This window comes from Podarcis vaucheri (genome assembly GCF_965113315.1).
Source record: "Podarcis vaucheri genome assembly, chromosome: 1".
Taxonomy (NCBI): domain Eukaryota; kingdom Metazoa; phylum Chordata; class Lepidosauria; order Squamata; family Lacertidae; genus Podarcis; species Podarcis vaucheri.
In genome coordinates this window covers 84,805,547-84,856,365 of record NC_138759.1, presented here as the reverse complement: position 1 = coordinate 84,856,365, position 50,819 = coordinate 84,805,547, and the positions used below count along the sequence as shown (strand labels likewise).

At 46.8% G+C, this 50,819-nt stretch overlaps 3 long non-coding RNA genes and 1 gene segment (V, D, J or C); 3 read left to right on the top strand and 1 right to left on the bottom strand.

The window, feature by feature from the left end:
- The first annotated feature begins 4,411 nt into the window (after nt 1–4,411).
- Nucleotides 4,412–10,826, top strand: LOC309526864. Its single transcript, XR_014216986.1, has 3 exons — nt 4,412–4,543; nt 4,722–4,757; nt 10,726–10,826. It is a non-coding gene; the product is annotated as an uncharacterized lncRNA (long non-coding RNA).
- On the bottom strand, nt 6,647–11,942 carry LOC309526803. The gene is made up of 3 exons (XR_014216926.1): nt 11,868–11,942; nt 10,286–10,642; nt 6,647–6,741 (listed from the first exon to the last, which is right to left on the bottom strand). It is a non-coding gene; the product is annotated as an uncharacterized lncRNA (long non-coding RNA).
- Nucleotides 11,943–11,960: 18 nt separating this feature from the next.
- Nucleotides 11,961–17,935, top strand: LOC309526857. Its single transcript, XR_014216983.1, has 3 exons — nt 11,961–12,051; nt 14,471–14,624; nt 17,815–17,935. It is a non-coding gene; the product is annotated as an uncharacterized lncRNA (long non-coding RNA).
- Nucleotides 17,936–28,589: 10,654 nt separating this feature from the next.
- Nucleotides 28,590–42,055, top strand: LOC309526625 (Ig kappa chain V region 3374-like). The segment is given in 8 exons: nt 28,590–28,716; nt 28,872–31,200; nt 31,375–33,080; nt 33,252–33,490; nt 35,002–36,303; nt 38,377–38,709; nt 40,573–40,698; nt 41,782–42,055.
- Nucleotides 42,056–50,819: the final 8,764 nt, after the last annotated feature.

Sequence of the window (50,819 nt, the reverse complement as noted above, 5' to 3'; positions counted from 1 at the left end):
AGGTGAGTGTACATAAATAGCAGCCAGAATAATATTTATTAAGTCCCCTCCTCAGCCCTGTGGCATAAATGCTCATTGTTATTTTGGAATACTATAGGTGATATCCAATTAAACCATACTCAGAGTAGACCAATTGAAATCAGTGTCAATGTACTTAATGACACTGATCAGTGGATGCTGGGCCATTAGGGTGAATGGGGCACTGCCACACCACGCTCAGCCTGTCCTCACCCAGTCCTCATCAGCCTACCTGCCTGCTCAATAGCCAATCCATGGAGAGAACTTGGCTGTCAGCTTCCTCCTTCTTAGCCTCAATGTTGTTCTTGTAGAACTCAGCAGGAAGGAGGATGGGGACAAAACCAGAATTAGTTGGCTCCACCGGTCATTAGCTCCACCTACTGGTGGCCTCCCTGCCTTCCACCCTACCAGTCCCAATGGCATCAGCCATCTCTGAGTACACTGATCTCAGTGGATCTACCCTGAGTATGGCTTAATTGGATATATGTATCTCCCAGAGTGCTGCTTGACTTTCTTTGTTGATATAGTCCCAGGAACCACAAATTATTTTCTTTAAAGGGTGTTTGCATCCATAGTTGTTTAAATACAGAAATATTAATCTGAGAATGAATTTAAAGAAATCATTGTTCCTTCATTCACATCTTCCTTTTTCTATTTCCTTGGAGGGGGGGTAATCCCTGGTCCTTCCAGTACAGAACAGGTGAGTCTAGGTTTCATAACTAGCTTTGATTTGCAAAAAGGAAACATTTGTCAGGTTTCAAAGCCTGTGCAGAGCTGAAGAGGGATTTTCAGAAGCTGTGCTGTACAGGTGTGAAAGTTTCCACGATTATGACAGCCATGGCGCTACAAAGCTGCCAATCAAATTGTGCAGGGATTCCTCTCCAGCCCAACAGGAGGCATCATCACCATCTGGCTTCAGAACAGGGGAGACCAAATACTTATAGGCTTTCCACAAAGAATGTCTCCCTAGACAAGCAGCGGGTGCACTTCCCCGGCTACAGTAGATTTGAAGTGATTCTCCTTGTATTGTTTAGCAGTGGCTCCAGCTCTCCTCCCAAGGGCCCCTTTCACTGTAATTCTAACAGAGCACTGAAGTGTGACATCACAGCATTGCAGTGACCCAATTTCCAGCCAGTCAGCAAGAGCCAAGGCAGCACCGGGTATGTCCCTGGGATCCAAGAGAACTTTTCACACATGCCCTGTACATCTGCTCTCAGTCTCTCTTGCACGCTACACACGCACCTTCGCTTGCACTTAGAAGCCAACACACACACACCAACCATCACATCGCATAGCTACAGAGGCGTGCAGAAGATGCTGTTACACACATTTGTAGTGCTAATAGCACGCGATGCTGTGCTTTTGCCTCTAAAGGCAGTGGCTGCTTCCACACTTGCTGTTTTCACTGGTTGCTAGATTTGCTCACTATATCATAGCAATTGCAGGGAATCCAAACTGGCTGCTGACAAGCTGTTGCATTCCAGTTTTGGGGGAGCTTTTAAAATAAATGTTGTATTCACCTTTGTCTTTAAAAAAACCTGTGCTATTTTTCTGATTTCCATGTGTGGACTGGCAAAGCTCTACAGCTGTACCAGGCATAAAAAGGTGTCTGTGAGACAGGTCCCTTCCATACGAATAAGCATTCATCCTGATTTGTTTGCAGGGAGATTTGACTAGGTTGTGTCAAGCAAGAGTTACCCCAAACTTTCCAGGGCACTTTCCTTATTAAAAAAAAGTCCAGCCCCAAATCAGCTTTAATTGCACAACCTGAATTTGCCAGTACAGTATGCGACTGAGTATCCCCTGAAAATACCGTAGTGATACATTTAGAAATCATTGCTATAATTGAAATAGGAACACATCTCAGCCTGGATAGCTTAATTGGTTAGAGTGTGGTGTTGATAATGCCAAGCTTACAGGTTCAACCCCCGTATGGGACAGATGCATATTTCTGCATTGCAGAATGACCCTCAAGATCCCTTCCAACTCTATGAGTCTAGTGAAGAAGGCTGTGACCAGGTGACCTATGCAGATGCTAACTGCCGATGGAGAATTTCAAGGCCCCCCACTGCATCACTCTCCCTTCTAAAGGTTCTTCATTCTTAAATTGGCCTTAGACTGATAGGCAGTTGCCCTATCAAGATGCATGATTGCCTTACACACTGTGCTCTGGTCTTTGTGATCTGGAAAGATGTCCCTGCCTCCGCATAAAGCGCCGGAATATGTAATTGCTTCCTTTCAACTCAATGGGCATATCTACACCATAATATACATACAAGTAGTACCTCTGGTTACCTATTTAATTCGTTCTGGAGGTCTGTTCTTAACCTGAAACTGTTCATAACCTGAAGCACCACTTTAGCTAATGGGGCCTCCTGCTGCTGCCGGAGCACAATTTCTGTCCTCATCCTGAAGCAAAGTTCTTAACCCGAGGTACTATTTCTGTATGTAACCTGAAGCGTATGTAACCCGAGGTACCACTGTACTGGCTTGGTAGCCACTCTTTCCCCCAGGGAGCCTTGAGAACTGCAGCCCTGTGGGTGGGGTCTGGCAATTCCAAACAGAATTCTCAGCATGCAACTACACTTCCCAGGATTCTCGTGGGGGTGCGGTGGGGAGAGCTGTAGCGCCGAGACACGCCCTCTGTGCTGCAAACACCCCCCGCCCCCCGCTCCTTGCCTATCTCCAAAGCGCAGAGGCGCTGTGTTGCGCAGCACGGTTCCCGCGTCTCTTTTCCTTCCTTCCCAGCCTCCAGCCCGATCAGCTGAAGTTTGATACTGCAACCCTAGCCGGGCATTGAGAGAGCGCTTGTTTTGTGCCGTCTTGGTCTGGCGCTTTGATTGGGCACTGGCTGGGCACTGTCGGCTGGAAGCTCTCCGGTCTCCCTCCCGTGACTGGCAGTGCCCATTCTTTGCCTTGCGACCGATGCAACGCGATAGCGGCTCAGTTATAAGCCGGCAGACAATGAGAGCCGGGGGGGGGGGAATCGGGGGGGGGGCACTCCAGTTACCGCCATGAATGTTTAATGCCTCCTGCCCCGTCAGACCTTCCGAAACCCGAGAGAGAGGTCATCTTCCCATCCTCCTCCTCCTCCTCCTCCTCGCTCTCGTCCCTGGCTGATCCTTGCCCAAGAAAGTTCTCTCCAGGAAAGGGCCTTCCTCCGACCGTCCTCGCCCACCGCGCCCATCTCCCCGCCACGTGACTCTCCAAATTAAGAGGCAGCTCTTTTGTTTGCCACATCTGCGGCTCCCGCTTTCCGGCTCTGCCTCTCTCGCCACCTCCGTTTTCCCCACCACCAGACATTCCCCAGCATTTGGGGCGCTGCTGGGCTCTTCTCTGTCTCCCCCAGAGAACAAACTCCGCTAATCCGTATTTATTGATTGTGACGAGCGGCGACGAGAGACCACTCCGGATTAATCCAGATCGAACCATTCAGATTAGCGCAGGATTGCGCCTCCTGACAGCACTGCCTCATCCGCAGGAGCCGAAAGAGGAACGGCGCCCTTTTTCTCATTCAGATTGGGCGAGGGTGCAAAAGGGGAGGTTAAAAAAAAAAGTTAAGGAGTTAACTCATTCACAAGACCCTGGTCACGTGCGTCAAGAGCTGTGTTTAACCCTTGCGCTCCTTCCCCTCCCTCGCAGTTTGTGACCTCCGGAATCAGCCCTCTCCCTGTCCCCAGAGACGCTCCCTCTTTTATCATCCTGCCCAGATCTGCTCCGCCAGCGGCCTGGCCGATGTCCTCTCAGCGTCCTCGCCCGCGCACCTGCCTCTCAGCTCAGCGTTGCGCCAGGGCGGACAGGGCAAGGGAGAGGGAGAGGCGGGGCGGCTGGCACAGTAGATCGGGAGGGGGGCGGTGAAAACCTTCGACAGGGTCAAGGGGACCCCTCTCTCCGGCTTGCTTCCCAGGGCCCTTTAGGAAGTGGCAGCTACCGTTCCTACTACTTTGGCCTCGCTTCCACACCATGCCCTTCAGCTCTGGACCTGCGGCGGGGAGGAGAAGGGGCGAGAGAGAGCAGGAACAGCACCTGGGGAGCAGGACCACGAGGCAGTTGACTGAGAAATTCGCGGACGGAGGAAGGGAATGCAACAGCACTGGACTTTTTCCTCCCTAGCAAAAGAGAAACTCGTTGGGATTCAGCCTAGATTGGGTGTGGGGCGGGAGGCCATTGTCCTTCCCGTCGAGCTGCAGTGCGGTGTGAATGGGGCGCGCGAGACAGGATGACACCTTCCCCGGTGGCTGGTAGGGCGGAAGGCAGGGAGGCCAACGGTAGGTGGCGCTAGAGACTGCCAGGCCATGCTGCGTCCCAGGTTGTCGCCAGTGTTGCCCTGGTGGACATCAGCAGCATGGAGGTTGGGAACAAAACTGGAATGAATCGGTTCCGCCTGCCACGGCTTCTGGCCTCGCTGCCTTCTGGCCTTGGGGCACCCGTCCCAGCTGTAACCTAGATAGGAGATGCCCTTTGGATTTTATGCTTCAGGAGCCAACATATCTTGGGTTAACGCTTCCCGCACCTGCACCTTTGGGTAGGTATAAATATTCCCCCCAAAGCAGCGGTGCAAAAATCCTTGGGCCTTCCCTGCTCTGCACCCCCCTTCTTCCACCTCACCTTTCCTTTTTTCCTCCTTTTTCTCTCTCCCTTCCCCCCTCATCTGTATTCTGTCTTAATTAACACGTTTCCCCCTTTCTATTTGCGATCCCCAGAACATGAAACACGTTCCCTGGAATTTGCAGTCATGAGTAAGTGGCAACCAGCTCCTTCCCTCCCACTCCCGAATGCTCCAGTGCCAAGGATTAACCCTTTCCCTGACATATAATTATAATAAACATTATCATGACTAGCAGCATAGGATCCAGAAAGTCATGAGGCCCGAGAGAAGTGGATCCATCATAGCCTGGCTGGATTCTGGATTCACTGGCTGAACCTGGGACTGGTCATTTCTCCTTCTCCTCCTTCAAATAGATTTTCTTAAGGGTCCAAACTTGACAAAAGTAACCACAGGGCAGTTAACCTTATGTGGTGTGATGCAATTCAAGTGCCATATGGAAGCTTAAGCATCAACTCGGTTTAAGTCCTGCCACAGCCTTCTTCACATGGACAGAGGCTTTATGGTGGAGGAAGGGTCAGTTCCTCATGCCCAAGGGTTCATATTTGGAGGAAAAAATGCAAGTAGCAACCTTCCTCATTGTGAGAAAAGTCTGTATGAAGTCTAATAAGGCTGCATTCCCGTGCACAATTTTCTGGAAGTAAGCACCATTTAACTTAATAAGGGCTTACTTCTGAGTAGACATGTATGCAGCAAACTACCCTCTCCTTGAAAATGCTCCCTGATGTGGCAATTCGGTTTGAACTTCCACTGGCTCTAATGGGAGGCTGCTTTATGCACTGAGAGGAGCAGGAAGGGAGGTAGACCTGGACAAAAAGGCCCCCATGGATCAGTTCTGGCCCACCAGCTGGAGGTCTGTATAGGATTGCATTGTGTATTACTTTTCAGGAAGAAAGGCAGGATAGAGAGACGGCTTTGCTTTGGTATTGCTTCATTTCTTAAAGGGTCATAACCTGGTAAGCAAGGTGCTATCTATTGGCCAATACTGTATTCACCATTTTGATTTGCCTATTATCCCTAGGGAACTGTGTTAAAAGATGGAATGCCGCCTTTTAAAATGTGTAACAGAGACTAACCTGTAGGGTTTTCTTTTCTTTTTTAAAACTAGCTCCATGCATCCATATGTATTAAACAATTCACAGTAGAGAGGTGAAATGGTTTAGCCCTCATTTCCTTGGATTTGAAGGCCATGGCATCATTACTTTTAATAATTTGGGATTGTACCCATTATCTCAGTTATGCAGATAGGAAAACAGAGGTGCAGGGAGGAGAAAGGTGATCCTTGTTTGGAGTCATTCAAGAGAGCAATGTCAGGGCACCCAGATTTCCAGAACGATCGTTTTTTAAATATTCTGTCTCTAGGCAACATCCCCTGTGATTTTCTTGCTCATAGGACATTTTGGAAAACGCAATTAACATTTTGTCACAGTATTGGAAACCGAAGCATTTGTCTGTTCACAGCCACCTTTTTCTTCTGCTACTTATGGTCTCTTTTCTGTTTTATTTTTTGCAAACCTAATCTATTTTGAAATTTTAATGGCCTGGAGCTCCTTACCCCTCATTTCAGACAGATTGTCTGAAGAACAATTTTCATACTGCACTATTACTTTTGTCTCCAGTAAGTGTGATACACTGAAATGTTTTCCTTTACTTCAAAATGAATGTTCATTGTTTTCTTTGGAACTGGAAATGAGGTTTAGGAGGAGGTCGAGGAGAAGATTATTTTGCTCCTCAAAATCTCAAACTTCCCATGCAGATATTTGTTTGAGAATGAGTTACAAGTGTTTCTAAAGCAATATGAAAGCCCAGTCCCATCATAGCTGTCACACTGCATTGTAACCAAGAGGGGCTGCAGTTTAGCTTACAGCATTTAGCTTACAGTACAATTATTCTAGCCATGCCAACTCAAGTCCTACTGAATTCAAACTACCATCTCTCTCTCCACACACAGCACCTGTCATGTCATCCTGAAGGGCATTTTGCCAGTGTACTAACAACAAAAATAGATTTCCTTTTTAGAACTTCGTTTTGGTGTTTCATTATTATAAAAAAGCTGTTTTCCAGTAAAGGTGTGGGGCTGGTTGACATCTCAAGCGATTCTGTCTCAGAAGCTCCTCCTGTAATGCATAATAGTGGTTAGAGACCGTCAGAACAAAAGTGGGGCAATGAGGGTGAAAATCCTCACTGGGTGACCCTGGACCAGTCGCTGTATCTCAGCCTGGGCCTCCCATGCAGGGTTGGTGTGAGGTTCAAAGGGGAGAAGAAGGGAGGGGAAAACACTGTGTGCCATTCTTGCATTCTTTGGAGAAAGGACGGGGTGGAACAACTCGGATTTTTGAAACAAGGCACGCCCATCATCAGCATGGCCATGTTCCATGGGGGGCGGGGGATCTTAGCAATGGGACTATGCCTGGGCCTCCAACGCTGCAGCCTTTGCTTTCAAGGCTTTCTGGCCTTGAAGACCTGACCACCGGATGCCCTGTGCCAAGAAAGCGAGACACCCAGAGGCAAAGGAGCCAATGTTCCTTTGGGCCCTCTCAAGCTGATGGGCACTGGCATTCAAATAGTGTGCGTGTCATGTGATCGATTCTCCCCCACCCCCATTTTATTCAAGTTGGCACCTCTGCCCAGAGAGACGGGGTGGGGGTGGGGTTTGCTGTGCGTGGCGATCCTGGCCCCACGCGGCGGGCGACGAAGGAGGTCTTCCTGGCGAGGAAGAAGGCGCCGGGCCAGCCAGAATCGGCGTGTGCTGTTCTGCTCAGGGCAGGACTCCTCGCTGCTGCTCTTGCTGTTTTAAAGGAAAGAGGGGAGCGGCCCGCCTTGCCTCGCCTTCCTGGAACCGACGCCCCCGCTCTCGGGAAGTCCGTGTTCCCGGATGGGCAGCGGTTTAGTGCAGCGGATCGAAATGCACTCTGCACGCGCCCCGGAGACGCGCGCCCCTCCCCTGGATGGAAAGAGGGGCTGTTGAGGGCTTCGCGCGCACACACTCTCCAGCCTTTTAGGGACCTGTACTGTAATAAGAAGATAGGGAAAGCCGAAGCTCCCAGCTCAAGCTGAGCTCCAGGGGATTCTCCGGCTTCCTCCTGGCCCGCTCCCTCCATGAATGAAAGAGGCGGGGCGGGGGCGGGGCCTGAAAGAGAAGCCGCCCTTCCTGCTTGCTCCCCATCGGGAGATGAGGGGTTTAATCCTTCCTGGTGCTTGTCTCTGCTGGGCCCCCACTTCCATCCATCCATCGCCCCCCCCCTCTAATCCCGGCCCCCGCAGGAGGAGATGCAGCCCTTTCGCGCCATCTGTTCCCTGTTAAGCAGCAAAAAACACGTTGTTTTCCCGTTCTCAGCCCCTCGGTTTGCTCATCGCTGCTGCCTTCCCCCGCGCCCCGGGATTATTATTATTATCTCGAGGCATATTTGTGGCGGGGGGTGGGGGGGGAGAGGAGAGTGATGAATGGTCATCAGATACTCCCCTCACCTGCGTTTCTCACGGCTCCTGTGCCTTTAAGAGCTTAATCGGCAGGCAGAAGTTCAAGAAGTAAAGCTGGGAGGGGTTGGCCAGAAAGCTGCACCTGTTGAGCGGCTGCCTGTTGGGAAGCACTGAAAAGGCTTCGGGTGCGGGAGGGATATACTGTATATATAATCTCGACTGGCCTCAGTTTGCATGAAGTTTCTTTGGACCTTGAATTAAACGCAGGAAGAAAGTCCAAAATGCTTCCTCTCTACGTTCCCTTCCTATACTGTACAAGGGAATGGCTCGGAGGTGGGCAGAGAGAGGAGCCGGCAGGGCTGACCTGCCACCCCCGGAAACGCCTGCGGAGTTGTTTGTACACTGCGCTGCTAGCCTTGCCTAAGGGCTGTTCTCTTGAAGGGCACACTCAGCGCCACCCCACTGTATCCATTGCATTGTACCCCCGATCAAGAGATCCTTATGGAGTGGATCTCCGCCCCACACAATACGCCCAGGCATTCTTCTAATAATCCATTGTGAACAGAAAACGAGCAGATGGTAGTTATTCGGACTAATGAATCCCAAGTCCCCAAGATGAAGTATTTTGTATGTGGTGGAAAGATGGTTACACTCTTTTATTCCAGATTAATTAACCGCTAGCAACTCCCTCCCCCATCCCCTGTTAAATGTCTTTAAAACCACTAATACCTACCTACCTCTATCTATCTCTATCTATCTATCTATCTATCATCTATCTATCTATCATCTATTCACTACTTGTGTGCGCGCGTGCATTTGAATGCATTAGCATCGCCATATAGATAATGAATGAATGAATGAATGAATGAATGAATCGATTTATTTCGGTCACTGACCAGAGTGACCATATAGATAATACCGCATTATAAGAGGAGGGGGAATCCACTCTTTTGTCAGCCCTCGATCATTTGGATTTCTTTCTTTCTTTCTTTCTCCCTGATCCTATCCTTTTAGCAGCAGCCTGGCGTGAAGAAATGTAGCAAGCTAAGCCTGGCATTCACCGGCTTCCTTTCTGCTTGCAGGGTTCTGCCCAATGCGCAGGAGCCCTGCTAGAAGTTGACACCCATAGCCTTGTTCCACAGTAGGAATCGTGGCTATTGGGGGCCCAGTTTCTGGTCGATGTGGTTCCTTACAACCCACAAGGGTCGCAGCACAGGTGAGAAGAGTCGTAGCTCCATGGGTAGAGCATCGGCTTTGCACGCAGAAGGTCTCAGGTTCAGTCCCCGGCATTTCCAGGCAGGGTCCGAAGAGACTCCTGCCTAGGGGTTGCTAGACCAGGGATGGGGAAGCTTTGGCTCTGCGGATGCGGCAGGACTCCAGCTCCCGTCATCCCTGTCCGTTGGCCAGGGCTGGTGGGAGTTGGAGTCCAGCATCATCAGGCGGGCTTCAGGGAGGTGGCCGAGCCAATGGTCCCTTGGCTTCAGCTTCGGACTATGTTCCAGCAGTGGTTGGGGGCTAGCAGGCCAGTCTCTACTAGGTAAACCAGACGTGTGGGGCAGGCGACAGACCTGGAACAGCAGATCAGGCTGTGGGGCTGGTCCCCTAAACAGCTCAACGGGCCAAAGCGGGCTAATAATAACACCACTGAACTCATCACTTAACTCATGTCTCACAGGAGGGAGAGCAGATAGGCAAATGGGGAAAGAGTCCAAAGTCTTTGGGAAAGACTACTGATTGATTGATTGATTGATCGATCGATCATCTTAGTGTTTTTGGTAGCCACGAAGTTGTAGAAGCACATGGAAAACTCCTGGTCACTGACGAAGTCAAGACTTCCTTGCTTGGTCCTTGTAACTGAGGGGCACTTCTTGCGAAAATACTGTAATGCGGACTTTCAACAACTTGATAAGCATCTTTTCACCCCAGGTGTCGCGGTGAGTGCCTCTCCACACAGAGAGCACCTACGAAGGGCTAAATACTAAGTGGGGGGGCGGTACCTGCGGCATTCCATGTTTCTGCATCCCATCTAACACTGAAATGTTAAATTACTAATACTTCATTTCTGCACACGTTGCCGTCGCTAAATTATGCATTCCATCTCTTGAAGGAGAAAATGCTTTAATAAATGAATGAGAGCTGGATGTGAGCTATGTTGGCTGCGACAGTCCCCCCCTCCCGTTTTACGTGGGGCGGGGTCTCTGTATCCCCCCACCCCACCCTCTCACCCATCCCCTATCTCACCTCTTGACTGGGCGCTGCGTCCCTTACTTGCTGCCTCCGGAGGAGAGTGACATAGTTCCGCAATGCCACCTGCTGGACGTAACTTTCCACTGCACCGTCAAACGCACCAAACTCTGCTTAAGCGCCGTTAAGCAATTTGGTGCTCTGCGCACATGAAGAACTGAAATGATGCTTCGTTCCTGCTTCAGCCACAATATCCTGGAGCATCTGGGCCTGACGGTCCCTCCTCTGCCATCTGGCCAAGGCCTGCCATTTCTTAATGCCCCAACAGGGCCTCTTTTGCTAGCGACAACACCCTCTCTCTCTCATATCAGTCCCTGGCTCAGCCTCCTCACTGCCCTTCCTTAAGTCTTATTCCTTATCTGCTGGTGGTTCTCACGAGCTGGTGTGGAGAAAACAGATAGACACAAGTTTTTCTTCTCTCTGCCTTATCATACTAGTGTTCAGGACCAATCAACGAAACTGAAGGTTTGAAGATTCGGGACAGATGAAAGAAAATGCTTCTTCACTTGGCATATAGTTAAAGTATGGAATTTGGTCCCACAAGTATGTATGTATGTATGTATGTATGTATGTATAGCAGGCATGGCCAAACTTGGCCCTCCAGCTGTTTTGGGACTACAATTCCCATCATCCCTGACCACTGGTCCTGTTAGCTAGGGATGATGGGAGTTGTTGTCCCAAAACAGCTGGAGGGCCAAGTTTGGCCATGCCTGATTTATAGCCTTTCCCTCCAAGGAGCTCAAGGCGGTGTACATGGTTCTCCCCCGCCTCCCCCACAACACCCCTGTGAGGTGGGTTAGGGCTGAGAGGCCAAAACCGGCTCAAGGTCACCCGGTGAGCTTTGTGGTCCAGTGTGGATTTGAACCCTGGTCTAGCCGCTACACCACACTGGCTCTCAAGCAGTGACTGCCACTGCCTTGGGTGGCTTTAAAAGAGGATTAGATAAATCCATGGAGGACGAGGCTGTCTATGGCTACTAGTCATGAGATTCAAAGGTCGGGAGAGCGCTGTTGCTCTCGTGTTCTGGGCTTCCCGTGGGCATCAGGTTCACCACTGTGAGCGTAGAGGCCGCAGCTGATGGACCTTTGGCCTGATCCAGCAGGACTTCACTTAGGGAGCATTATAAGAACCTGAAGCCATGACTGCGAAAGTTCGGCTTCTAACAGAAGATGGCTCCAGGAAATGGTCTTGGGTTGCATGCTATTTTAGGGCTGCTAATACCATGGCATTTGGAGCCTCCCACAGGCAAGAGCACCCATACTTGCCCCTCCCTTAGGGCAAAGGGCACGGGCAATGATGGCAGGCAGGTGTTTTTTTGCAGTGGGCACTTTTGCCTGAACCCAGCATCAAGCAGACCTAATGAATCAGGGGGAGTGAGGGCAGGGTGCGTGGGTTGGTGGGAGAATGGGCAGCCTGCATGAGATGACTGCACTTGTTGAAATTCCTACAGGAGGCTCTTGAGAAATAAATGATGGCTTCTGGGATACCCTAGCACTAATAATAAACAGAAGGGATGAAGGATGCAATCTCCTTTATAGCACTAATGCGTTGGCCCTCTGCCTCCTCATCTAGCCAAGACACTCATAGAGAGGAGTCAGGAGGAAGTGTGGGCCTCTTTGGCAACCGCCCCTGCTTCCCAAGGGAGGCCCATCTCTCGTTGCTGTGGGATCCGCTGACCTTGGGCTGATTCACACATGCTCACTCATCGCGATCACTTGCCAACTGCAGCATCAGCAGCTGCATGTGCGAACGAACCATTCCAGGTATGTAACCTTCATGGGCAGAACTTCCACATAGCAAAGCAAAGTCACACAGTCTGCATCAAGTGCAGAGAAACAGCTGTTTCCCTTTCTGAAGGGAAAAGTCAGCTCCATGCTAAGAAAAGGGCAGATCTTCCCGGAAGAAGTGTGACCTACTTAAGACAGTGTGGTCAGGGATCGCTCCCTTCCACCCTTTCTCCTCTCTGCTCCTTCCTGATCCTGTGCCAGGTTGATTCATAGCATGAGGCCACACCTGACACCTCTAAAATTCGTGATTAATATTTTCCTGGTGCTTTTAAAAAATTCTTTTTATGGCGGCCCTCCCCCAATACAAACACATTTTCTCCCTTTATTTCAGAGAGATGGTTTATAAAGCAATGTTTGGTTTTAATTTAGCTCCCCCTTCTCCCTCCCACCCCCGATTCAATCCATAGTTGCTCTTTGTTGCATTGAGATCCTGCCTTGTAACTTTGGCCTGATCTGCGTCTCCAGGCTGGAGGCTGTTGTTCTCTGGTTATGTATTCAATAAAGCCCTCCATTGGTTCTACATAATTCACCCTGGTAAAATATATTCTCATTCAACCGTACTGCAGAGGGATTTGAAGCAGCCCATCTTAGCACCGGTTTCAATATGCACTTCATAGTGACTCATATGTCTTAATGGCTGGCCCATCTCCTTGAACGTCTTTAAATCTTGATTGCTCGCTCTGGTAGTCAGGGCATTGATTAGCCAAAGGAGCAATAATATATACTCACCACTAAAATGTTTTGAGAGCATCTCCCTCCACCTTGTTAATGCTGGGGGCTGGGGAGGGGACAGCTTGCAGGGAGACAGGAGGAGAATAGAACTAGCAGCTTAGCACATCAAAGGGTGGAGTGGGGAAGGGGCTTAATCAGTTTATATTTATTACATATTTATCCCAGGCTGGATTGCAGTTGCTCAAGGCAAGTGCACACATAGGTCTTTTTACCTTCACAATAATAACCTTTTTTATGGAAGGTTAGAGTGCAAGATCACCATGCAAGCTTTGAGCTGAGCATCGATTTGAAGCTAGGGTTGTGTATGCACCACACATTTAAAGCACACACACACACCCATAGGAACTGCTGTTTAACCCTCAAATAGCTACAGTTCCCAGCACCCTTAACCAACTACAGTTCCCAGGATTCTTTGGGGTGGGGAATGTGCTTTTTATATGCTTAAATTGTATGATTCGCCCCACCTAGTCCCCCAGGTCATAGCCCTCTAACTACTGGACCACATCAGCTTCCAAAAATATCACACTCTCCTCTTGCATGGGATTGAAATGGTCTCCCATCCAAGGATCCACACCTACTTAACTTTAGAATTACTGCAGCATCAGGTATTCCCTGACTGTGTGCTGTACTTGAAGGCCTCATTCAGCCCCGTATTTTTAAAAAACGAGGGCAGCCATCATGGGAGAAAAGTATGATGAAGAAGAGTGTGAACCATACTGTAAGGAAGGAGCCGGGAATGGATTCATTTTCTGCCCACAATGAATTTCATTTTATTTGTCCAGAAGAAGAGCTATTTGTTTCCCAGTGGGAAGGATCCAGGAAACTGATGATGGCAGAGATTCCAAACATGGCAGAATGAATCCACACACCATTCACCTATGCAAAATGTTAACAACTAGATCCTTTTTAATCCTTGAAGAAACTAACAGGAAAACAAAAAGGGAAATGTCAGAGTGGGGCAGAGGCATATCTCGGGTCCCTTGTGCCCTTGGCAAGGAGCTGAGAGCCAGTGTGGTGTAGTGGTTAAGAGCGGTAGACTCGTAATCTGGGGAACTGGGTTCGCGTCTCCACTCCTCCACATGCAGCTGCTGGGTGACCTTGGGCCAGTCACACTTCTTTGAAGTCTCTCAGCCCCACTCACCTCACAGAGTGTTTGTTGTGGGGGAGAAAGGAGAATGTTAGCCGCTTTCAGACTCCTTTGGGTAGTGATAAAGCAGGATATCAGATCCAAACTCTTCTTCTTCTGTATCAGAAGGTTAGAGTGCAAGATCATAGTGCAAACTTTGAGCTGAGCATGGAATTTGAACCTTCTCCCCTCTCTCCCTCTCTCTCTCAAAAAAGCACTTTATCACAATAGCCACCTTAGAAATTACTACATTTTACACAACCCAGGTACTCAAAGTGACTGCAGTGAGGAGAGGAAGCGAGGAGGAAGGGCAAAAAAAATTGACATGAGAAGGATGGGAAGCTTCTCCCACGTTTGATTCCACCACAACAGTGGCAACATGTCACCACACACATATGTGTCCTGCACACCATAGTCTGATACGTGAAATGTGTGCCTCTGGCAGGAGCCAATCTCGCCAACCCCTAGTGGTTGAGAGGCCTGTTCAGGCCAACATCTTCAAAGCCTTGGTTACAGCTCACCCTTCTCTTCACCCAGGAGCCATAGAGATTTGGGGACTTTGCAAACAATTGGGGCTTTCACCTGAGTCAACATGCCTAGAACCGGACTTCTTTTCCACCGACTTGCATGAACAAGTCAAACCGCAGAGCAGCGAGAGGAAGTGAGGGCTGAGATGTCAGCGAAGAGAACAGTAAGTGCTGGAGGGTATCATGAATTAGCCTCAAAACCACAAGCAGCAGCAGAGAAGCAGGTGCCGCAGAGGAAGGCAGTATGTGTCAGTGAAAAGGGCAAAGCCCTTGCAAAGGAGGCACTCAGAATATCCAGGGCTGGCCCTACCATTAGACACAGTGAGGCAACCTCAGCCGATCTGCCTGACCCCCACCCTGCAGCCCAGGATTAAAGGGAACATAAGCAAAGTGTGGTGATGGCCTATGTGAGAAGCTCACTCATTCTGTCATGCCATTTTGATTAGGCTTCCTAAGGTATCCCATGATATTCTTGTAAAGAAGCTGGTAAAATGTGGTCTTGACTATGCTACCACTCAGTGGATTTGTAACTGGCTGACTGCCCGAACCCAAAGGGTGCTCATCAATGGTTCCTCTTCATCCTGGAGAAGAGTGACTAGTGGGGTGCCACAGGGTTCTGTCTTGGGCCCGGTCTTATTCAACATCTTTATCAATGACTTGGATGATGGACTCAAGGGCATCCTGATCAAATTTGCAGATGACACCAAACTGGGAGGGGTGGCTAACACCCCAGAGGACAGGATCACACTTCAAAATGACCTTGACAGATTAGAGAACTGGGCAAAAACAAACAAGATGAATTTTAACAGGGAGAAATGTAAAGTATTGCACTTGGGCAAAAAAAATGAGAGGCACAAATACAAGATGGGTGACACCTTGCTTGAGAGCAGTACATGTGAAAAGGATCTAGGAGTCTTGGCTGACCACAAACTTGACATGAGCCAACAGTGTGACGCGGCAGCTAAAAAAGCCAATGCAATTCTGGGCTGCATCAATAGGAGTATAGCATCTAGATCAAGGGAAGTAATAGTGCCACTGTATTCTGCTCTGGTCAGACCTCACCTGGAGTACTGTGTCCAGTTCTGGGCACCACAATTCAAGAAGGACACTGAAAAACTGGAACGTGTCCAGAGGAGGGCAACCAAAATGGTCAAAGGCCTGGAAACGATGCCTTATGAACGATGCCGATGCTAAGGGAGCTGGGCATGTTTAGCCTGGAGAAGAGTAAGTAGGTTAAGGGGTGATATGATAGCCATGTTCAAATATATAAAAGGATGTCACATAGAGGAGGAAGAAAGGTTGTTTTCTGCTGCTCCAGAGAAGCAGACATGGAGCAATGGATCCAAACTACAAGAAAGAAGATTCCACCTAAACATTAGGAAGAACTTCCTGACAGTAAGAGCTGTTCGACAGTGGAATTTGCTGCCAAGGAGTGTGGTGGAGTCTCCTTCTTTGGAGGTCTTTAAGCAGAGGCTTGACAACCATATGTCAGGAGTGCTCTGATGGTGTTTCCTGCTTGGCAGGGGGTTGGACTCGATGGCCCTTGTGGTCTCTTCCAACTCTATGATTCTATGATTCTATGATTCTATGATTCTATGGTATTGCCTGATGGTGGCACTTGTGTCTCAGTGTAGCACCCTGCTTGTGGTTAACGCTTAGCTGGAATGAAATATTCAACGCAGCAATAGAGAAATTAAAATAATTATTTATTTGTCAGACAAATAAATGAGAGGCACAGTGGTATATGGTTACCAAGCTCTGGCCTGGCCTCCTGCCATTATGGCCAGCACTTATATTCCCTTAATCCAGCCCCCTTTGCTCCTCCTGTGGCTACCTCTGTCCAATCAGCCTGGTTGAATTTCCTATTGGCTGATTGCTAGAACCAATCCTAGAAGATACACCCATATCCTCCTGTCCTTATATGGAACACAAAGAGCTATATATTGTTACATCTATAAATGACAAATAAGTAGTAATATATCTTACATGTGTCTCAACAAGGCATCTTAATTACCAGCTCACCTCTTGCCCTCCTTGCCCTATTGCCTTCTAAAACAAATGGTTAATCTTAAATTTTTATCTTAAACATATGTCAAGGATCTTGAGTTTCACATCAACATTGAAAGATCTCCTTCATTTGAAGGTTTCTAAACAAATGTCTGACAACTAATATATCAGGACTGCTCAGATGGCGTCTTTCCGTCTGGCAGGGCTAGGCTGGTGGCTGACTTAATTTAACTCTTACAACTATATGAAATCTAGCATTTCTTAAATCCTTTGCATAATTACATTTAAGACAATATATTTAATACATAACATAGGTAGCCTTTTAAAAGGAATAAGGCCTTTGTAAAGTAGAAAAGGAACTCAGTAAAAAGGAACACAGTAAAAAACCGCTTTAAAAGAAGCCTCTCCAGTTTACATTTCCCCCCCCCTTTTCCAGCCAGCTGCTTTTCCCAACATTTATTGCCCTTTAACTCTCTTCAGTTTAAGAAAGAAACAGCTTTAAAAAAAGACTTGCCAGCTAGATGCTTCTCCATTTGGTCTTTAACCTTGGAAAGAAGATCTGGCTCATTTTACTGGGAGGCACATTGGCATTATTTTACTATTTACTCATTCCTAATTATTTATTTCTGCCTTTTTTATCTTCTGTAACATATAGGGTCAGTGTCCTCACTCAGTCTGTAATTCCAGCTTTTACGACTTTGAGAATTGTTTTCTGCTATCAATCAAAGGGGCCCTTGTCTAGGAGAATAAACATTACCAAGGTTGTAAACTGCTGGCTTGAAACTTTTGAAAATCTAAGCTCTCTCTTTAATAAACAAGTCCTGATCAAACATTAATAAAATGCAGGCTTATGCCTGATGCCTCATCAGCTCAGGCTCTGCACTAGTCTTTTTGCTTAACTCTTCACCCAACAGGAAAGAGCCCCACCCTGTCGCTGTGGGGGCAACACATCCTGCCTAACCCTGCCCCCCTCCACCCAACATCAACCCTTGCAACCATTGCAGGAAATTGAGCAGCTTCCAGTTTCTTTCCAGTTGCTGTTGCAGACCTAGACTGACATGGCTGCAGCACCAGCTCAGTTCTCCCAAGGCTTCTTTAAACTCTGCTCCCTCTTCTTCCTTGTAATCATTTGGTGTGGTGAGTGTTTTCATATGAGCATGGGCCTGACTCTCAAACTCAGGTTGGTGGCCTGGGCCATTGCCATCCTTGGGGACCCCTATATCCTCCAGTGTGTCTGGAACTGGTGCCTTTTCTTACTTAACCTCCCTTGGCTCAGTGAATCCCCAGTCTCTCTCCAGGGATTTTCTTCCACAGCCCCACCTGATTTTGCCCTTTCTCTCCATTTAGCTTTGTTGGTCATTGGAGCTACAGTAAAGGTCACCCAGGAGCCTCTCTTCGCCAGCATGTTGCAAAAGGGGCGCCAGACACTCAACTGCTCACATTCAGAAAGCTCACCCTACAATTTCTTCTGGTATCGCCAGCTGCCTGGGAAGAAAGAGCTACAGCATATCGGGAGCCTCTTTGAGTACAACGAGAAGCTGACTGAGTCAGAGGAGTGGCTGAGTGGGAATTGGCTGGAGAATGGAAAGAGAATGAGTCTTGAGCTTCAAGGTCCTCAGCCTAGTGACACAGGGCTGTATCTGTGTGCTGCAAGGGACACTGTGAAACAGGCAGGAACTGGGGCTGGTGCAAAACCGAGTGCCAGCATCAAACAGCCCCAGCTCCTTCCTCGTGCTGCTGGCACACTTCCAATATCTCATAAGTGCAGTATCACTTCCCACAACCAGTGGGCATACTGGTGCCATCATCTGCATCAGGGACACACAGCACAAGGAGCTGTGCAGAGGAACAGTCCTGATGTCAGATGTGCACATTACTTCCCACAACCTGTGTACACTGATGCCATAATCTGCACCAGGGTTCCCCAGCCGGGCACCCTCCAGACACTTTTTTGAACTACAGCCCACATTATCCCTGATTGTGGATAGGAGCCCGAGTCCAACATGATCCAGAGGGCAGCAGGTTGCAAAAGGCTGATCTATGCCACACACGCAGCAGCCAGCTCAATGCAAAGACTCAGTCGCTTGTCACATGGAGAGGCTTGTTCTCACTGACACTGTTATCTTCCAGGTGTCTGCTGGGCCCCACATTCCAGGCCAATTCACTCATATCACCTCCCTTGATAGCTCCTAGCTCACTTCATTACTCACTAACTCTGAAACAAAAAATGCAGGTAGGAAATTATTTTCCATTGCACTTCAGTCCATCAACAGTACACACGTGCTTTTTGAACTTTTTTCACTATTGATAACCAAGCTAGTTAGCTGTTGCAGGCAAAGGGTATCATGGAGAATACAAACTGTTTTCTGGATTTCAGATGCTTTTTTAAATCTTTATTGCGCTGTTATTTTTTTAAAAAGGGAGATATATGAATAATTACATGCAGGAGCCAGATGGCAGGAGATATTCACACTCCCCCCCACCCCCCATAGCATATACAATTCCCCACTCCCAGAAAAGTGCTAGCAACCAAGCAGTTGGTACTGGAAAATGATCACAGTGGAAATGAAGACTATGTGTTTAAACATTATTCCAGCCTTGATGCCAGGCCCAGTCCTGTTGTTAGACAGGGTAAGGCAGGTGCCTGAAGAGCTCACAAAAGGGCTGTTTGCTATTTAATTTAGTTTTATTGGACATTTACTGCCAGGGAGGGAGAGGGGTGCTTGTCTTAAGTGTCATAGGTTATTGTCCTATAGAGAAGAAGTTCAGAACTTCTCCATATGTTGTTGGACTCCAACTCTCATCAGTCCTGGCCAGCAGAACCAATGGTCAGGGATGGTAAAAGTTGTAGTCTAGCAACAAATGGAGGACCGCCCCCATGTTTGCTGTGTAGAGAAAGTGAGGGGGGAAATGCTCGTTTGAATGCTGCCCCCTTCCCTATTTAAATATTTTTAGATTAGGTCTTTCTTAAACACTTTCCTAAGATCAGATGTACATTTTAAAAATATCACACTGTTCAGGGAAGAAACCATTTTAAACTATGACTGCCATATAAAATTCATACGAAAAGTACATTCTTTTAAATATTTATGAAATATTGCAAAAATATGTGTGAATTTGAGCAAGCAAGAGAAGATAAAACATTTGCAACAGTGGGAAATCTCTCTCACACGTTTTCCTGTGGACCTTAGAGAGAAATGCTACAAAAATGCTATCTAGTTTCTATTGCACCCCTTTAATTATGTTTAAAATAAATAAGAACCACAGCCAACTTGTTGGAAATGTCAGAAAGAGAGACAAACTGTACCTATTAGAGATGGAGAATTGATCTTCTATATAATCACTACTGTTAGAACCACATACATACACTAATTAATGGTGATAAATGAAAAAGACCCAAACTACTGAAGAACGGCTGGATAAAAATGTGGAAACATGATTCAGTGACCCCAAAAAAACCAAAAACCCTAATTATGTTTGTGCTAAACAAACAAGACAGAAATGGGAAGGATTCACCAATAACTGGACAACTAATTAATTTCAGTAATGCTTGCAGAAATTATACAGTGACAAAGTTCATTTCATTCTTGAGCTTGGAGATCATGAAGGCGGCTACCGAACTGCATGGCTGCATGACATTTGATCTGGGCTCCCTCACTTCTAAGCTAACTTATCTACTGCCTCATGTAGCATATGCCCCCAATAAAAGGTATGCCTCATACTATACCGCTAATGCATTAGACCTGGAAGGCCTGGGTTCAAAACCTCACAGCCATAAATAAAACAAATCAAGGTTGGATCAGTTGTTGGTTTTGTGGGTCAAGGCTGGGCCAAGGCAACATTCTACACCAAGGATCGCTAGATTATTCCAAGCCGTGAAATTATGGAAATCAAGCAAAATTATGAACACACAATTATGAACACAAGCAAAATTTGTCCATCTAGTTCAGTACCATCTACACTGACTAGCAGAGGCTCTCCAGAGTTTCAGACAAGGAGTCTTGTGATTTTGCCTTCTTTTTCTGCTTTTGCCCGCCAAGGAGAGATGAGAAGCTGTGCAACACACTAATGCCTTGAGTACTGTAGTTCCTGCTCTGTTCCCCAGGGATATCTGACATTTCACAGGCACTGCCCACACAGTTTCATGCATGCCTTTGCAATCCTAAGGACTAAAAATGCAGCGTGAAGGGAGAAGCAGGGAAGAAAACATGCAGCCCTCACTCTGGGGTCAAAGGTTTCGGAAAAGCACCTGGAATGGAGAACGGCATCCTCTTTGAAACTATTTATAGCCCAGAAGCAGGTGCAGCCAAACCACCACAATCCACCGGCTTCCTTGGGAGGAATCAGAAACACAGGGGAAGAAGAAGATAAAAAGAGCTCTGTGCTGAGACTGTCCACTGAAATCCCATCTCTGCTCAATAAAGAAATGAAGCCATGCTGGGCACAAAATCTACATACAGGGGGTGCCTTTATTCAAGTGCATCTAGAGATACAAAGGCCTGGAGGGAAACTGAAAAGTGGGGGCAGGTGGTTCCCCCCCCCCATTTTGCAGAAATAAATGGGGGAATTCAGAAAAATTGTGGGGCACACTGAACCTTTGCATTTCTAGGTGCATCTAATGAAACTGGGGTTGAGTCCATGATACCTCATGCTAGAATGATTTTGTTTGTTTTTAAGGATCCTGGATTGTTTTTGCAGCAGGAGATTAAGACGGTGACCCCAAAGAAAGTGTTATGACTTATTTATTCATCGAAAGCATTACGAATTCACCCCTTAGCCAAGAATGCTTTCACAGCTGCTTACAAAAACCAGTCGTTGGTCCCTGCTGAAATGTCATGAAACAGTGAGCAAACATTTGAGTCCTCTAGAGCTCTTCATCCAGCTGGATGTGAAACACCAGTGCTTTTATTTCACGGTAAGCCGTACTCTTTTTTGTTGTTAAAAAGTGTGGCACTTACAGCGACATCTCCATAGTGAGTACCAGCACCTATTTTTCTAGAGAAAAAGCACTGTGAAACATGGGGGGGGGGGGATGCTGGCGATGTTGAAGACATGGAGCCTAATCTAATGAAGCCTTCAATCGCCTCCCATGTTCCACTTCAAGCCTGTGGCTTCCATGTAAACTCTGTTAGCTTTGGCATCAAGTCACCCATTTCTTCCCACCCACTTCGAACCCCCAGCTTGATGAAGAATTCTGGAGAATTGCAGAAGCTTGCTCATTCTATCATGACATTTTGAGGTGGTTTTGATGGTGGATTAGGATCTGCTCTAAGCTTCTTGCTCAGCTCAGAACCCAACAGAAAGCAGTATTACCCTGCCTCTGTGTGGGCAGGACATCCTGTCATGAACACCTGCACCCATGACAGGAAGTGAAGTGGCTTCCAGGTTCTTGCCAATTCCTCTCTCGACCCCAGACTGACATGGCTTCAGCCCCAGCTCAGTGCTACCAAGAGTCCACTAAACTCCTCTTCCTCATTGCTCTGTGGTGTGGTAAGTTGGGCTTAGATATCCCTGTTCATTGAAATATGGAATAAACAGCGCTATTCAGTGGCACTTCTCTGGCTGAGCTCCTTTGCCTCTGTTAATCCACAGTCTCTCCCCAGGGACAGCTCTCTCACATTCCCTCCCTGATTTTCTCATTTTCTTCTCCTCAGCTTTACTGAGTGGTGGAGCCACAGTGAAGGTGACCCAGGAACCACCCTTTGCCAGCTCCTCCCAAGGGGGGAGACAGGAATTCAAATGTTCACTTTCTGGCAGCAGCAGCAGCTACCATTTCTTCTGGTATCACCAGCTGCCCGGGAAGAAGGAGCTACAGCCCATTGGGACCTTGTATTATCATGGTGATCAGCTGCAGGAGATCTCTGATCACAACCCAAAGGACTGGCTGAATGGGAAATGGCTGGAGAAGGGGAAGAACATGAGTCTTGTTCTTCAAGGTCTTCAGCCTAGTGACACAGGGCTGTATCTGTGTGCTGTAAGGGACACGGTGAGACAGACAGGAACTGCTGCTGCTGCAAAACTGAGCGCCAGCGTCAAACAGCCCCAGCTCCTCCCTTGTGCTGCTGGCACATGCCCAATATCATGTACATACAGTATCACTTCCCACAACTAGTGGGCATGCTGGTGCCATCATCTGCCTCGGGGACCTAAAAGGCAGCTTAGTGCATGCAGCCTCGCTCACGCAGGTCCAGCGCTGAAAGCAACCCTTCCACCAGTGCAGACTTAGTAGCACACGTTGCATTGCAATGGGTTTAGAGATTAGTTGAGTTCATGTCAGAGGAAAGCCTCCTGAGACTTTCTCCATGCAAGCATGGTGAGTGGCTCATCCACAAAAAAGTATAGGCTACCACTGTAGTGCTTTGTACTAGGAACTGGAATAACGAGGGTTCAAAACCTACTAAAATGCTGTTGGAAAAGTATTGTTGTTGTTTAGTCGTTTAGTCGTGTCCGACTCTTCGTGACCCCATGGACCAGAGCACGCCAGGCACTTCTGTCCTCCACTGCCTCCTGCAGTTTGATCAAACTCATGCTAGTGGCTTCAAGAACACCATCCAACCATCTCATTCTCTGTCGTCCCCTTCTCCTTGTGCCCTCCATCTTTCCCAACATCAGGGTCTTTTCCAGGGAGTCCTCTCTTCTCATGAGGTGGCCAAAGTATTGGAGCCTCAGCTTCACGATCTGTCCTTCCAGTGAGCACTCAGGGCTGATTTCCTTCAGTATGGAGAGGTTTGATCTTCTTGCAGTCCATGGGACTCTCAAGAGTCTCCTCCAGCACCATAATTCAAAAGCATCAATTCTTCGGCGATCAGCCTTCTTTATGGTCCAGCTCTCACTTCCATACATCACTACTGGGAAAACCATGGCTTTTACTATACGGACCTTTGTTGGCAAGGTGATGTCTCTGCTTTTTAAGATGTTGTCTAGGCTTGCCATCGCCTTTCTCCCAAGGAGCAGGCGTCTTTTAATTTCGTGACTGCTGTCACCATCTGCACTGATCATGGAGCCCAAGAAAGTATATGGTATTCTTAACAGTCCATTACAAGGGTGTGGAACGGATGCAAAGGTGTAAGGGGTAATTCTAGACTCTGGACTTTATGAATCTTACAGAGCTGTGGCTGGAAGGGGTGGCGTAGTTTAGCCAGGGTTCCTGCCCCGGGTGAAGCTTCTAGAGGGGCACCATTGAGGCTCCCAGCCTCCCATGTCTGGGCTTCAGCTGGAGAGAAAGATGAAAAAAATGAATGGCAGCCACAAGCTCCTTCCTTCCCCTTTCCCCATGAAGCTGAAGAAGGTTCATTTACAAGGCGACACAGGGAGAGAGCGAGTTGTTGTTGTTGTTATAGTTATATGTTTGTGCTGAGGAGAGCCCAGGGACATGCCATCACCATTGTTGTCATTGTTTTAACCCTCATAGCAGAAGGAGATCAAAGGAAGGGAAACTCAGTGCAACTCTGTGCTCAGGGGCAACAGTCATGTGACTAAATAGGGTTGCCATATTTGGAAGAGCAAAAAAGAGGACATATTTGCCGGCTTCTACTTTTAACTATGATTCTCATTTTACATACCCATGAAAAAGAGGACATATGACAAGCCCAGCCACAACCACCAACAGAAGAGGTGCAAGCCTTATCTTTTGGTTCACCCAATTGCTCTCAAATAAAACAGAAGTCCATATTGCGAACAGGCACTTAAAGCAGGACACACAGAGATGGGTTTATTCATTTATTTCACTTATTTATAAACCACTCAGTCACCCAAGTTTCAAAGCGCTATACATAAAGATTACAACAACAAAAATATACAGTGGATAAGCCCAAATAATCCCCTCACTCCTCCCACACCTATCCACCGACCCCTCCCACCCATACCTAGACACTCAATACCTACCTTCAATACCCACTACCTTTCCCCTCCCTCACCCTTCCTACAGACCTGCCCAATTCACCCTTACAATCTTACCCTAAGTACACCCCCCATCCTCACCCCACCAGCCCTACATTGCCACACAGATCTCAAACCAAAATAGGGACTTATTTCCTATTACCCTTTTAGAACCATGACACTAACCGAAACAGCACCCACTCACCCCCCTTAAGTCATTAACGGGCAAAACAAATATAGAACCAGTCTAAGGGTGGCGCCAGAGCGTGCCATGTAAACATCACACCCCTTTCACCCCAAACCCCACAATGTTGATACTAGGACTGATAATCCATGCGCCACAGAGGCTCTCAATGTTGTCTAGCTGACCATCTCCTATCCTAAGTGACGGGGGTTCAGCCTGTTCTTACACAGGGCTTTCCATGTCAGTCGAGACAGCCCAGTAAAGCTTTTACAGGTCGGTAAAGCCTTGAGAATGGAGGAGGCTTTAGCTCCCTTTGTTGACATCAGGACAGGAGCTACACCTCTTAAAGCAGGGCAACTGACCCTTTGCATCAGTCACTTCCAGATGCCTGTTTATTGAGCATTCATCCAGATTTGTTTGTGAGGGGGTTATGCAACAGGTTGTCAAACAATTGTTACCCCATACTTTCTAGTGGATTCCCCCATCACTTTACTTATCTCAGAAAGTCTGATTGTCTTGGGGTGGGGGGAAGAAGCAAGTTTGTTATTATGCAAGAGTGCCAAATCCACTTGCACGCGATAATTTGCAACTGAATCCCACCTGCAGAACAATGAGTCTGCTTACTAGAGACCCTTCCAGCTGGGAATCTCATACTGTGCTTTGAAGCTCCCACATCTGTCTTCCCTGCCATATTTTTCAAATTAGTCTGGATTTGTTGCCGGGAAGGAAAGCTCTCTCTTAAGGTTGTCAACTAACACAGAAAAATGCTATCTGGAATTTAACTGTGTATCCTATGAAATATGCATACACTTATTGCAATATATATATATATATATATATATATATATATATATATATATCTCAACTAAGGTGCGTTTTCCGAGGATACAGATTGAAAGCGGCAGTTTCTTAAGCGTCAGGAAACTTGCTCAAATTTAATATGCCTTCTGCTCATTGCCAGAAAAGGAAAAGCCATTTAAAAATATATTGTCTTCCTCAATTTTGGGAAAACAGAATTTTCCTATTATAGCAACGTGCAAAAGGGCTTCAAAAATGAACATATTCAACTTCCATCACTATTATGGAAACACTTGTTTTAAAATATGTGTTGACATGTATTTCAACCTACCATGCATATATATATATATATATATATATATATATATATATATATATATAACTAATGCTGTCACTTTCAGCTGCCTGTGCTTCTTATTGACAGGAGTTTGTTAGCATGTTTTTAAAAAAAAAAAAAACCCCACACAGAGTGCAAAGCATCTGCTAGGGTAGGATGCAAACTGTTAGGAAAAGTCATCCTTATGTTTTGCCTTTAACATCTGGCACAGAGGAGACAGCCACACATCTGTACTGCCTCTCCAGCAGCAGGGTTCTCAAGCCAGGCATCTTCCTGCTGGTAGTCTGGAGGAATTTTAATCAGCAAGCAAAGCTTTGATAGATCAAACCTATTAGCCCTGAACCAGCTGAAGTTAGTCACAACAAACCGTTGCTCCTGTTGTTTCGATGGGACGATACAGCTCAATTCTACTTAGCTGGCACTGAATTCCAGTTAATTGAGTTAGACTCACTCTGCATATTAGAAAGGTCTACTTGAAGGAGACTAACTGAGCACATTTGTAAGTTCCCTCAGATGAACAGAAACAACTTTCTAGTGAACGCACCGAGGATCTGACAGTCAGAACTACTTTTTCACTTGAAGAGTAATTTAGCAATCAGATGTGTTGCATTGGATCCAGACTAAATAAGCGGTGCACAGTGGCAGACTTTGGGCTGTAAAATTTCAGGATTGCCCTGTGCGATGCCAGAATTAGGTACCCCACCTCTCACCTTCCATTGTTCATCACTGTCATGGTGCCCCTGTGGCAACCTCTCAGCTCAGCGCCCAGTGCAGGCCAACCAGTTGTGCTCCCCTAAATCTGCCTGTGCTGTGTGTTAGTCCCACTGAAATCAGCAGTTCCTGCATTAGTATAATAATAATAATAATAATAATAATAATAATAATAATAATTATTATTATTATTATTATTATTATTATTATATTTATTTATTTATTTATACCCCGCCCATCTGGCTGGATTTTCCCAACCACTCTAGTCATGGTTAACTAATCCAACTGATTTAAAGGGATTAAAGCACATGAGGGGTTTCCCTTCCATCTTTACTAAGGTTCCAGTCTGGATCAGGCTCCTCCTTTCACTTCTGCCCATCCCCATTACCAAGCAGAGGCTTTCCTCTACCTTCTAGAAGTCCACTGGGTCTGCTGGCATGGCCCCCAGCTTTCCTATTCACAGAGCTGTTCACTTTGATCATCAGCCTGATCTTTTTTTTCTTCTTTTTTTTTAGAAGGCATGGTGGTTAAGTCAACTGCCCTCTCATGCTGGGGCTGAGCAAACCATCAACTGCCCCATATACTGTCACCGGCATATGCAGTGGTGGCTGATGTCCATTAGGACTGGTGGAGGTAAAGGGATGGAGGCCAACAGTAGGTGGCGCTAGAGCCAGTGACAGGAGCCAATGACTGGCAGAGCAAATTAATTTTAGTTATTTCCCCATCCTCCTCCCTGCTGAGTTTTGTAAGGCAACAGAGAGACTGAGCAGAAATAAGTTGACAGACGACGCCACCCTCTGGACTGGTTATAAGTAAGAAGGCAGACAGGTGGAGGCACTCTGAGGGCAGACTGAGGTTGGTGGGGCAGAGCCCCATCTGCCCTAATAGGCCAACTTTCGCTGCATACACCGTTTTGAAATGATCCACCAGTTGCCATGAAAGGGATGGGAAACGTTGCAGGTCCTCACCAAACACATGATTTCCTTTTGTTCCAGCAACACAAAAATGCACCCAGTATTTTCTATTGCCTTTGGGCCCGTGCTGTGTGTTACATACCCAAATATAACATAGTCCTGCAGCAAGAACCAAACATCAAACTTATGCAGAAAGGAGCTCTGAACATGGCACAAAATTCGCAACTCGCCTTGTGTTCTCTGCTCTCAAACCTCTATCATTGTGCACCCAAAAATGTTGCTTCCTTCGCCATCCAGATTATCACAGGGACACCCTCCTTTGCAAACTTACCACCAGAACTGAATTCTAATGCTGTTTTCTTTGTCTCCTTCCACACTTTCCTTTGCCACACACTCACACAACTAGAAAGGCATCGGGTGTCTGTTCAAAACACTTTTGCATATAATTGATAATGTCTATCATTTTATTTTATTAATCAATTGCATTTAGGTCCTCCCACCATTTTCTCCAAGGAGCTCATGGTGGAGTGCTTGGATCTCCCAATTCTCATTTAATCCTCACAACAACCCTGTGAAGGAGGTTAGGCAGAGAGGCGAATAAGAGGCTGGCTTGCATACAACACTCAAAATAAAATGTTTTAGATTCCTTCCTCTTTAATAAACCTGCCTGTTGCGTTGATGATTCTTGTCTCTGGCTTCCTTTTTCTCTCTACATAAGCTGCTAGTACTCTGGGAGGCCCAGTGTCCCAAAATATAAAAGATCCTCTACATCTTCAAGTTGTATTCCTGTGAGAACGCAGACCCTCACATAGGGAGGAACACCTTCACCACATGTGTTAGAGAATAATGTTACTATTTCAGAACAATGCTAATTGAACTGTAGTGAGTTGTAAATTCTTTACAGTGGTACCTTGGGTTACATACATTTCAGGTTACATACGCTTCAGGTTACAGACTCCGCTAACCCAGAAATAGTACCTCGGGTTACGAACTTTGCTTCAGGATGAGAAGAGAAATCACGCGGCGGCAGTGGGAGGCCCCATTAGCTAAAGTGGTGCTTCAGGTTAAGAACAGTTTCAGGTTAAGAACAGATCTCCGGAACGAATTAAGTACGTAACCAGAGGTACCACTGTATTTGTATCAAGAGAGCACTGAAATGAAAATAAGAAACTAAACCTAAAAATGACTTGTCATTGGGCCCCTTATTTTATATACACAGAGAGACAAGGTAGGAGAGAGACAGAGAGAGAGAGAGAGAGAGAGAGAGAGAGAGAGAGAGAGAGAGAGAGAGAGAGAGAAGGAAACCACTGGCATCCGTTTCCCTCCCACTGGCAGTTGCTTCAAGGCTGAGATGGCAGCAGGGCTGCCTCAGTCCCGCTGTGGGCTCTTCCAACACCTGCTCTTCTCCCTCTGGGCCCTGCAAGGTGGTAAGTACCTGGCGTAAGTAAATGGCAAGGGCACATTTGGACCCTCAGCTAATCTTCATATGCCACTTCCAGGACCGTCTCCCCTGTGATTCAAGGTGTCCACAGTCCCTGGTGATCTCTTACTAATTGACAGGACATCGTTTCTCTCCTCCTAGGCCTCCGGACCAGTGTCTCTGGAGTGAAAGTGACCCAGCACCCACCACTGGCCAACAAACCAGAGGGCGAGACTGTGAAGCTGAGCTGCAACGTTGATGTAGACAACTATCAGTACTACTGGTACCACCAACGCCCTGGACACACAAACCTAAAGCAACTTGGGGTTATCAAACCATTTGCGATTAGAGAGGGGGACGCATTGGAGGAGAAACCAGGTGGCGAAATAGATAGTCGTCTGAGTGGCAAACGAGACGGCAGAACAGCAAATTTGAGTCTCAAAGGCCTCCAGCTTAATGACACAGGGCTGTATCTCTGTGCTTCAAAGGACACAGTGACTGTGGCAGCCCCAGGAGCTGTCACAAAACTGACTACCAAACAACAGTGCGTCTCTCAACGTGCTGCTGAGAAACACATCCTCTCTGTGTATGAGGGGATGCCATTAAGGCATGTTGTGTCCTGGGGGCCCACTGTCCAGCTCTGTCCAAATTGTCTCTGTCTGTTTCTCACACCTAGAGAGCCAACAGGAGCAGTTCAAAGGCCTTAATGGGGAGACCCACAACCCAAATTTCTTCATGTGCCTGAGAGTCACGAGGCACAATTGTGCTGCATCTGCCACCCCAATAACCCCACACTTCACACAGATCCTTACTGATATTTCATTTTCTTGCTACAAACAGACTTCTCTAGTCCCTGCTTGTCTCCAGTGGTGGTTGGTGCCCGCTGGGTCTGTCAAGGCATAAGGCAGAGAGGGCAACAGAGACAGAGGCAAATGACAGGTGGAAATTTGTCTAGTTTTGTCCCCCGTCCTCTTCCCTGCTGCTTTCTACAAAGGAAACACTGAGGATGTGTGCACATTACCAACTTAATATGCAGCCAGGTCGTTCTTTCTCTCAGCGCAGATCAAAGCTGGTTTCAGGGGAGTGGGGAATGCACCAAACCCAGTATTTCATCAGAAACAACAGGACGGATACAGGAAAAATATGGATAGTGGCTATCCTTGTGTGTACACTGCTTATAAGACCAGTGTTGGGAGTGTACTGGATGCAGAGGAAACAGGAGGGTGTACACAGGGTAAGACTAAGGAGGGGGAAGCTGATAGCCAGACACCCACCCACCCACTCCTCAGATTGGTTGTAAGTAGGAAGGAAGGCAAGTGAGGGCTGGCTAAGGGCAGACTGACGTTGGTGAGTCACTGTGCCCCATTTACCCAATGGACCACCTTCCACTGCTTCTCTCCCACTGTCTGAAGCCTACAGGAGTCATAATGCTCCTTCCCAGTTTCTGATTTGATCCTGGAACGTCCTGCTTTTCCTTAGGGTGTCCCTATTTTTATCCGAAGGTATGGAGTTATGTGGCCCACCAAGCCAAAAAGATAAGTTAACTATACAACTTTTAGAAGACATCTGAAGGCAGCCCTGTATAGGAGAGTTTTTTAAATAAAAAAGTTAAATGTTTATTATGTTATTATATATGTTTGAAGCTGTCCAGAGTGGCTGGGGCAACCCAGTCAGATGTGCAGGGTATAAATAATAAAATAATATGAGAAGTGAGGTTGCAGGGAACCAGGCAGAAGGCCTTCTCGCTGGTGGCGCTCTCCCTGTGGAACACCCTCCCATCAGATGTCAATGAAATAAACAACTATCTGACTTTTAGAAGATATCTGAAGGCAGCCCTGTTTAGGGAAGTTTTTAATGTCTGATGTTTTATTGTATTTTTTATATTTTGTTGGAAGCTGACAAGAGTGGCTGGGGAAACCCAGCCAGATGGGTGGGGTATAAATAAATTGTTGTTTTGTTGTTGTTGTTGTTGTTGTTGTTAACCACACTTTCACTTGGCTCACATTCCCCCAGTCAAGGCTTAGTTGATTTTAAAATTCACTGAAAACATAACTGAATTCAGATCCAGTTTCATACTTCAGGTGTTTCCCAATGAAGAGCTTTCTGGAGCTCATTAACACTGAACTATATTTATAATCTGGACATTGGGCAGTTTCTTAAATATATCAAAATAGTTCCAAAGTTGATGCAATGGTGTAAATTGCTGATTGAACAGATAACTTTTACTCATGATCTGTGCCAAGCTGCCTTTGAATGGAAAATAGAAACTAAACATAAACACACACAAATCAAATCTGCCATTGGTGTCCTCCTTTAGGAGAGGGAGGGAGAGGGATAGAGAGAGAGAAAGAGAGAGAGAAAGAGAGAACCAGCAGCATCCGTTTTCCTCCCACCAGCAGTTGCTTCAAGGCTGAGATGGCGGCCGGGCTGCCTCAGTCCCGCTGTGGGCTCTTCCAACACCTGCTCTTCTCCCTCTGGGCCCTGCAGGGTGGTAAGTAACGGGGGATGTGAGGCCAAGGGCACATTTGAACACATTGACCTATTATTTAAAAACCACTTACAGGACAGGGCTAGTTCACTGACTGTCTCCCTTTTGTTCAGGGTGTCCACAGTCCCTGGTGATCAACTATTATTCATTGATGGAATATAATTTCTCTCCTCTTAGGCCTAGTTACCAGCAACCCTGGAGTGAAAGTGACCCAGCACCCACCAGTGGTCAGCAAACGGCAGGGTGAGACCCTGGAGCTGAGCTGCGGCGTCAACCAAGTAAACTGGTTTTTTTATTGGTATCGCCAGCAACCTGGAGAGCCAAAGCTACAATACTTTGGGACGTTCAGCACCTATAGTAGCGATTTAAAGGATGACACAAAAAGTAGCCTCGATAGTCGGCTGAGTGGCAAACGGAAAGGCAATGAAACAACTTTGTACCTAAAAGACCTCCAGCTTAATGACACAGGGCTGTATCTCTGTGCTTCAAAGGACACAGTGACTGTAGCAGCCTCAGGAGCTGTCACAAAACTGACTACCAAACAATATTACACTTCTTCGTGTGCTGCTAAGAAACATGTCCTCTCTATAAATTAGTGGCACATTTCCCACTACAGTGGTACCTCAGGTTAAGTACTTAATTCGTTCCACAGGTCCATACTTAACCTGAAACTATTCTTAACCTGAAGCACCACTTTAGCTAATGGGGCCTCCTGCTGCCACCACGCTGCCAGAGCACAATTTCTGTTCTCATCCTGAAGCAAAGTTCTTAACCTGAAGCACTATTTCTGGGTTAGCAGAGTCTGTAACCTGAAGCATATGTAACCTGAGGTACCACTGTACAAACAGGCATCGTGTATATTCAGGGCCCACAAGGAGCTCTGTTCAAATAGTCACTGTCTGTGGGTCTGTCAGTCTCTTTCCTTCTCTCTCTCTGACACAAGAACAGCTAACACAAGCAGTCCAAAACCCCTGATTCAGAGATCCACCCCGCACATGTGTGAATCACAGGGTGCAATCCTGATACTTCTGCCTCCCCAACAATTCAGCTCCTCGCACAGATCCTTGTTGATGTTTCTGCTCATTTTCTTCTTCCTGCAAGAGAGGGGAACTGTGTATTGAGATTCCTGCATTGCAGGGAATTGGACTAGACGGCTCTCGGGTTCCCTTCCGACTCTACAATTCTATGATTCTATCTCTCTGCTCTCAAATGCAACACTGAGGGTGAGGGTGGGTGGATGTGTACAGCCAGTAATGCTACCTGGACTGGCTGTAAGTAAAGAAGCAGGCAAGTGAGGGCAGGCTGAGGGCAGACAGAGGTTGGTAGGGCACTATGCCCCATTCACTCCAATGGGCCACCGTCCATGGCTTCTCCCTCTCTGAAGCCCAGAGGAACCATAACGCTCCTTTAACAGCCGGATGAGCAGCAAAGAAGCTGCCTTTTTCTGGTATGGGAGTTTCAATGAAGGTCAAAGCTTCCTTCGCTTCTTGCCAGTCACATGCAGAAGTTGAAAGAGCTGCCCACACCTTGGGGGGCAGCCATAGATCATAGTTATTTAAATATATAAAAACAGTTTTACCATTAATGAATTAGTGTGAATCAGTGATTTAATAGATGACATCTTGCTCATTAATTTTGCCGAGCTGCCTTTGAATGGAAGATAGAAGCTAAATAAAGAGAAAAGGTCTCCCTTTAAATCCTCTTCACATGAGAGAGAGAGAGAGAGAGAGAGAGAGAGAGAGAGAGAGAGAGAGAGGAAACCAGCAGCCTCCGTTTTCCTCCCACTGGCAGTTGCTTCAAGGCTGAGATGGCGGCCGGGCTGCCTCAGTCCCGCTGTGGGCTCTTCCAACACCTGCTCTTCTCCCTCTGGGCCCTGCAGGGTGGTAAGTACCTGGGGATGTGAGGCCAAGGGCACATTTGGACCCTCAGCTAATCTTCAGATGCCACTTCCAAGACATGGCCAGTTAGTGCCCTAATTGTCTCCCCTTGCTTCAGGTTGCCTCAGTACCTGGTGATCATCTCTCACTGACAGGACATCTTTTCTCTCCTCCTAGGTCTAGTAACCAGCACCTCTGGAGTGGTAGTGACCCAGCACCCACCACTGGCCAACAAACGGCAAGGCGAGACCCTGGAGCTGAGCTGCGATGTCCATCAAAATACCTATCATTACTACTGGTACCGCCAACTCCCTGGAGAGATTAATCTAGAGCACCTTGGGACTGTTTACTCTACTGCAGACAAATTGGAGGAGATTCCAAAAAACGATCTGAACAGTCGTCTGAGTGGCAAACGGGTTGGCACAAAAGTCTATTTGTACCTAGAAAGCCTCCAGCTTACTGACTCAGGGCAATATCTCTGTGCTTCTAGGGACACAGTGATTGCAGCAGCACCAGGAGCTGTCATAAAACCAACCAATAATGCGTCTCTCCATGTGCTGCTGAGAAACACGTCCTCTCTGTACATTAGGGACATTACTTTCCACTACATATTATTAGCGAAGCATCTTGTATACTCAGCCAGCTCTGTACAAATAATCTCTCTCTCTCTCATGTGGAGACCCATGTGTCTTCATATGGCTGAGTGTTACAGGAACAATCCTGTTGGTTCTGCCACCCTAACAAACCCTCTCCTGCCTCTCACACATTGTTCTTTTATAATGCTGCTAATTTTCTTGCTGCAGCTGATCATCTCAGCCCTTATCTATCCTACTGATCTCTGCGCTCAGAAGGTAAAGGCCTCTTGCAGATCCCATGTTAGCGGGCGATCCATTCCACACCACAGAGGGATCAGACTTTCCTTGTGGTGGAAGCTCTCTCCTGTTTGATATCAGGCAGGTGCCACTTCTGTTGTCTTTTTGGCAGCTGCTAATGAACTTCCTTTTTCAGCAAGCCTTTTAAGTAGAGATATTTCCCAGTTTACATCTGTATTGGAATTGCATCCAGATGTTTTATCTCTGGTGTGTTTGCCACCACTTCACATTTCAGAAGAAAACTCTCAGCAGTTCACAAACGGAACTTTAACAGCAAAATGTTAAAGGGGGGGTCAAGGAAATTATTTATTATAAAATTTGAATACCATCCTTCATTTGTAGATCTCAGGGAGGCTCACAGAAATTACAGCTCAGTTAACTAGAGGATCCCATAATTTGGCAGGACTCTCTTTGCAGCTCTTCAGTCTCATTCATGCTGCCCAGCCCAAATATCTACGTTTGGAAATTTATTAAGGCTGACAAGGGCTAATGGGAATTGTAATCCAAAATATCTGGAAGGCACCAGGTTAAGAAAGACTGCACTAAGTTTTGCCAGTTCTCTCTCTTGAGACACACTGCCTTTTAAAGAGGCGGCTGATACTAAATCCCTGTCTGTTGGGAACCTGTTTGAGGTACAGGAGTCCTGCCATGGAGAACTGCAAAAAGGAAGGGGTGCCTCTGTGCTTACTTATAGGAGTGAGGTCCACTGAATCTCAGGGAACTACTTTCAGAGGGAACAGGACCGGATTCTAGAGTTTCTGCAAAGTATTCTACCACTGTGCTATACAGGGGGTCACTGTGATGCAATCTCAGGGAGTGCCTTTACAAAAACCTTCTGCCCTAAGAAAAATGAAACCTTGGGTTCCTTGAAGGGTCTAGCAAAACAAAAACAAGAATAAGGAGGGGGGTGGACACAAGGAAGAAGATAATTAACCCTTTCCTCCCTGCAATAATCTGAGTTTGTGTTGTATTGCTTATTAAAAGAGGGTTATAAACACTTAACTCTTCCTTTGCCAGCTGTTTCAATACGCATATCCTTTGTTTGGTTCCAAAAGGGTGTAACGAGGGAGTTCAGATGTACTTAATTCCACATGGAATCAAGCTGCCGAGCAATTCCTATTGAAATCGGAGCCAGTAGGACGCAAACAGAGGATGGGAATGAGGAAAGCGCCGTCCTCTTAATGCTTTTGAGTGTCAAGTCAGCTGCGGCGGCTAAAGACAGAAGAGTAAGATCAGTAAAAGGAAAGTTGGCCACTCTACTTGGGGCTTCCAAAGTGCTTCCCGAATATATGCATTTCTGCACACATTTACTCAGAAGTAAGTTGTGTTCAGTAGGGCTCACTCCCAGCTATAAAGAGGTCCTAAGACGCAACCTTAAGTGCAGATGTGGACACTCAGTAGAGCGATCTTTCGAATGGGAGGCAGAAATGGGAGCAGGGAGCAGATTCTTGCTGGAGAAGTAAGTTGAGAAGAGACTCCCTCTCCCCTCCCTGCAAGAGAGCGGTGTTCTGCAGCCACGAGCGAAGGAGCAGTTGCTGCACGGCGCCTTCAGGGCTGCGGTAAGAAGGGCGGCTGGCTACTCGGCTGGACGGAGCGGGACTTGACTGACCTCCTAGCAGAAATGGAAGGGAGCTGCCTCCAGATCGGTATCAATCTGGGATCAGGAACGCCTAGGCGAGGGGCGGCTGTTCAATCCGGAGCGTTCCCAACTGACTGGAAGGCAGACGATTGGAGAAACGAGAAGGAGGTGGCGGGGGCGCAAGTGGGGATCATCGGCTGATCTGGTCCAGCAGGACACTAGAGTGAGCCGCCTCAAGTGCCTCTGGTTATCGAAAGACCGGACGGGAGGGAGCAGGCTGCCGGGAGAGCTGGGAGAGAGTTTTTGTGCGATCGCTTCCCGCTGTGTCAACAGCGCCACGATGATACACGCCGCGCCCAATACTCGACGGGAGCCTGGAGGAGGCGATGGAGGGGTCAGGGAATGGGCAGCAAACCCAAGCGGCTGCCCCCAGAGAAAAAAACCCTCTGTGGGGCTATCGGGACAGATCGAGGTGCTCCGGAGAGGTCTAGAGGGTCTCCCTCTCGAGCGAGATGCGTTCCCAGCCCTCCACGGCACTGGACGGCCCCGAGGGGCTTGGGCAGCCCTCGTCCGGCTGCTCCTTGGCCGCCTTTGGCTTGAAGCGCCGCCCCAAAGGTCGCTTCTCCGTCGGAGAGCAAGGAGGGCCGGAGGTCGAGGAAGGAGCCGTCCCGGAGGGCCTGGAGCAGCCGGGAAGATTTTGCAAGGGGGGCCCGTGAGGCGGCAGTGCTGTGTGAGCAAGCTTACTTCGCGGATACTGGAACGCAGCTCATAGTCGAAGGTCAGTCGGAAAGCGCTCGCGTCCACCTTCGGGGTGGGGGGAAAGCGGGCCACTCCACCGGCCACCCCGTTTTCATTATTTCCCATTAGAACAAGGCTGATTCGGTCTCTTCGACGGGTGGGGCGGCGGCAGAAGATCCAGATGGGCAGCAATTGGGGTGGGAAGTTTATTTAGATGGGGGGGGTCATGACAGTCCCTTCGAGCCAGATCGGCTTTTCTCCCACCCAAGGCACAAAATCTAACCCTCCCCCGCCCTAGTCACTCTGCTCCTGCCTCCTTTCTCAATCTTGCTAAAAAAAACCAAACCACAGATCGCCAGCGAGGGAGCCCAGATTCAGCCACTGTCTCAAGGGGGGGGGGGGTTAAAATATTGAAAAGAGTTTCCAATTCGCTCCAAATGGCTGGAGTGGAGGAATGGATGTTTGCATTTTCTGCCTTGCAACGGCTCTAAATAAATATTTGGGGCTGGGGGGGGGGGAGATCCTAACCATCCCCAAACAGCGTCATTTTATACCACAGCCCACCAGGGAGTGTTTAGCCAGGTCAGAGTCCAAATGCTCGGGGCACAAAAAGTGGAGCCAGTAGAGAGAGAAAATTCCCGGATACAAGAAAGTTCCCTGAGCAGCACTACCACCACTCGCGGGGCGAGCGGGGGGCGGGAGCGAAGATTGCAGTCCACTAACAAAGCCAAAATTTACTACCTTCATCATGGGAGCCAATGAAAGCTTAAGCTCCAGAACAAAGAAGCTCTTTCTCGGCATCCACGAGGACTAGAATCTTCAGAAAGAGATCCATTAGCTGGGACGGGGAAGAGAAGCCAGGTGGGAGGTATACCTGCTGGTTTCTGTTAGTATGGTGAGGTTTCCTCCGGATCCTGAGAGCGGGGACATTGAGAGTCAGCTGAGCAAATTGTTTCAAACCAGTAATGCTTTATTATTTTAAACTTAATTTGGTCTTATGGGCTCCCCACAGCCATGTGCTGCAGTTGTGATGCACACAATGTACACTTCTCTTCAGCGGCTCATGATTTACAACATTCCTGATAGGTTAGAGTGAAACCCAAAGAAAAACAAAATACTGTGGTTAAAATAGAACTACTCAGACCATGTGCAGTTTCACATTTTAAACTTGCCTGTATAGCACCACCAACATTACAGGAATAAAGTAGGTTTTGTTGCTGCTGCACAGCTGGCAATAAGTACCATTTTCCCATAGAAAGTGATTATGCAGTAACAATAATTGTGTAGCTACATGCACATGCTTGGGAAGCAACCCCCTGACTTAGGCTATGTACATACCATACACTTAAAGCACCCCCAAAAATGCCCCTAGGAACTGTAATTTAAGGGTACTGTGAATTATACTTCCTTGAGGGGTAAACTACAGTTTTCAGGATCTTGGGGGGGGGGTGCTTCCAATGCATGGTGCATACCCAGGCTAAAAAGTCTGATTGCCTTTAAAATAGAGTAAGACAATGTATATGTGTGTCCAAAGGCAGGCACAGCAGAAAGAAACAGATAATATCACAACTGAAGCAGAGAGGTACCACCTTTAGAAAATCACATATCTGGGTTAACTAACCTTAACTTCAAAAATCCTGTTTCTCATACAGATAGGTAGCCGTGTTGGTCTGCCATAGTCAAAATAAAAAAATTCCTTCCAGTAGCACCTTAAAGACCAACTAAGTTAGTTCTTGGTATGAGCTTTCGTGTGCATGCACACTTCTTCAGATACACTGTTTCTCATGTACTTCATAGACCTCCATGCATAGGACTGAAGCCTAATGCACTTGAATTAAGATTGCCATTGCACCTTTTAAATCTCCTTTTTAAACCACCTTTTTTTGTTTTGTTTCCCAAGTTGATTAAAATGGTATAATTAATCAGCATCAAGTCATGTGGAGTAAGTGCTTATCTGTGGGTTTATTATAGAGACTTTTAAGGCACCAAGGGTGGCCTCACTGAACAGGCACACTCATTCCCCAGCCACCCACACCCATCACGGGGCTGATCGGCTTGGGCCTTCTGTTTATTACATGCCCTCATGCAACAAATAAAACTTCTCCCTTTGCAGATGAAAATTGTCAACGATCACAGCCGACTGTCCATCTTCTGGGTCCCGTGTGCCACAAGGACCACGTCACACTCGTGTGCGTGGCCCAGGGCTTTCCCTATGAATGGCCCATTGATGTGAGTTGGAAGCGTGATGCGCAAGAGGTGACTCGTCTCTCTTTCGCCACCGACCCCGTCCGCACCCTGAACGGCACATGCAACTTTGGGGTTTCCAGTCGCCTGAGCATGACAGCTGCAGAGTGGCAGGAGAGGCATGTGTACTCATGCCACGTGAGACAAGGGAACATAGCCGAGGCTGAAGAGTCGATGGAGGGGGAGCCAAGCCAGCAGCCAGGTAAGCAAGGACTGGGGTGGAGGCAATTACATGTACCAGGTTGGAGATCCTACATAATGGGGGAAGTAGCCAGAAGGTGCCCTCTTCCTCTTGGTGGTCAAAGGTTGAGACTACAGGGCTGGTTAAAGGGAAAGCAGCAAACATTTCTCCAGGAAGAGATGGTCAAGACAGGGATGTTTTTCTTTACTGTTTTAGTTTTCTGATTAATTTTTTTTAATTTTATGATGTCGCCTTAATTTGGATTTGTGTATGGACACCCTGATGGATAAACAAGCAAACAAAGGTGGGGGAGGGATTGGGAGATAAAGTTTTATCACAACTGGAGACTGATGTCGCTAAGGGTTCAGCATTTCTGCCTCTCCCAAATATAATTTGAAGTGCTCCTAAATGGTTGTTAACTTTAATGTATGCTAGGTGTTGAAAAAAGAATACCTTCCCACAAGAGGCATAGTGCCCAAGGTTAGTTCTGGAAGCTGAGGCAGAAAATCCTACAAACAACTCTCCCTGAAGTACAAACATAACAATAATAAATTAAAAAATGAACAGTTTGCTGCCCTTTCATGACATCCAAAATTAGCAGTCTGAGGCAGCTGCTCTACTCTGTCTAATGGCAGGGCCAGGCAGCCCTAGTATATCCTATTTATTTATCTAAAATATATACCATGTAATTCAATAGAGCCTTCAGGACAGTTTACAAAAACAAATGAAGTATCCATAAGGTTCTAGACTTTTTGAATTTTTTGAATGCTAGGGTGGAAACTACAGCCAGAGTGGTGCAGGCTCTAGTTATCTCCCACTTGGACTACTGCAATGCGCTCTATGTGGGGCTACCTTTGAAGGTGAACCAGAAACTACCACTAATCAAGAATGCGGCAGCCAGACTGGTGACTGGGAGTGGCCACCAAGACCATATAACACGGTCTTGAAAGACCTACATTGGCTCCCAGTAGGTTTCCAAGCACAATTCAAAGTGTTGGTGCTGACCTTTAAAGCTCTAAACAGCCTCGGTCCAGTATACCTGAAGGAGCGTCTCCACCCCCATCGTTCTGCCCGGACGCTGAGGTCCAGCGCCGAGGGCCTTCTGGCGGTTCCCTCCCTGCAAGAAGTGAAGTTACAGGGAACCAAGCAGATGGCCTTCTTGGTAGTGGCGCACACCCTGTGGAATGCCCTCCCATCAGATGTCAAGGAAATAAACAACTATCAGACTTTTAGAAGACATCTGAAGGCAGCCCTGTTTAGGGAAGCTTTTAATGTTTGATGTTTTATCGTGTTTTCAGTATTCTGTTGGGAGCTGCCCAGAGTGGCTGGGGAATAAATAATAAATTATTATTATTATTATTATTATTATTATTATTATTATTATTATTATTAAAGGTAAAGGTACCCCTGCCCATACGAGCCAGTCTTGACAGACTCTAGGGTTGTACGCCCATCTCACTTAAGAGGCCGGGGGCCAGCGCTGTCCGGAGACACTTCCGGGTCACGTGGCCAGCGTGACAAAGCTGCATCTGGCGAGCCAGCGCAGCACACGGAAACGCCGTTTACCTTCCCGCCAGTAAGCGGTCCCTATTTATCTACTTGCACCTGGCGGTGCTTGCGAACTGCTAGGTTGGCAGGCACTGGGACCGAGCAACGGGAGGGCACCCCGCCGCGGGGATTCGAACCACCGACCTTTCGATCGGCAAGCCCTAGGCGCTGAGGTTTTTACCCACAGCGCCACCCACGTCACTTATTATCTATTATTATTATTATTATTATTATTATTATTATTATTATTATTGTGTGCTTTAAAAATGCCAGTCTGAAATGTCCTTCATGGTGAAGGTGAGTGGGCCTCTGACTCTCTATTTTCTCTCACATCAGCCTCAACTGTCTTGGAGTTTCAGAGCAGCCTTCATACAGGGCAGCTCATTTTCCTGCTCCTGGTGGTTAAGAGCTTTGCCTATGGTACTGCTCTGGGAATCTACACAGCCTGTAAGAAGAAAACAGGTACGAGACCCATTTTACTTACTGAAATCTGATGGGTACAACTTCCTTGGCCACAGGGAACCATTGTTCATGTATCCAGAGGCCCTGGTAACATCCAAAGTATATAATGAAAGCCCCTACCCACTTAGTTGGAACAATTTGGCAGGATATATGTAAACAGTAGGAGTGTGCATCGGTCACAAGATTCAGCTTGTATCTGTAGGTTTGGGAAGCTGCCTGTTCTGTTTTGAAGCCACTCTGTGTCATTCCAATTTATTAATTATTTGAGACCCAAATAGATTTGTTAAATTTGTTTCCCACTCCCCATCCAATACAATGGGGAAGTTAAAAACAGCTATAACTTGTTTTCCTTTTTGTAGAAATGGATAAAGTTTTCAGGCTCCAGAGTCGATTAAGCCTACAAAATTGTAGGGAAATTGCAGGAAAAATCCAGGTGTTTTCATGCAGGGCATCTTTACATTTTGATTTTTAAAGGGGGGGGGGACAAAGGAAAAGTATATTAAATTTTCAGATTCTACCAGAATTAGATGGAATTTGCAAGCATGGTCATAGCTTCTAAGGGGGTAAATAGCCTGCCAAATTTCAGAACGATAGCTGCAGTGGGGGGAAAGAACATGAATTTATAGGAAATATTGGAGCAAAAGAAAATGTCATCACAGTAAGGATCCCATTACCCCAAGGGTCATTGATGTGAGGTGCACTCCCCTCCCCAATTTTTTAGGGTATAATGGAGATTTCTCTATTAACTTGCATTGAAGAATTAGTAGATCCATGGGAATAAAACAAACACTGTTTTTAATCCCTCCCCAAAACCTGTCCATCATAACAAAAGATCCCTCTGCCAGCTCTGCATTCCCTCCCCTCTTGAACTCTGAGCGTTTCCCAAGCCACAGAAAGCTTCAGGATCTGTTTTGGCTCAAGATGCCTTGTTAATGGTGCCATTTAACTCGGAAATTTGAGAACCTTCCGCACATCGCTCTGCTTTGCTTCATATATCACTGTACACACAGAGTTGATGGTGCATCCTGCACTGATGATCATCGTCTTGCTGGGTTACTACCTTTGAATCCCTTTCTTTTATAGGTCTCTGATGGAGCTGTGGAGAGGCTCTGTGTCTTCCTGCTGGTATTGAAGCATTAGCTCTTTCTCCAGTCAAGAAACTTATCCGCTTGCAGCTGAGGCCATTCTCAGTGTGGATCCTCAATGTTTCTTCTCTGACATTTTCCCATCTTTCTTCTCATCTGCTCTTAAATCTTGAGGACCTACATTGGTCACTTGAAAAACTGCTGAATTCTTCCTTTCCTTGAGCAAATTTCCTGTGTAACAATAAACAGAACTAGATTTTATTATCTCCGCATGACTGTGTTGGGAATTATTAATCCAACAAGATGGGAAGCTCCTCATGTGCACCTTTCCTCATTGCTGCATCTCTGTTTTGGGGCGAGACACAGAAGCAGCTCCTGTTAAAGGCACACAACCTCTCTCAAATGTTCATGCATAGATACCTTCAATCCATTAAATCCCACCCATATCTAATTAATTCTGGGATTATATGCACTTCACATGTTGGATGTGGGCTGTAGTGGTTCAGTGGTAGAGCATCTACTTTGTATTTAGATGGAGGTCCAATATCCAGGTGGGGCTGAGTATGCCCCCTGCCAGAAACCCATGGAGAGCTGCTGCCTAGACTGTTCAGCATGAGGCAGCCTCCCTATGCTCCTGTGTTCATTAATCAGTTTAATAATAATAATAGTAACAACAATTATTATTATTATTATTATTTATTTATACCCCACCCATTTGGCTGGATTTCCCCAGCCACTCTGGGCTGTTCCAATTGAATATTAGAAACACAATAAAACATCAAACATTAAAAACTTTCCTAAACAGGGCTGCCTTCAGATGTCTTCTAAAAGTCAGATAGTTGTTTATTTCCTTGATGGGAGGGTGTTCCCCAGGACAGGCGCCACTACCATGAAGGCCCTCGGCACTGGACCTCAGCATCCGGGCAGAAAGATGGGGGTGGAGATGCTCCTTCAGGGCCGAGGCTGTTTAGGGCTTTAAAGGTTAGCACCAACACTTTGAATTGTGTTGGGAGCCAATGTAAAATGGGCCTGCAGCACATTGCATTCCAAGTTCTCAATAGAAGTGGCAAGGGAAAGAAGAACATAGCAGGTGGATGAGCAGTTTCCCCCAAACATACTGGAATATTTTATAGATATAGATAGATATCTAGACATGCACAGAAACACCATCACCATAGTCAATGGGGATGAGACTACAAAGGGATACTTGCATTAGAACTGGTGTAGGGAAGAGGCAGGTGGTGATGGGACAAATGGTCCTAGTGGAAGCCATTGTGGTGGTGTGGTTCGAGTGCTGGACTAGGGCTGGGGAAATCTAGGTTCAAATCCTCACTCTACCGTGAAGCGCACCAGGTAACATCAGGCCTGTCACCACCTTTCAGCTTCAAAAAGTTGTAAGGATAAAATTGGAGGGGCAACCTTGAGGAGGGTAGAATATAAATGAAATGGTTTGCCTGCCCATCTCAAGGCCAACAGAGAAGGCACCAGCCCAACCTGCTTTTGGAGGGAGTGCCACAACTGGGGCATAGGTTCCTCAGATAGAAAATGGAGATGAGACTGAGACAAGACCAGTTTTGCCAAGTGAGTTTGTGGCTAAAATGACATTTGAACTGGGGGGGTTGTCATGGAAACCTACCCTACCCACATCTATCTCTTTAAAAACATATCATTCCTTCAACCTCCATTTCATAGAGGCAGACAGACCACATCTTTCCCTCCTCCTCTGAAGCTGAAAAACCCTGCTGTCAAGCAGAGAAGCTAAATCACTCCAGCAATAGTTGATATTTTGGTAGCTGCATCTCTTTGCCATTGACACCTTGATCATGTCATCTTCTAGCCCTACAAAAAAGGACATAACCCTACTTTCTTGCTTACCTGCAACTCCATCTCATAGGTTGTCCCTCCCTGCAGCCTCTATCACTCAAAGTCATGAAGCCCTGAACCCCATCAACATAGAAGGACATAACTATGGTGTGGTCCCTCATTCCTCACCATCAATGTTGCTGCATGGGTTTACTATTGAGGTGACCCTTGTATTGTGTGAGTGTATGACTCCAGAAAATAAGCTTGCTTCTTTCATTAAAGTTTAAGCTATTTTCTTTAAGCACCTTCTTTGCCTTTTCCCTTTATTCTCTTTAGACGTATTCTTAATAAACCCTCCTAATATTTTCTGCCGGAGTTTGTGCATTTATTTTGTGTCAGGTTTTTGTGTGAGTAGGGGGAGATTTTGAGAGAAAAGCAAGCAGCCTTGCTCTCTGATGAAGAAGAGGGGTGGAAGAGGGGTGGATGCTCCCACCACCACCCAAAAAAATACCCCAATTCCCTTGGAATTTCACTTCCGCTTATGGGGAAAGAGACAAAGGAAAGCATGGTGTCAGCATGCTGATGGTAACACCTCATTGCATGACCAGCCTACAGGCCCAGTACTAAGTCAGGCACTAGCTAATGGCTCCAGGGGCTCAGAAGAGCCCCATAGCAGCCAGCCCCAGCTGCACTGCCTCTCACTGACCTGAACGGCTCTTTTAGAGATGGGCGGTGCCACTTTTGAATGAGAGTGAAGCTTGGCACCCATTTGTAGTGGCCCCCTGTCCTTTTAATATATCCAAAATGCAATGCCCTGGCTTATAGATCTGAAAAATGTATGATTGAGAAATTTAAAATGGTGGGCAACTGCTGCCCAGCTGCCACTAAAATGCCAAGGGTCCCCCAAATCCTTCTGGCATAGCCCATCTGGCAGACATGACAAGAAGGGACTTTTTACCCACAATGCTCTACTGGTGTGCCAGAATGTTCCGTGCAGCAGTGCTAAGTGCTGAGCAACAGTTCTGTCTTGCTGACAGTTGAAAGAAATAACTAGGCAAAACATACCAGCGTGCTTTACAGGTCTTGGGTTAACTGTAACATACTTTGGAGTGTGGAAGTCTACCAGGTGGCAATTTAAGCAGATGTTAAAAATACATAGAGGAAGCCACACAAGCCAAACTAGGGGTCTTTGAATCTGAGTCAGCTCCCCACTGTGTGGAAACCCAAATAGCCTTGGGGCTCCTATCATCTTTAATCTGACTCTGTTATAGGGCAAGAAGAAGCTGTGCTCGCCTTCCACTTCACCTGCAGCTCGCTTCTTTTTCTCTTTTTGTGTCAAAGTAAACCTCAATAGTTTCCGTCTTCTGTATCTGCCTGATCTACAGCTGCAGGAGCCGCTTCCTTTCAAACAAGAACCTCTTTTGTTTTTTGAGAACAGTGCAGCTTCAACCCTGATCACAAAAAACCTGCCTGCACTTTGATGACACTTGCTAGGTCAGGGCTGCTGCTCAGCTGCAACATGAGAAAAACCAGAGAGACAATGGTTGCAGTCCTTTTGAGCTCAGTGAGGTTTCATCTATGCCTTCCAGTCCTTAACAAAGCCTCTTAAGCTAATTCTTAACTTACTATTGAACTGCTTCTTTAACACCTTTTTCCATTAACAAGGTGAAGCATTGCCATCTGATGCAGTTGAGATCCAGATGGTTTTGTGGTAAAATCTTGATTCCCTCTGCATAGTGGCCACAGATTGGGCTAGGAATGCTAAAATCAACTCAGACGAAAGTAGTGCATCTTGCAGAGCTGTCTGTAATGAGATTAATTCCAGCCTCACAACGGACAGCTTCCTGCAGTCATCTCTATCAATGTACTGGTTTGAAACATCTCCAACAACTGTCTCCAGTAAGCTCTGGAGTCTGCTTTGGCTCAAGGCCCCACAACTTCCCCCTTAGCACCACTTTACCAAACTGAAAGGAGACCTTGAGAGACCTGGGGGGAAAGGTCTGCCTGGCCAAACGCAGCATGTATTTAGGAAAGTGTAATTTCATCTGTTGCTTGTACCACAATGTCAGTCTCACTGCCCCAACCCTTACTGCAGTGGCTTCATGCAATAGCCCTGTCTAATCTGTACACAGATCACATCTGAAAGCAGGGATCAGGCCTTTCTCTCTCTCTCTCTTGTACTTTGAGCCCTGGTCTCCACCTTCCACAATGCAAACAATAACAGTACAGTGGTACCTCTAGTTATGAACTTAATTCGTTCCGGAGGTCCGTTCTTAACCTGAAACTATTCTTAACCAGAGGTGTGCTTTCGCTATTGGGGCCTATTGCTGCTGCTGTGCCGCTAGCACACGATTTCTGTTCTCATCCTGGGGCAAAGTTCTCAACTCGAGGTAACTCTTCCAGGTTAGCGGAGTTTGTAACCTGAAGCATTTGTAACCTGAGGCATTTGTAACTCGAGGTACCACTGTACTTGTCTCCATTTTGAATGCTGAACTACCACACAGACCTTCCAGTCCACCCTACCCTACCCTGGCTTCCTGCCTCTTTTGCTTAAAAGGAGTACTTGCATGTCTTTCCATTCCAGCACTTAAACACACACCTGCACACCCAGACACAATCAGCTTTTTTCAGTTGAGGTGGGCAGGTGGCTTCATGATATCACAGGCACTAGTCAACCAACCAGCAGCTCAGGACCACAATACAAGAAAGACCACCTCTCCCCATATGAACTGACCTGGACCCTGCAATCACCACCTGAGGCCCAGAGGGTGGCAACACAAGAACAAGCATTTTCTGCGGTGGCTCTCTCCAGATGGATGGGGAATAAGGATGATGATGATGATGTAACCACATTCCAAAATGGGTAGGACTTCTGAAGAAGCTATAATTTCCACAGACACAGCCTTTCCTGTTTGGAACAGTGAGGAAAGCCATACCTACAGAATATCACTTTGTTTTAGACCCTTTCAATGGGAAAAAGTGCTTTCCTTTTTGGAATATAGATGCCCCAGTTGTAATTAACACTGAATGTTTATTGTTGTAAGCCCTGATAAAGCTTTCTGTCCCAATGAAAGTCTTATCCCTACTCTCTTCTAAATCCTCCTGTTCTAAGTCTCTTGTCTTTTGTGACCAGAAGTTTCCCAAATTCATTGTGCCCTCTGTTGAGATAATTTTTCTTCTGACACTTTGCCTTTCGGTTCAATTGAGCTATTCCCTCTTTTATTATGAATAATGGAAACCAGAGCAAAGCCGCTTGACATTTTCCAGGCGTTGCTTCTCATAGAAAACAAGGGTGTGTGACTGTGGGGGAGAGAGAGAGACAGCTTTTGAAAGATGCTGTCAAATGTTCCTGAAACCAAGGTTTTCATTCATCATGGGGGTTTATAGTTTGAAGAAGAAAAACAAAACCTAGCTTGTCTGTTTCAAGCACCTTGGAGGGGAAATATTTATCTTCTCTTTTTTCAAGAGCCTACACATGCTAGAGAGGCTGCTAATCTGTTTCCTCTTTATCTCATTCACCAAGAGCAGATGAATGGAGTGTGTTAGCTGTCGCAATGAAGGTGCTGAGTACAAATTGCAGAAGTAAATCAGTGAAGTAGTCTGTTGGGGAAGGGCCATAACTCAATAGCATAGCATCTGCTTTGCATGCCGGAGGCACCAGGGTCAATCTCTGCCAATCCTTCCAGGTCGGGCTAGCCCCCTGCCTAGAACCCAAGACATTTGCTGCCAATCAGTTTAAGCCATACTAGCCTAGAAGGACCAATGGTCTTACTCAGTGTAAAACAGCTTCCTGCTGTTTTGTTTTACATGGAGCCTGAGCATTCCTGTCTCACATTCCTGTCTCACCTTCTCATCCCTGTCTTCTCAATTCGCTTCCCAATCATAGGAGCCAACTTCAGGGGTCCGTGGGTGTTCGGGCACCCACAATAATATAATTGTGGGGGCCAGGCACCCACAAAGTCAAGGAAAAAAGCCAGCAGGCAGCAGCGGGGCTGCCTCCGAGAGAAAAGCAGTTCAGCTCCATCCTCTGCAGCCAGTCAGCTGCCACCCCTGGCCGTTGCAATGTGGACATGCTACATCACATGATGCACATGCCTACACATAGTGTGCATGATGTCATGTGATGTCATAGTGCGCGTGATGTGCATGTGGCGTCTCATTTCTGCTTTGCAACGGTGAGCACCCACGATCCTGAGGGCAAGATGGCGTCCCTGCAAGCATGAAATGCCATCAGGCTCCTCATTCGAGGTGTCATGAAAGGGCAGCAGATTGTTAGTTATTTAAATGGTAATAATAATAATAATAATAATAATAATAATAATAATAATAATAATAATTTATTATTTATACCCCGCCCATATGGCTGAGTTTCCCCAGTCAGTCTGGGCGGCTTCCAACTGAATATTAAAAACAATACAGCATTAGACATTAAAAACTTCCCTGAACAGGGCTGCCTTAAGCTGTCTTCAGAATGTCAAGTAGTTGTTTATCTCTTTGATATCTGATGGGAGGGCGTTCCACAGGGTGGGCACCACTACCGAGAAGGCCCTCTGTTTGGTTCCCTGTAGCCTCACTTCTCGCAATGAGGGAACTGCCAGAAGGCCCTCGGCGCTGGATCTCAGTGTCCGGGCTGAACGATGGGGGTTGTATTTTTATTACCAGGGAAGGAGAAAGGTCCTTGGGAGATTTTCTGAGTTGCCAAAACAAACATTGGATAATATATTATATACCTTGACTCGAGGGCGGGTGGGGGCTGGGTGAGATTTCTGCTGCTCCTTAAGGCAGCAAAATATCAAGTGTTTAATCTTAGCTGCTTGCCCTTTCATAGACATATTCAGTTGTGTGTGTTTTTGTTGTGGTTAAACAAAAGGTCAGAAGTGCTGATGGTGCATTAACGGCTGCATGAGAGATATGGAAAGCTACACTTGTTGAGTTCCTTCACTGCATCTTCAACTGTTGAATAATCTGCCTGTCATTCAGCTGTTAAAAAAAAGAAAGGCGCAGAGCCTCTGTCAAGTGCAAGGGCGGGGGAGTGGCAAGTACATTTTTGCATTTCCAAACTTTTAATGAAGCAGATTTCATTCCCCAATGGCCTATTTTTGTTTAGCAGCCTGCTCAGATGAAGTCTCCCCCAACTGTATTTTTAATCTATATGATAATCCCACAAGCCTCAGTCCCAAGAAATGATAAGACCTGATATCTCCACGTAATGGAGGGGGCCACGGATAGCCAGGCTATCATCACCCCCTGTTTAAATAACTGAAGAAGAAGACGACGACAAACGAGCAAGATCCAACAAAGGGGTTTGCAAAACAGTTGGATGGTGAAGAAAAGAGGGAGGACAGTAATAAGGTGGATTTTCTATATTTAAACAGAAGGACCCAAAAAGGGTAGGGACAGGTTAGAGGAACTTGCTTTGCCAGTCAATGTATGTGTCACAGGGAATATCCAGTCGGTGCTTGTGACACCTGTAGACTCCTCGTTAACTACAGCTATACTGGGGTTTTGTGTGTGAGAGAGCTGCCTTGGGGGGATCTTTGGATCCGAAAGATGGGATAGTAATTAATTAAGCGGAAGGTGCTGCCTTATACGGAGTCAGACCAATTATTCACATAACCCAGATCTGTCTATGCTGACTGGCAGCAGCTCTCCAGGGTCACCCACAGAGCTCTTTTCAGACTTGCTATTTGAAAATCTTTAACTGGATGTGCCAGGGACTGAATCTGGGGCTTTATACATGCAGAGCATGGTCTCTGACACTGAGCCACGGCCTCTCCTCCTCATGCTGCAGTCGCAGTAGCATTGGGGGCACCATCTGGAGAAAAGGCTGTGTTTCCCCTTGAAGAGCTGCCTCAAAGAGCTCCAAAAATACTGCATTCCCACTCATTCTCACTGCTTCTGCTCAGGGCCGACCCTACCGTTGGGCAGAGTGGGACAATTGTCCCAGGTGGTGAGACAGATGCCCCCCTGCACCGCAGCCATTTCTCCTGAGTTCCTTCGTCATTCCTCTGTTGGGACATCAGAGCTGGGCTCCACTCAGCCTGCCGTACACCTTTTTAATGAGTCTGCTGCCCTCAGGTGGAGAGGAGAATGCTGTCCCGTTGCTAGTGCTGAAGTAAGATTAAAATTGCCAGTCCGGTCAGTTTCTATACATGGAATTGGGGGGGGGGGCGCTTCTCCTTTTCCTAAAGCAACAAAAATCCTTGCACCACCCCTGCTCCTGCTGCTCTACAGCAAGTCTGCTCCAAAGCTCAAGGATGCAAAAATAACAAAAAGAAATGCTTGAATATTGTAGTCCAATCAGACATTAACATTCCCAGAGCTGCAAATTTTGTCATTTTGCTCCCCTGCTCCCTCTCGTTTTGTCACTCCTCCTACAAACGCTCATTGCCAGCAGTGCAGTGCCTAGACCACTAGCTTGCTGGAATCGTTAATGCACTGGAGACTGCTATCCTATGCACACTTAGCTTGGGAAAATGTCCCATTGAACTCCATATGAGAGACCTCGGAGTCAGGCAAGCCTAGGATTGCACTGTCAGGCACTGCTTATCATGCACTAGCTTTTCTAGCTGATGGTGTGTGTCAAACAGAAGCCTTCTCTAGTTGAATAAGACAAAGACGACAATGACAAGTGCTGTGATGCCTTAGTGGTTGATTTATTCTGGCAGTTGAAGAGTAATGCCTACTTCATTAGAAGCTGGTACAAGGCCCATTTTATCTCCCAAATCACAACAGCTAAAAGGCTGCAAAGACAGATTGTTGAAAAGTGCTCCTGCGTGAATATGCCCTATCCTCAACGTTAGCACATTTTTGTGTCCATGTGTGTGTGTGTTTAAAAGCTCTTCACGGCACCACAGTGTCTTCTTTCTTCTATTTTATAATGACTACTATGGTAGTTTCCATTTCTAGGCACTGTTTTTCAGGTGTAAAATGGATTCAGATCATACTATGGAATCTGCAGGAGCCCTTACAAACCATAACCTGTTTCTGAAATTAACATTATTTACCAACATGGACCTTCCATTTAGAACCTCTAAATTGGACCTCCATAATTGGACGCAGGTGGCACTGTGGTCTAAACCACAAAGCCTAGGGAGGTCGGCAGTTCGAATCCCTGCGGCAGGGTGAGCTCCCGTTCAGTCCCAGCTCCTGCCCACCTAGCAGTTCAAAAGCACATCAAAGTGCGAGTAGGTAAATAGGTACCGCTCCTGCGGGAAGGTAAATGGTGTTTCA